At 28.4% G+C, this 72,089-nt stretch overlaps 1 protein-coding gene across 1 annotated transcript; it reads right to left on the reverse strand.

Annotated features, from left to right (window-relative positions):
• Positions 1-8,839: 8,839 nt before the first annotated feature.
• Positions 8,840-31,715, reverse strand: LOC111682785 (homeotic protein deformed). The gene is made up of 5 exons (XM_046950519.1): positions 30,724-31,715; positions 24,601-24,701; positions 24,352-24,529; positions 10,014-10,387; positions 8,840-9,362 (listed from the first exon to the last, which is right to left on the reverse strand). Exons 1-5 carry the CDS (start codon positions 31,460-31,462, stop codon positions 8,943-8,945), a joined length of 1,812 nt encoding a protein of 603 aa, XP_046806475.1. The 5' UTR covers positions 31,463-31,715; the 3' UTR covers positions 8,840-8,942.
• Positions 31,716-72,089: the final 40,374 nt, after the last annotated feature.

Raw genomic sequence — 72,089 nt, forward strand, 5'->3', positions numbered from 1 at the left:
TGTCAACTAATTAGAACAAATTTTTGCAATATTAGACACACACACCGCATGCTGGGATTAACCCCAACCTTTTTCCTGGAAATTGGATACTTTATATTGTTATTATTGTTGTGTTGTTATCGTTGTTCATAAACTCAAAACAAACATCAAACTCACTCAAAGTGTTTTAGGTTTTCGTTAAATAACGACACATGCTCGCACTACATTCTTTGAGATCCAAATTGGTATGAGTGCGAATACAATGAATACAACAAGCAAAAAGAAGTACTTATGAGGAAAGCTATCCACATCCATTGTCACTAATCAATGTCAACTGACGCGTCGATGTTAAATAGAGATAATGATGATACACATAAACGGACGAAAAAATATACATCGTTGTGCGGTGGGGTACTGGTAACAAGAGTTCTTAATTAAAAATCGATTCATTTGATGATTGATCGTAACTCGTTGGCACCTGTTGGCTTCTGGAAATGTGTTTAACACGAGCATAAAGAAGAGGAGTTATAAAACCCCTTTGGTAGATGTATGTATGTTTGTCATGTTAAGCTCAATGCTCGAGTGCGCTTGAAAAGTAAAAAATAACAGCCAACTTACTCAGCCATGAGAGCTTATTTAGAGTTGACGTTGGAAAGGAATCAATTCGTTGGAGCAAGTGTCAATTAATTTATATCCTCGAAAATTGTTTTAAATATCGGCATATACATAAAGGTATTCTACGATTAGCTGAAGCAGCTTGAGGATATCTTGATTGTTCTCGTTCAATAGTCCAGTATTCTGTTCCACATTAATTGTTTTTAAATTGTGGGTTTGAGCAAAACAAAAGTATTCAATCTGCCCTATAAACAATTTCTATCTATAAAGTACCAACACTTCGTGCCTTTCTAGTGCCACTCCGAACTTTACGACATTTAGGCACAAGATACACCATCTAGTTTCCCAAATGATGACAAACTGATTAATTATATCAATCGCGCCAAGTAATCATCTGTGTTTTTTTTTTATCTTTGCCCCTTTAAACTAGGTGTATTCCCTTAATAATAGCGACAGGTTGTAGTAAGCTAGGACGCTGGATCTCTAGCTATATACGTTTTCAACAATTTATTACTGAATATGTAAAGTGGCTATATCATATTAATGAATATTAACAATACAACTCACTCGCTTTCATAATCTCATCAACTATGTCATCAAAATGGTGATACAATGTAAAACAAACTTTTCAGATCAAAATATCAAATGAACTAAGTCTATGTCTAATCTGTCTTAAAAATGGGTTACCTAAGTCGCAAATTTTAGTTAATAAAATTAAATTTCCATACCAAATTTGATTTATAAACCGTTTATAAAATATAAAATTTTCAAATGAATTCTTTTTGAGATCTGACCGAGCACTGGAAATAGGTACTCGATTAACTGAATGAAATTTGACGTCATCTAATATTTAGGCATTTATCAATGCTGCAAAAGTTAAAGAAGTAGAATCCGTGCTAAGCTTTTAATATTCAAGTGATTTCTAGAGGTAACTTTCAGTAGTTGAATTGACTTAAGAATAATGATTTTCTTAAATTCTAAAGATTTGATACAAGCTGCAACAAAAGCTAAAATTTAACTACTGTATTGAGTGAAGAATGTTATTAAACTAACCAGCCCATCCCTTTTGAAATGGAATTGGACATAAAATAATAAAGAGGAAACTGGTGACATTTCAAGCATGAAATCAACAACATTTTCAATTCATTTTGCTTGTACTTTGGTCACATACAGCCCCGATACTCCAACTTTTTGCTTAACTTTGCATAAACACACACATTCTTAATACGAGTAAAAATATTAAAATGTATGTATCCTAAGTATACCGTGTATATGTGGCTGCAAATTTGTGTTTGTACTTTTGGTCATAGTAAAACCCAAGAAGAGGAATAATCAATCTACTCCGTTTTGACATTGGATTGTCTTACAAGAACATGGAAATACTCTTAGCGATTAATTTATCATCGCAAAAAGATCTTCTTCGTTTTCTTTATGTTGTTTGTGTGTAGGTAGAATTACTGTGCAAAATTTTTATTTCGTATTTTCATTCCATATTTCCATGTCCTCTTCATGTGATACAAGAGTTTATAGTTCTACATCTGGAAAATGTCTATCGGTTTAGTCATTCAGTTTGTTAGGTACTATATTTATATAGAAATTGAAAGTTCAATTCCTTTTTCGAAATAGAGTTTTATGTCTAAATATATTACAAATTATATTAAAAATATCTGATATTTTCAAAATATTTAAGCAATATCTTTTTTTCATACCAAATTTATAAATAAAGCTATTGCGATAGGTACATTTCATTCGTCTTAACTTTAGGCAAAATTTGTATATTTCGTTTTCACAGTTCATCCTAATGCACAAAAAATATGTATTAAAGTTCTGGTTACTTGGTAGGTTGGTTGGTAGCCAAGAATAATTGTGTGCACTCATGTGTGTGTTTTATTTATTTATTAACATAAATAAACAATTGTCATATTCTTCTGTTTGTTGTTGTTATTTGGCATTAACCCGCTACTTAACAATTCATAAATAAACGAACAAATAAAAAGACAGACTGCCTGTCGAATGGCCAAAGAAATAACCCACTCACTAATAGAGGTGATAAAAGTATTAAGCTTTACTTACATATGTATATAACTATATAAGTGAATTGCATTATTAGCAAACGTTCGCCTTAAAAAGGATTAATAAAAAGTTCTGTGTGAGTTTGAAATAAATGTTATATGTTAAATTAAACTTATGAACAGTATAACAATACAAACAGTTAATGAATTTGTTCAGAAATACCTGATTATCTCTTCTAGATGATTCAGTAATTATGTTATAAGTAAGCCGCAAAATATTAGAAATTTGAGAAACATTTTAATATTTTATTCTAAAAATGGAATCTTTATGTTGCACTTGAACGCAAGAAAATTTAGCGCTGAAAAAACATTAAATACATATGTATATATTTTTCGTCTTAAATTAAAATTTGTTTTGAACTAAGATATTATTTCTCAAAATTGTTTTTCAGGTTTTTATGATTTTTCTGTAGTTCTATGTTTTGGTATTATGAAGCAGTTTTTGTTTCTATCCTTGGTGAACTTGGTCTGTTAAGGTTCTACAGAGTTCTGCAGCCATTAAAATTTAATCCCACAGAGCAGCCTAGTGTCTTCGGGTACGATTGAGTATTTATAAATCAACACTTCAGTTTCCGTCGGTTAGCTGAGTAATAAAATCCGAGATAAATGCTTTCAGCACTTGGTGGGTTAATGGAATCCGAAAAGATATAATTCGTCCCACTTTGTTTAACTTGGACTAGTCAAGGAATACAAGCTGGCAAGATAAACGCTTCGGCTCTTGGTTTTAGTTATGGACAATAATTCGGCGCACAGTAGGAAATGGGAGAATAGAATATACTTTTTATAAAATGTTAAATATTGACATAATTTTCTTGCATAGTAAAGCTAAGACATTGTATAATATAACATAGTAATATTGCCAATCCAACTGGTATAACTATCCCATAATATTGATCAAATGTGAAGAATTTCAAATATAATATTTTTGTACTTTAAAATAACCACATTTAAGGTCATTATTTGCTTAGATATTTATTAAGTCATAAACCCAATATATATTATAAATTTTTTTGTAAGTTTGTTTATTTGTTTGTGCATAAACACTTATTTTTTTGGCCATTTTAATGCGAAAATATTTTCGATTTAGCATTCTAAAATGTCAGAAATATGTATTAGCAAAGTTGCGTTGCGAAAGTTGGAACAAAACTGGTATCAAAAATTGGGATAAAGGGCGAAAAACTGGGAAAATATTTAAAAGCCATTACACACGGTTGTCAGATCTTACAACGTTGTCAGTAAAATGTTCGGAAAATATCTAACAATCGTCTGAACATTAATTTTTTTTATTGCAACGTTATCAGACTGACAATGCTGCAAAAGTAGGCAGTGTTATTAGGTATTTTCTACACATTTTACTGTTAACATGTAAGATCTGACAACCGTGTATACATAGCATAAGAAATTTTAATTAACAATTTCCGTTGTAAATGTTTGGTCAAAACGGGTAAAAAAACAGAGAAATTATGAAAAACTGGCAAAAGTACTGTTTTTGTTCTTAAAAAGTGATTTTTGTCTGTTCTAAATCTAAATACTTTCGATTTAGCTTTTAAAGTGTTAGAAATATGTATTGGGAAAAATTCGTTGCGAACTTTGGACCAGGAGGGTGTGAAATAGGCATGTGAGTAATTCAAACTTAACGAGTAATTATGTGTAGTTTGGTACTTTTTCGGAAATATGCAAATACTTGAAATGTATTTTGCTGTAATCAGTCAAAAGATATATTTTAGAAAAAATAAATTATAATGGGTAAAAAGGAGAGTTTCGTGTTTTTTATAAGGTCCACACCTAAATGGCTGGGCCGACTTTAATAAATTTTTATCAGAAATATATCTTGACTTAGAAGATTTAATTATTTAAATCATTATTCAAAAAAAAAAAATAAGAAGAGACAAAATACGAAACGCGGTAAAATTATTATTTTTTTTAAATGAAGCAAGAGTAATTTCTACTTATATACTTACCCAAATATTCACAAACAAATTTTTTACACAGGTTTCCCGGTTTAACGAATACTCAGTTTAGCGAATTCGGGATTTAACGAACGGCCAAATTTTTTCCATTGACTACCTTATATTACGATTAAGTGAGTAAATTTGTACTCGATATAACGAATTTCTAAATAATTTTTTTAAAAGTGATGAAAGTTATGTAAAAAGAGCACTAAATTTTATAATTACAGAAAAGACTTAACAAATCGAGATTGAAATTCAACAAATCTTACAATAGAAATTAAATTTACATATATAAAATAATTTTCGGAACCATGATTTTTAATAGAACATGTACATTTTAACGTACAAATCTTTAGTTAAAGGTTTATTGGGATTATTTTCAAAATACAGAGAGAAATAGTTTGTTCATTACAATTATATTCTAACCTAATTTACAGAGCAGGGTGACTATGACCATTGTAGTGTAGCAGACCAAAACCTCTTATGGTAATCGAACCCACAACCCCCAGACTAACATACCAGCACACTATCAACTGGCCTACCGGGGAAAATGATTAAAAATCCGAAATCTTAAGTATTAATATTTTTTATTGCTTAGTTTTTAATTTTAAAGGTAGTTCTTTACCACTCAAGCTTGTGAAAGTCAATTTTGTGAAAGTTGTTCTGAATTCTATAGTTTGAATGTAGATTTAAATTTCGACATATTAATTTCAGTGGTATATAGATTTAATATTATAAATCATTTAAAATCCCAGGCAACGCAGGGTACAAAAAGCTAGTCTTTAAATGAGATAGCATTTCCCACAATTGAACCTTCAAAATCATTAGGAAAACGGGGAAGACCTAAATTATCATATACATCATCGCAGTCCACTAAAAGGCGTAAAAATACTTCATTGCTTCAAGAAAATGGATTGGACTGTATTTTTGATGCATATATTCAAAGTTTAAGAGCAAATTATGAAAATGATAAAGCAAAAATAGTCGAGCTTTTAAGATCTTTGTCTGCAGAAGAAAAAAAAATAATATACTTGCTACATTTAAACAATGTGAACCTGTTGGATTTTTAAGCGAATATAAGCAAATATTTCTAGAAGAGTTTGAACAAATTTCTGATTCAAATATATTTATTTTCTCCTTAGTGCAAATAAATATATTTGGCAGATTCCAGTGCCCAGTAGAATGTTGCAAGGAAACGCCAGCAAAAACCAAAGAAATTGTCGAAGCAGAAATAAAAGATTTGGATCCATACATTGTAAATAATTGCCAAATTGTTGTTAAATATGACCTTTTTCTTACCATGATTGATGGGAAAGTAGCTCAGGTTCTAACGGACACGAGTTCTTGTTCCTTCAGAAATTGACTTTAAAGCACATTATTCGCTTAAAAATGCGAGTCTAGCATTGATATTCGATACACAGATCTTAATCACATCAAAAAATGCGATTACATACTTTTCACTTTTATAAACCAGATACAAATGAAAACCCAGTTAAACGTAAGAAAATAAATATAGAAAAGTCATTATAAATAACATATTTGAAGTACATCAAGGTTTTGTGAAAAAAACAGTAAAATTTTCATAAGAGTGTCATGAAGAAAATGTGTTTTAATTTTGACATCCAAATATCGGATTTTAATTGCTCCTAAAACTAAGATTAGATGTAGTTTAGAATTACCAAAAATGAACAACATCCCTCCAATGACACGCTAATGTAAAATTCATAGATTTTTCACGAATTTGAAGCACAAAAAAAGTTGCTTCGGTTTTGTACAATACAGAGAATATTAATTCAAATTTATTACAATAAATAAATCGATGTAAAAATAAAAAAAAATTAATTAATTTTTCCAAAAAATTATATAATTTTTTATATATGTAGATAGCACAAGAAATTGTTATGGTATAAAAATTTTGAAAAGCGGTATCAACAAAGCTTTCATTCAGTACGTCAACTTTTCTCCATACAAACGGAGAATCCTAATGTTCATACATATTTAATTTTAGAATTAATCATTACATTCTTTTTATTGAATAATTTATTTAAATTATAAAATTGTAATTTTGTTACAATCCGTTACAAGATGTAATTGTTGTTAGAATTTAGTAATTATAATTACTTTTCGTTTATGAAGCGATATAGTTCTATTCCAATAACTATGGTGTTATTCGAGACTAATGCACCTTTTTCAAAAAGACGAAAAGTATTTTAACTCTAGGTAAAGTAGCAAGACATTGAAATATGAACACACGCTTTCCATGTCGTAAGAAAGCTTTTAAACCCTTTCTATGTTGGATTTTGTTTCAAAAAAAAAAAAAAAATAATAATTCAAAAATACTTTTTTTTAATTTTCTCCAGCTTACACACGGTTATCGCTAGACTTAACATACTAGACTTTGTACATACATGTATGTATGTATGTATGTATGTATGTATGTATGTATGTATGTATGTATGTATGTATGTATGTATGTATGTATGTATGTATGTATGTATGTATGTATGTATGTATGTATGTATGTCATCGAAATAGGTGTCAAAATTGTCGCAACTTTTAGCTTATACAGAAAAATATTTAAAAATCAGTTTGGAATTTGGTTTGGTCCATTTTAGAATTTTATTTTAAATTTATATTTTGAAAAGATTGCATAGAATTTTTGTACATGGTTTTTAATTGCAAGTAAAGAACTGAGGAGCTTTACAAAAAAATAAAATTTTTCTGCTAGTTAGTACATTATTGCGCATCGCTTGAGAGGTATTCCTCCAAAAAATTGGTCCACGGGACACCCTATTGTATATATATTAGAGCTACAAGAAGCCGTAGAATGATTTCAATGGACTTGTTTGTTAATAAGGAAGTATGTATACTTGCATTTTTAAAATTTTATTTCTAATATAATATTGCACTACGGTCGAGAGTGTTGTGGTAATGAGTAATTTAAAATAAATTAACAATGTATATTAGACAGAAAAATTTTAACAATCTGTAACGGCGTTAAAAAATACATGTTACGATTTGAAAAAATCTGTGCAATGTAAAAATAATGCACTATAGCTAAAAAATAGGAATGATATGCAAAAAATGGTCTTAACTAAAATGTAGGAATACATTGAATTTCAATCAATATGCGTTCGACGCATAATAAATGAGATATTCGTAAAAAAATATTTTGTTACTTTTTTCTTTTGCTGATAGAATCCTAGGTGCATTTCTTCCTCATTTAAAACTTACTAATTCCTGGTACTTTATGATGCTATTAATTATATAAAGACAAAATGCATATTATTTCTTTTTTTGTAAAACTTTCATTTATATTTTATTTGGTATTTAATATTGTCTAATTTTGTTGGTTTTTCTTTGTTTTATTAAATATTTATTAACATAATAATTTTAATAATAATTATAATCAATATTTCAAACATATACTCTTATTAATATACATATATGTATGTATTTTGCTTAAAATGTAGATATTTATCAGAGAATAAGTATTAACTATTTGCAATTGTTTCTTTTGTAATTTACAAACTTAAAGCTAAAACTATAATTAAATATTTTTATTATAAACTAATGAAGTAGAATAGAGTTTTGTTTCATTTCTTTTAAATTTTTATGTTTAAATATAAAATTAAGTTGATCAAAGAACCCTTTAATAAAATTATTTCAATATTTAAAAATCTTAACTATTTCACTGTAATATTCCGATACAAGTTAATTTCATTAAAACGAATTTAAACAAATATAAACCACATTTAAATAATATACAAATATCTAATTTACTTAATTTATATTAATCCAATTTTTAAAACTAATGTTAAACAAACATATGCAAATAGGAAAAAATAAAAAAAACTTTTAACAGAAAAATATTACACAAATAATCACTTGGTTGATAGTTGGTTTTAACATATTGACACAATAGAGACAAACCTTATATAAATACACTGAGAAAAAATTTTCTATTGTCATTATTATAACAAGTTGACTACAATGTTTAGTAATTTTAGAACTATTAATTAACTGATTTCTCGTTCTGCACAAAATTAAGTTTGATTTGATGACTCAAATAAAATCTAAATATAAACCTAAAATTTACTTGTTTCAATATTTAGTAAACAATTTTAATGTTTTTCTCAGTGTACTAATATTTATAAAAACAAATAATTTTTTATTTCTTTATAATTTTTTATAGAAAATTTACAAAAAGCTTTAGATATTGAAATACATTTACAAAAACACAATTGAGGACAAACTGAACTATTTTTTACTAAATTATAAATTCAATGAAATAAAATTTAAATCGATTAAAATTTATTTAATTCTAAAGTGTGGTCAGATCATAATCTTGTTTTATATGTTGTTGCAAGTTTGCCATTAGATCTTGTGTATGTTGCACATGCCCTTGTTGATGTTGCTGCGAATGTAGATTTGATTGCATTTGATTTGTATTATTGCTATTATTGTTGTTGAGATGTATACTATTATTGTTGTTATTATTGTTACTATTTGGATTGTTACCATTCATGCTGTTGTTATTACTGTTGGTGTTGCCGCTGCTGGTATTAACATTAACATGGGAATTTTGTGCTGCCGTTGATTGAGATCCATTATTGTACGTACTACAGGGCATTTGTTGTGGGTTCATTAAACTTGCAGCATCACCCGCTGCTGGTATATATGGTGGATTATTTAATGATGAACTTACATCACCCATACTTTCTAAACTATCTGAGCGCATACACTGTAATGAAAATTAAAAATTCAATGAGCAAATTGTTTTTAATTTATTATAGAAATATATAGTAATAATGTATTATTTTTTAAAAGCAGAGTAATGCTTGAAAAATTGGATGAAATTAATAAGTTTTTACTTCTATAGGTTACATTATAGGATTCTAAAGATCTAAATACTTTGCAATTGCAACATAATATTTAATTATTACCACCACATTACCCAGAAGTAGTTTAATGACTTATTAAAAATCTGTTATATAAAACCTTTTAATTACTTGTGAGCGATTGAGGTAAGTACATAATTTCCTCTAATGAAAGTGAAGTGATAACATAATGACTTAAGATGATGTTGTGTAAGTTATGGGACCTTATAAGGGGGCAGGTTCTATCTATACAAAAAGATTTTGCATACTATAAAACTTGTTTATGAGTTTTATCGCTAAACCAGTTACATAAATCACAGTACATGTAATCATCACATTTTCAAGTCAAAAATTCTAGAAATTATGAAACTTCCATTTCAACTTAGACCGTAAAAATTCTAAATAGTTTCTATTATCCTAAGGACTTTAAATAAATATTTACCCCTTTAAAATGTCACCAAAAAAAATTATATTAATTTCTCTAAATTGTATCCCAAATTATTCACATTATCTACCTCATTTATCACAGGCTGCTGCGATTGTTGTTGCTGCTGCTGTTGTTGTTGCTGCTGTTGCGCTTGCTTCTTAGCACTGACTCTTTTAGGTTTTTTGGCCACTGGTGTTATTGGATTACCATTTGCGTCGGTCTTTTTGCGTACATTCTTTGTATTTGGTAATTTATTGTCTTTCTTCCATTTCATACGTCGATTTTGGAACCAAATTTTAATTTGTCTCTCTGACAACACTAATGTGTGGGCAATTTCAATACGTCGTCTGCGGGTTAAATAACGATTATAATGAAATTCTTTTTCCAATTCCAATATTTGATGTCGTGTGTAGGCGGTACGTTGTCTTTTTGGTTCCATGCCTGGCTGATATGAACCATTTGCTGAAAATTAGAAAAAAATAGAAACAGACAAAAACATAAATAACAAAATCACTGTATAGTTGTAAATAAAACATATATTTATGTACGTGTGTTATAAAGCTAATATAAATTAGCTGTTTTCGTCAATATAAGTTACTTCAAACTAAATTTAATAAACTGCTTAATTAGTTAAATAATCAATTGTTATTAATTAACTGCGCTTCAGAGTAAATATTTGAAACTTTAGAAATATTCTTATAACACTGTGCAATAAGAAAAAAATAGACCATCGGAAAATGAAAATAGACAATCAGTAAACCAATAAAGCAAAAACACGGAATTTAAATTTTATTTCATTGGTTTTTATTTTATGTTTATTGGTTGGTTTCATTGAGGAAATAAATTTGTTGCTTGGTGTAATTTAATTCCAATACTATTTTAAACAAATTCCTTGTCATTCTTAACTTTAAGTTTAGGCCAAATATAACGTTCACAATTAATTACAATGTCAAAATCGTTAAAAATTAGTTTTTCTAAATATTTAGTTACCCCCAGAAACACCCCAGTGAGGTTTAAGATCAATCGCTCAGCATTTGTCAAAAAATTGCACAAAATATTTTAACGAACAACAATACACAGCTGTGCGTAATTGTTGTAATTCAAAAATGTTCAAACATTAATAAATGTGAACCAAACGAAACTTTTATGAAGTTTTTTCTTAATTTAAGCCTTAAAGGCCTCTTAAGGAAGTATTATTGACCAATGTTTTTGTTAACTAACTGGATATGCGAGAGTATTTTCTTAATTTTCTTAAAAACAAAAGGGCGAATAAATTCAAAAGCAGCGACGTATTGTTGGCGTTTTAAACGGCTTAGAATGTTGTTGGTATATTAGTTCACATTTCCAATTTGACGTTTTTCGCGTCAGGATAATTAATCAACTTCAAAGATATGACGAAATTGTAAATACTCGTCGTACAATAAGTAACATTTGAATAACAGATAAACTAGCCGTATTTTGTGCATCTGAAAAAGTATACAGGAAAGCAGCACCTTAAAAAAAACTCTTTTTTACGCCGCAGTCGTTTCTTATAGAGCGTAAAAACAACCCCTTCTTGTTAGTTTCTTTGCAGTTATTTTCTTGCTGTAAATTTACAAAGTTGAAGTTCATTTAAAATTAATACATTTTCTCATAATTCTCACACCTGCTGTTGGCCTACAGAATTTTGAATTAAAATAGAAATTCACTATTTACATATTCATTGTTTGCTCATGTCTACAATTTGAACTTCCATTTAAATTAATCTTGTGGAACTTTTGACAGTCTTTATCAAAATAAAACCTTCAGGCTTATCCCCCTTCCACTAACATCATCGACAATCATTCAAATGTATGTATGTATGTATGTATGTATGTATGTATGTATGTATGTATGTATGTATGTATGTATGTATGTAGATATAAAGTATTGTGTTGCCAAATATATGTTGTTCAAGGTTATTTTGTTGGGTTTTTTTATTTGCAACAATTCGAAACTCTGTTCAGTTTGAATTATTGTTTTATTAGTGACAGCTTCATCAGTTGTCATTGGTTTGATTTAGTTTTTGTTATAGAGAAATCTGTTTGATGGCGAAAAGTTTTAGGAGAAACTTAATAATGATAAATACATCATCGGTTATGCGATATTCTACATAAGTTTATAGGGTACGTTGAACGGTATTTGTTTTGTTGGTAGTAACGTTGAAAGGTATTTTAGGGGCATAATGGTAACTGCTAGTCGTGTATACAAGTAAATCACCTGTATCTTACTAATAATATTTAAAATAGCTATAACCATTAAATCCCATTAAAGCTTTAAGAAAATAAGTATTCGTTAAATAACAAATAATTTTATTGACTCCGTGTGTTACAAATCCTGAAATGTAATACTAAAAAGTTTTATTTTAATCATATCTTTATCGTTTTCCATTTCAGTAAAATTGTTAGAAATAATTTGTTATTAATTCTGAATTTGTCTATATAGGCTCATAATTTTGACCAGTTCAATAGATGATTTAAGTATACCACGATGTAGGTATTGACATCATTAAGGACGCTATTATTTAAATCACCGTTGGTACTTAAGGAAAAACAAAATCGGAACTACTTTTTTCGTAATATTTACGAAAATTTCATGTATAATAAGACATTGCATGTATTTCATTAAACCCCTTTCTAATTTTACGAAATTTATTCTAAAATTATTTTGCATTATAATAAAATGTTTGTACAATTTTGTATATATTACGAAACAATTTCGTAATGGAAGACAATGTAGCATTTGTATAATGTACAACATTTTTCGTATATATTAGGCATGGATTATGTTAAGTGTTAAACTTTATTTTAAAAGAGTTATAAATGATTTATATATAGTTTATTACACACTTTTTCCATACAAAATCCCATGTTGACTAATAACTAAAATATTTATAAGGACGACTCAAACAACTTTTATATTTGTGTTAATTCCTATTTTTTTCTTTTGGTCTTTTTAGTATAATATATTTATTTATTTTTTCTTTACTTAGTATTGTTAAAATACATTTTCATAACAATAATTGCGTATCATTTCAGCTTTTAACAGTTTCACACAACAAAATAAAGTAAAACTATATTTTAAAGAAATGTATATGGTTATTACGAAATTCTTGTTGACGGATGTCTTGATGATGTAGTCTTTTCCTTTGCCTTTAAATGGCTGGACGGATAGCAGGCAGCCCGATATCGAGTCCAAATGTGGTTGAACTACAACAACTGCCACGTTTGAAAAGTCATGTCATAAATAAGAGAAAAAAGTAACTTGAACAAAAACTGCTTTGTCATTGATTACATGTAATAAAGGATGGATGAAATTTTTACTCCAAAAAAGTTAAAAAAACAATAATAATAAAAAATATACAAGAATAAAGGGAAGCAAAATAAGGCCAATTGTAATGATATAATTTTTTTCATTCTCTCTTTTTTAGTGTCTATGCGATGAAATGGCCAATTTAAAATGAAAACGAAACTACTATGTATGTATTAATATACAATAAAGTATCATAATTTTGCCTGATCATAAAAGAATGAAAATAAGCCACTAATTCTTATATTAAAAAAAGTGTGATTTGAATTTAAACAGTGTTGTGAAGGAGTATATTCTTTAAATTCGGTTCAGTGTAGATCTTTAAAAACCCTTTAGATAGTTAGAATTAAGCTTTAAAAACCTTAATATAGTGTTCAAAATTTTGAGTTTTTTCAAATAATTTTGTTCTATTTTATTGAATGCAACATTTAGATTCTGATTAAGGTTTATGCGTGAAGTTTTTTTTTGCTTAATTTTTATTAACATTCATAAAATTCCAGTTATAGTATGTAAAAAGTTTGAATGTAGGATAACAACAAATTAAATAAGAATTGGTCAAGCCGACCACATTATGCATTAAACAGATATAAACAATTATAAAATAAATCAATATTAATCATATTGTTTAATATTTAGTTTATTAGAAGTTTAAGTAATTTTTATATGCATGTAGGAGTCAGCACATTCGTGGGATATTCGGTATCGAAAATAAATTTTTCTATATTTTTATATTCGTCTAAAAATCATCCTATGCACAGAAAGTGTAGCACAAACTATTTAATAAGTTACAAGCATTAGCTACAATACTGTAGAGTGTCAAAATGTTGTTAAGCAGAATTCACAGTTTATTGAGAGTGTAGTAAAGTTTTTGTTATTATTTTTTTTAATTCATAGTGTAGTAGTATAAGTTAATTTTATTTTTTTATTTTTCATATTTACAACAATTATGCGTTCAATTTAAGTTCGTTTTTTAAATACCGCCACCGCATGTCGCTGCTGTCGTCATACCCACAAATTTTTCGACTTGTACATATTTCTTTCCATGATTTATTACTTGTATATGACTAAACAGTTTTCGCCATTTGTAGACACACATTTTTTATGTATTTCGGTTCAGTATGTTTCGTATACATATGAAGCATTTCATTGAAATATGTAAACGTTGTTGTCTTTTTTAGAGTCTGTCCGATGGCACGGCACGGGTATTGATCAAGTTTGCAGTGTAATGTCATTTCACAGAAATTATGTCAGCCGTTACTTTTTATCATATCGTTTCAAATTTTATATACTTTAATTTCAAATTTTATTTAAGTTTCAAATTTACAACACTAACTATACCGTCTTTATAATATTTATTTTTTATGATTGTTTTATTGTCTTCTATATCTTTTTAATCCTGTCTAACCTGATCATTGACTGATCAGGTTAGACAGTAAGCTAACCATAAAAGTAGGCAGACGGACACACAATCAGTTCAAAGATTTTCAACAATAGGTTTCAAAGCATGTAAATACTTTAGACGGCTTGGCAATCAACTTCCGGGCTTTAAAATAGTTTAAATCACGATCAGATAATGCACATGCTTACCACTCGTACACTCACACACCAATTACAATTGAAGTGAATTTATACTCGTTATCATGAATAGTCAGTCAGACGGTCGGATGGATTATGAGTTCATTCATAGTGGGCCAAAATATTCGTAATTGAAATATGATTAATTACGTTTTCTTGGGATGTTTATTTAAATGATTTCTATTTAAGAGAAAAATATTTATTAAAATGTTTATACATATAACCAATTTATATGTATTTTTTATTTATTTTTAATTTTTCAGTTTAGCAAGTGATTTTTAATCTCTATTAATAAACCGGACAAATTTATTAAATAAAATATGACATTTGTTTAACTATTAATTTTTTTATATTTTCTCATTAATTATAGAAAAATGCAGTTTAATAAATCAAACACTCGAAAAAAAATAAAATCTGAACTGATAAAGTTTTATTAAATACTAATATATTAAATGATTTTTAAATTGTTTTTTTTAATTAGTCTTTCAAATATATATCAGAATATAAATTTTACTATGCTTTACACACAATAATTCATTCAAAATTTTCAAATTGTTAACAATCCTTTCTTTTGTTGCTACTTTATTCGGTGAATGGTTTTCTTTTTCAATCTAACTTTAAATTTAAAATAAATAACTGGCACATTTTTCTGAGCGTAAACATTTTATAATTTTTGCAGGAAAAATAAAAAAACAAGAAATTAGGCAACATTCGACAAGATTTTATCAACAGCGGGAGCTGCATTAGCAGCTTGTCAAATGACGTTGCATTTTGCTTTAAACTATTTTCTATATGTATTTAATTTTGAATATTTCGAAAATAAATATGAGCTCATTGTCGTCAACATATCATTCGTTGAAAGATTGATAGGTAGTGAATGGACTCTTGGGCTGATAATGGAAAAACAAATCTAAAGATATTGAAAACATAAATGTCTTTATATCATTTTGAGTTGCACAAATAAAACAACTAAAAACAATCATTCTATGATAAATTTCACTATTTGCGTATATCGTAGATTGATATTGCCTATTTTCAAATCATAACAAGAGAGAATATTTCTATGATCATTATTTGAATGTATTAAATTTTAAAATTTTAATTTTTGACCATGACTTAGCAATCTTTTTTTTTGCAAAAAGCTTCCCAACTTACGACAGCAAATTTCTTTAATCCTAATCGATTTTATACACCTTAATAAATAATATATAAAAAATTTTGTTCAATTATCTTTCCCGGTCACTGAGTAATAGCTTCTTGAATTCAAAATTTTACAAAGTCAAATTCTGCATAATGTACATTATACGTTATGAAGGCGTTTTTCTTTAGTTTTTTTTTCGCATATAATATTTTTGTTAATAGGAAAGCAATAAGAAAACTTTAATAGAAATTGCTAAAATTTAATGGTTTATGATCAAAAACTATTTAATTTATATATACAGTTTTAATAATTATCTGAATTATACACTAGAAATGTATAAAAAAGATGAAATAGCCATATAAATTGTATGACATACCCGGGTACTGTTCGGTATTGATGTACATACGTAATTTTGCTCGGCTAAAGACAAGACGGTTAAAAATTATTATCAAATTATCAATTTATATTGATAAAATGAACTTACATGTTTGTGCGCAGCTTTAAGCGCTTGCAAAGGTCGAAAGTTGGAGGTCCACACCATGCGTTATACCACCGTTTTGAAGGAATTTGGGAAATAAAATGTTAACCATAAAAGTAAATAGTTACTTTTTAACTTTTAGGTGTGGGTTTTTGTTTTATTTATTAGTTCAAATTTCATATTGTTCCAAATGAAAACCACCAACACAAAAGTAAATTATATCTTCAACAATGGAGTTAAATAAACTTTGAGCTGAGATACTATATACCAAATAAGAAAAATACTTAAATAATTCTTTAAGTGCAAAATTTTGCTTGTTTTTACTTTTATTCATACAAAATTGAAATAGAATTAAGTGAACAACAATAACATTTAAAGAACGCTTAAAAATAAATAAAAAAAATTAATTTAAATAATAGAAATATGAAACTCACGTTTGTGAATGTCTAGTCTTATATGTACAGTGTACTTGTTCAAAAAAAAAAAAAAAATAGTAGAAAATACACCGAGAGAAAAGATGAATAGACAAATACATATATTTATTAAGAATGACCTTGGATTTTGTTTGTAATTAATTGATGAACTTAAACAGCAGCAACAAAAGATATAAAAAAACAACATTGACTATAAAATGATAATAAAAAAGCAACAAGAAAGACATTAATTATTTACTATTCTTTTTATAGTTGTAGATATAGAAAAATTTATATATACATATTTTATTTTCTTAAATCTTTAACTTTTCATTTCATTGTTGTTTGTTTCATTTGTTCATGTTCGCAGTTGGAAATCCCTCTACAATACTGACAACGTCATAGTACAGAAAATGGCAAAATTTTTTTTAAATTTAATTAGCATCAATAACCAATAAATCTGCTGAATAATAGTAAGAAATAAAAAAAATTGCAAACATATTTCGTTCATTTTTGTTTCTTATTTACTAAAACAAAACCACAACTAAAAACCAACAATTAAGAGAGTTATGTTCGGATATGGTGAAACTTATATACCCACTACAAAATATGTATAAAATTCATCTTCGAAGATGGTCATGGTATACTTAGGGCTACAGATCACTCATCATCCCGGATGGATGGTCAGACCTAGATCGTCTTCAAATATAATAAGAATGTGTTACAAACGGTAAGTCAATATAAACCAATTTATTTTTTAATGGTGGTTATAAAAATAAGAATTGTTAAGGTGCTAATTACGTTTAAATTTATATACATACATAAATACATACACATATTTCTTGTGTGTCGGTACAATTTCGAAGCGAAGGCTTAAGGAAATCCTTTCGTAGATGAACATGGAAAACATTTAGCATCCAGCTTTATTCATATATAAAAATACATGTATGTATGTATGTATAGTTTTTGAATGTAGAAAGTTGAAGATGTGAGAAAAGCAGCCAACTAATGAATTAATCAATTAAAGCTGTATGTTGTTGAAATTATATGTTTGTTTAAACGCCAACACACTTTTGCCTTCCATATGGGTAATTTGTATCAGTATCTTAAAGGGGTTAATTGTATGTTTATGTTAACCATAACAATTTTTATAATCGTTAAAAATATGATAAAAATATTTTAGTTTTCAGAGTGATGAGGCTTAAGGATCCATTGGTTAAAGATAACATACTCATATAGTATGTAGAAGATGACCGTGTATTTGAAAGGGATGTTTTTGAATTCCATGGACAGAACAAGCTAAAACTTTAAAAAAATAACTTTTAACTTTGTAAAATATTTATTAAAACAAGTGAAAAATTGCGTTCAGGAATTCTCGACAATATTATAATTATAATTAAAGTTTATCAAAAGGTATAATTATAATTAAAGATTATCAAAAGGTATAGAATGGCACTTAAACCACTTTATTTTTAAAGACATATTTATATATGTATCTAATTCTGTTTACTAAACTTATTCTTTTTATCAAGGACTTAAGTAGAGTCGAAAGGATTCTCATTATTATTATCTCGATTAATCCTGCAGGTTTTACCTTATATTTCAAGAATGTCACATTAATTTAGCCCCTCTACATTTCTTTAGATTATTCTACCTAATTTTAGCATATTGATACTACATTTTATAAAACTTAATAGCTTCTGGCTAACTCATCTGTCTGTTAATTTCCGTAGTAGTTCCTATACGCAGGGTTTTTTTAAATTTTCTTATAGTGAACTGTTAAAGTATAATAAAAATTTAAATTTTAGCCTTTCAAGAAAGCTAAAAAAAAGGATAGAAGCTAAAACATAAATTTTGAGGATAAATAATAAATAAAAATGCCAAAATGCCTTAAAAGGGCAAACCTATTAACAGTTACAGTAGAAGCCTCATCAAGAACTAGAAAAAATATCTTTATATTTTAGCTTAATTAAATATGAATATTGAAAATAACGAATGCAACTGTTAAGGTTCTGACATGATATCACTTTTCAGGTTTTTGTTTTTGTATTTGTTCTTTCCAAACCCTTACATTTTAAAAACATTAATGTATATTTTTATCGCGTAGAATAAGTTTTGAGTCTGAAACATGGCTCATCTGTCATAAGCTGCAAACTTCTTAATTTTCAACAAGTCATTGTCGACAGTTGTGTGTTGCAGATTTTTTTCGGTTGTTATATCTGTTTCTTTGTTGTCTACAAACAACATGCACGTAGACAATGTATGAAATGTACAAACACATATAAGTAGATACGCTACATGTGTATTTTTTATTCATTTACCCATACAAATTTAAAGAATAATCAATACTTTTATTTTTATTTTTTTTTTGCTGCATCAGTATGATGCTGTTGTTTATTGCTCATTTTGTTGTTAAATACTGCTGCTGATGTTGGTGTTGTTATTTTTTTTTAGTCTAAGCAATTGATGAAAATTATTGCAAGTCATCAAATATCGAACTGAACTTTTCGTTTTTGGTTGTGGGCCTTGCCTTTGGTACTCTAAAACCCACTAGGGGGACATGTCATTGAATTTTATACGATTTACAAGGCTGCAGTTAGTTATGAGTTGAAATATTTAATTTTATTTAAAAATAAATAAATGTATTTTTTTATTAAGTTGTGATTTTATTATTAAGTTGTGATTATTATTAAAGTTTATTTTGCTTTAATTTTATAATATTTATATATTCCTTAAAAAGTTTTCTTTTTGAAAAATCAACATCAAAATGCATTATTATGTGCATCATCTTCATCATGTTTATGATGTGTTTAAATCCGTGATATCAAAATGTTGCAACTTGACGTAAATCTCTTATGATAACACAAGACATACAAGACTTCTTGTGTTTGAATTTATTGTCTTATAAATTGTATAACTTCACATTATGTTAAACCTAACTAACGTGTATTTCTATTCATGTATCAAAAAAGGTTAAAAAATGAGAATGTGTTTTTTATAGTTTGGATATTAAACATGTTTTGTTTTTTAAGTAAGCTTCTGTTAAAAACATTTCATATTATTAGTTGATATCATTTTAAGACAATATATGAAAATATTCATATACATATTCTATGTATCGTTCGTTCATTTTCGTTGGGTAAATTTTTTAAAAAATATAGCAAAATGATATACATATTTCCATTATAGAAAAATACTCTAATTTAATCTTTCTAAAAACGCATTGCGAAAGTTTCATCAATTACATTTATTAGTATTTATATTGACTTATAAAGTGGAAGAATTTGCAATTATAATAAATTCACAAAGTGGTAATTACCAACAAAGCCTAGTTCAAAGTAAAAATGTTTTAAAATTAATACGAGATTTAGAAAATGAATGTTAAATAAAAAAACAACATTATTTAAAATAGAGTCTTTTATGAATAGTTTTTAAGTGTTATATAATTTGTCACTGTTTCAATTTTTGTTTAATTTGAGCACAAATCAAGAAAATTTAAATAAATTAAAAATTATTTAATTACATTTAATTTTTCTTAATTCCGGGGTTTTGAACAAAACATTGCATTGTCTTCAGGTGTCTTTATGTGTAACAAGTTTCAGTCAAAATGGGCTACGGGAACTGGTCGAAAATTCAGTTACAAAATTTGTTTCATCTAACAAAGCAAGTTAAATAAAAGCATTCAATGAACATGTACGTATGATACAATTTATGAATACAGGCATGATTAACTTTATTTTTAACATAGTCTTAAAAATTACTTTATTCAAGTATGTGTAGTTCGCTACATAAATGCATACCGCGCTAAACTTAAATAATATGTTAAGTTCTGTTCTGAATGACCGCCCCCGAATGACAGGGGCGTAACCGACTGTAAAGCAAATTGTACAGAACTAATAAAACACAAAATATTAAACAAACCATGATTAAATGCGTATTTAAAGTTAAAAGTAATAATATAATTATAGGCAAATTATATTTACATTATATAGGAAATATAAAATTATATATTGACAAAGTTTGTAATTCTATAACAATAAGCTATGAAATATTCAAACGAAATAACATATATGAATATAATACATTTAAGATATACATATGTAAGTAAATAAGGACATATGAACCGAAATTACAAAATAATTGAAATCGTAACTTAAGTAACATGAGTTAAATGAATTTTAACCGATTGCTTTACAATAGAAGTATTTCGCTAAATGAAAAAATTGTCTTTGGTTTAACTTATCTAAGACATTCACTAACCTATTAAACATCACATCATTTAATTTTATGTTAGTAATAGTAAGAGAATATGCAAACACTTGGTTTTAGGGCATTTTTTGATGAACAAATAAATTACATATTTAGTTCACGTCTGTTTAACATGCAATTATTCAATGACACACTGCCTATAGTGTTCAACCCATGAACAATAACATGAACACTAACATTAACATCATATTTATAACATAAATTTTTAAATAATAATTATAGTAATCAAATATTTTAGAGGAGTGAATGAATGATCATTGTGTGGTCATTACAAATATGTTGTCATAACATACCAATAACCAACAACTGCAACAACATTTATGAGTCCATGGTTGAAGTAAATAAAAACTTTATTTTTTCATAAATTTAGTAAGTGACGAGTGCATTTGCATGAAACCCCATTAAATTATTGTAAATCATGGATACGATACAATAACTAGAAAGAAAGAAAGACAGATAAACGAACGGACAGACATACATGTGGTCTTGTACAAAGACATTTAACTTACCAAAGAACATCGACACCCGGCAAATAAACTATAAAACGAAAAAGCAGACGCATATAAACCAAACTAACCTAGTAAATTTACTACTACATACTGCTACTATGTATAGCATTTGTTTATGACTGTTTACTCTATCTTACTTCTCTTATACAAGTGGCTTCTTACTGTGAAGTTTTCTTCAAAGTCCAGTCAAAAAGCAAATCAAACTTAATGGAATGAAAAAATAAACATTTGATTAATTGGTTTTAAATTACTCGTACTCTGTTCAGTCGTTTTAATAATTTAAAAGTCCAAGAAATTATTTTTAGTCACTTTTTAATGTATTAACTAAATGTTTTAGTTTATTATAGATTTATGTAAATTTTTGATTGATTTGTAGTTGTAACAAAAATAAATATTTTATTATGGGAATATGTATTTTGTTACCAAACAACAAACACCACAACAACATTTAGTTAAAGGAGACTGTTTTATGATATTTTGTATGTTAAATCTTTAATACTCACTGGGCTTATAACTATTAAATGTTTGCTTCGAAATTTATATTTAACTCTAAAAAATATTTAGGTGTCCAATTTATTTACTTGTCTATCATTAAGAAATTACTACATACTAACTTGTTCTGCTACGACGAGTATGTATGTACGTATGTAGTTTGGAAATGTGCATCGTTTTACGAACAAGTGTCATGCTGCTTTTCTAAAAATAAATGTAAACAGTAGTGTGCCATATACAAGTAGTAGAGGGCCACTGTTTTTAGGTAAAGACCGATTTACATGATTACACGTGTAATATGATCTTTTAGAAACAATAGACATAAAATTGAATTATTAATTATATTTTTAATATAAATGACATTTATGTAAACCCTTAAACCTAATATTGTTAAAAAATTCATAGCAAATATGATTTTCCAAAATGAACATATTTTATGGGATAATATGTAAGTAATTCAGCATAACTCTTGTTCCGTTCAAAAATTCTGTTTTTAATTATTTTATCCAGTTTAATTTTAGTAAATTATATTTTACTTAAATTGATAAATACATCTTGACTTCAATTGAACAAATCGTTCACAAATGTATTCCAAAAACTAATATGTAGTCGAAAAACTATTAAAACGTTTATAAGTTTTGAAAATGTTTTAAAAGTTAAAGAGTTTCTAGAATAAAAAAAGCAATCAAAATATATATATTTTTTTTAATTTTCAGAATTTTTGCACAAATCTCCCTTATTTATGAACGGATTTTTGCTGATTTCAAATAGGAACTTTTCGAAAGCACGCCTGAAATTATTGAATATTATGATCCCCGAAATATCTGGGGTCTTTAGAAAATTTATTTCAACAGACATACAAACAGACGGACGGACATGGCTAAATTGACTCAGAATATACGTACTTCGTTCGAGAAATAACACTATGGAAATTACAAACGAAGTGACAAACTTATATATACCGTTTTCACGATGGTAAAGGATATAAAAAACCAGAGGAAAACTTAAACATAAACATTTCATTATAACATTCATAGAAATAATTATTTATAGGGGCGCGGAGTGGATTACACAGAACTTACTCTACAACGTACAAAATTGTATTTGAAATGTAAATTCAACATCAATTTTAATTATGAAGCTGATGATAATGAACATTTTAAAATAATAAGTGAGGTACATACATATCTATTTATTCCTTAACTCTGTCGTCCGCACACCTAACAAAATCATCTAAATTTCAAGTTTAACAAACAACACATTGATGAAGCCGACCGTCGAGTGACGGATGAGCCATGTCATTTGATGTTAATGTTGTGACATTTATCATGGGCGCGCACATAAAATACAACAACATGCTTGCAGTACATTCCTCATACCTCAAATCATACAAGCAGATACTACGTCGGTCGGTATAGAAAGTCAAGTGAGTGCAAGAAACTTGATTATTGTCTTAAATAACGAAGATGAGGATTTGAATGCTGTTGATGATAAAGATATTTTTTCGATATTTATTATTAAACAATGAGACGGTTAATCATCATACTATTTTCTTTAAGAAGTATATTTATTTTTTTGTTTCTTGCTCCCTAAAGATTTTCATGATCTAATATTTAAATACTTTCTACTGTTTAGGCATTTGCATCAAATATCTGGAGGTGGTCGATATTTGTCAATGTCATATGTTTTGTTTCCATTACACGGTTTGTCAAACATTGATTGCTACCGACAATTAGTAGTTGAAGTACATTTCAAAGAATGAAAAAGTGTTCAATTTTATTTGAGTACTTTTGGGAATTGTTAGGTGTTAAGGCTGTCATAATTAAGTTTTTTTTGAGATTTTTTTAATGAACTACTACAAATTTATTGAAGTGATTGAGCTGTGTTTTCATTAATAGAGACATTTATGACATGATTATAATTTGGTATGATTTATTTTTTTGTTTGTTTTAAGTACATACGACGAAATATTTATACACTCATTTACTGATGATTTTTTGAATTGGAACACTTTTAGCACATGTTCATTTATATTTTCTTTTAAGTTCATTCTTTTTTGTAATTTCTTCTATTTGATTAATGGTTTTTTATGAAATTAAATTGTATTGTTTATTTCTTCCGACGAAAAACTATTTTTGTCACTTAGTGGATTAGTTTATTTCCTTTAAGTATGTGTGTTTGCCTAACAAACAACCAAAAATAAATAACTTATAGAAACTTACCAACACCAGCTACATGTATTTTCTTCATCCAGGGATATATAATTCTTTCGCCATCAGTTGTTTCCGCCATCAAGTCATCATCGGTATCCGAATCCAGAAGATCATCATCTAATCCATTTGATCCCAATTCGTCGGGCGATCGGTCTAACATTAGACGATCTTCTTCTAACATGTCATCCTACAAATAAATACATTATTTAATTTAGTTTTAGTTGAACAAATCGAACAAATTTTTTTCCTTGATCTTACATTTTCGGAGCCTTCATCATCACATCGCAGTCTCATGCCTAGTTCTTGTAATTGTTGCCCCGCAGGTACAGCTTCTTCAATACGTTTTTCTAATTTTAAGCCTAAAATTAAGAAAACAAAATTAAAAAAACACTTAGTATAAAATTAAATATTTGTTTACTACTAGTAACAGGATCCAAAATGTTATACCTTGTTTATTTGTTAAGTTTCTAATAACAGCAATTAACTACTATATATTGGGAAGACTAATTTTGTAAAGAGAGCAAAAAATAATGTTATATTATTTCCTTAAATCAGCTCGTATCATATGGTATGGCCAACCATATGATACCCTACACCAGTTAGTATTTTAAAAATGTGGATTTCTTTTTAATAATAAAACATTTAATTTGTGTTTACCTTAATTCTGGTCAAGGGTAAATATCGTATTATTCAATATCAATATTGGTGGAGGGATTATATCTACTTTAAAGTTACTTATTTTAAAGTTTAAATTTAATCGTAATATTAGCGGTAATAAGTAAATTTTGATTTTCTAGTCATTTTCATAAGGGGACTTTAATTTTGAGTCGTAGAATTAAGTGGCATACTACGTTTTAAAAAGTTGGGTCAAAATCGGTAGATATTGCTTTTGAAATTATGAATTGTTCATGGGGTGATTTTGACATTTTTAAATTTTGAAAAAAGTTTTTACGCATAGACGTACTAACTAATTATGAAAAACTAAATGTGCATAACTAATTCAAATTTCACAAAATTTTTCAAATTTGTTTTCAAATAGAAAATTAGTGCCTTCTCAAACAAAAAGGCAGTAACATAATTTTCAAATGTATTTCATATTTAAAAAAGGCTAGAGGAAACGTATTTCAAGTAACTTTATTAGTTTTTTATGCATTTTTCAAATCCTAATTATAATGCTATCTATTGCAAGATTCATATATATTTATACCCATTATCAAAAAAAGATGGGGGGTATATTGATTTTGTCATTCAGTTTGCAACACATCGACATATTGATCATAGACCCACAAAATAATATATATTCCTTATTAATTTTAGGACGATCTAGCCATGTCTTTCCGTCCGTCTGTCTGTCTGTCTGTTGAAGCACGCCTGTCTATCTGTTGAAAGCAAACGGAATAGGTCAGGTTTGTTAGGTATTGAAAATCGGTCAACGTTTTCGGGTAACCCCCATACAAGTGGACCCCCGAAAAACAGCTTTAATGGGTACATCTGTTTCAAAAGTACGAGTATAGCGATGAAATTCGACATAAATAAGTTTCATATGATCCAAAATTTCCCTAAATTCCCAAATTTTATAAGAATCGGTCTATAATTTACCCTACCCCCTTCAGAAAATTTTTTTAACGTTGATTACTGGCTTAAAAATACTAGTATAACAATGAAATTTGACATTAGTAAGTTTCTTATAATCCAAAACCTCTCTACCAAATTTTATGTTGATCGGTATATAATTGACCCTACTCCCATATAAGATCCCCTTTGAAATATAAGTCATAACGTTCATTATTGGTTTAAAAATTCGAGTATAGTGATGAAATTCGACACATATAACTTTCAATGAAGCCAAATTTTAGGAAAAACGCTTAATTATTAACCCTATCTCTCATAAAAGGTCCTCTTCAGTTAATTTGAAGAGTAATATCAACCTGATGTTTATAGGGGAGCATTATTTTTAAGGCATACGGTTTGATGGTGGGTATATGAGATTCGGCACTGCCTAATATAACACTCTCACTTCCTAGTGAAAGTGTTACCTTTTGGGGTAATAACTACTTAGTTTTGTTCGACGATGACCAAAAAATAACTCGTTACAAATCTGTTTATCCGACTTTTCCGGATTGAAAACTGATTTAAGAGTTATTTTTTATATTTGCGAGTATATTTTCTCACTCAATGCCCCATTAAAAACTTATTTTATCATTCTATCTGGAAATTTGTCTACATATGTAAATATCAAAATTTGTAAGTTCTATTTTTTCATTTGTTAAATAAGAATAAAAATTACAATTGTTACTAAATGAATCATTAGTCTACTATTGTAAGGATTAAATGCTACAAAAAGTACAAGTAAATCCATTTTCTTAAAATATTTGATCTAATGCTTATTGTTTTCACCCTATACACACTTTAAAGTATACGAATCGACAGAGCTTTGTTAAATATACTCGTATCTTGATAAAAAAAACGGTCCAAAATAGATTTATAAAAGTGTTGATGACCTTGCCTAATTTCGTAATGATCGGATGATGATGTGTTACTAAAAATATTGCAAAGTTTCTTCAACTCGTACACGTACACGCAGAGAAAAAATATAGTTGTGATAATAATCTAAGAGCAACATATTATGGTTAGAATTATAGATAAAGTCAAAACATATTGTGATAATTTTTACTATCAAGAAATATCATATTATGATCATTATTAGCATCATAAGATATCATATTATGATTAAATATAGTCCGTATATTTCATCATAATATAGTTTTATTAACCATAATGTGATGTTGTATTATCATATTGTAGTTTCAGTAATCATATTATGGCTTCAAGTAATCATATTATTGTTTCAAGTAACCATATTATGGTTTCAAGTAGTCACATGGTTTTAAGTAATAATACTATAGTTACATATGAATTCTAAATATTTTTTAGTATTTTTTTGAACAAACACAAAACTTTGAAGCACTGGTATTAACATAAAAAAATGTATATATCCACACTTTTATGCATTTAATTATTTTTTTTATGTACTCTATTTAATGTATTTAAAATGTTATGTATTTTAAATTTCTATTGAATTTTATATTGGATTATATTTTTACACGCAGAGAAAAAACATGGTTCGGCATGTTTTTGTAACAATATTTTGTTGTCATAACCAAACAATTGTTATTTTCATTGAACTTTATCAATATTTTAGTTACTGAAAACATTTATATGTTTATGACAATTATAAATTTGAGAATGATTCTCTGAAATATAATTATTTTTACAACAAATAAATAATACTAATTATGTAAACATATTATATTTTTTAGAATCATTTAAACTATCAAATAACCATTAAATGGTAGGATTTTACACGTTTATCCATATAATGTTTAAGATATAAGTAAAATACGTTTACTATTAAAAATATTTTGGTATCGCCAATTTTCTATCAGTTGTATGGTTTATCTGTACTAAATCGGATTAAATAAATTGTTAAACAAACTCAGTGTTAAAATAATTGTGAAAAATAAATAATATCTAAAAATATAATAGGAAACAATAGAAATATAAAATACATAAAATAGTGTACATAAAAAATTAATAATTAAAAGAATTATATTGTTTTTTATGGGAATATCAGTTCTTGGAAGTTTTGTGTTGTTTAAAAGAAAATTAACAAATAATTACATTTTCCGCCGAGCACATTAAATTAACTATATTATGTTTAATATGTAACCATAACATTGTTACTTGAAGACATGTGACTACTTGTAACCATAATATGGTTACTTGAAACAATAATATGATTACTTTAAGCCATTATATGATTAAATGAAACCATAATGTGGTTGCTTAAAATTACAATATGATGCTACAACATTGCATTATGATTATAAAACTATAGTATGATGTAATATTTGGACTATATTTAATCATAATATGATAGATTATTATACTAATAATGATATTTCTTGATAGTAAAAATAATTATAATATGTTTTAACTTTAACCATAATTCTAACCATAATATGTTGCTCTTAGATTATGGTTACCACAACTATATTTTTTCTCTGCGTGTAGATATTATTTATTTCTCACAATTATTTTAACACTGCTTTTGTTTAATAATTTATTTAATCCGATCTAGTACGTATATATAATGTTTAATATATAAGTGAAATATGTTTATTTTACTTATATATTAAACATTATATGGGTAAACATGTAAAAACATACCATTTAATGGATATTTGATAGTTTAAATGGTTCTAAATAATATAATATGTTTCTCTGCGTGTATACGGAACATCGGTGTTTTGTTTTTAATTTTTCTCGAATTAAAACATAATTTTGAGTTTACATCTACAGTAAATGATTATTTTCAAAGACGTTATTCTTCAGAATTTTATGTCACTGCATGCTAAAAAAGATAATATCCTACGATATCCTTCGAAAACACTTTTTCATCAAAAATGATAGAAAGACGCCAAAAAATGTATGGTGAACAATAAATATGATGCTTAAGCTGTTTCTTAAAATAACACACTCTACACTATAGTTTTGCAACGGTTTCCAAATTTGGGTCCGGATCGGATCGGTCCGAAAAATATAGAAAGAATAATTGTGTTCATATTGTTTTCCCAAAAACACATAAGCCGTGACCATATAAGTTATGACACACTTAATTGAGTCATTGTGTCACCGTATGTTATGGCAATTTCAAAAGAGTCATATGTCTATGAGAAAAATGAGATTAAGTCCATAATTTTAAAAGATTTATGAAAAAATGCTTAATTTAGCGAAGCCCTCACGATCATAAAATTAAACATCGTTTTAAGATTTTATTAAAAAAGTCACTCATCTTCAAATTGATGCATTCTCAATATACGGGAATATTTAAAATATATGACATCTCGACTTTTGTTATTTTATCGTATATTCCATTTAATAAACATTGGTAGAGGAATTTACGTTTAAATCACTATGTAGTGTTATTAGTGTTTGTAAGTAAGTTTGTCCTTCATGGGGTTAAGTCAAATGAGGCTCGATCATTGCACAAATAGGCAGTTGTTTAAACTTCCAAAAATTGCCTACTCTGTATAAAACTATGTTTTGCAGATTTTTGTTTACATAATAGAACATTTAACATAATTATGAGCCCAAAAACTCTATTCGGGGATAGGGTTGTATGTGGCTAGGCGAAGCAACGGTCCGATTTCAAGTTAACCGATAAGTATAATTTAAGGTGGGTGTAGGACCAATATGTTTGGGCGTTTTACACATCAGTATAAATGCATTATACCCTCCCCACAAAATTATAACCCAAAAATACAGTTATCTTTGAAAAAAATTACCCCAATTAAAACCCATTTTTTTTTTAAAACTCGTCGAGTTCGAATTATTGAAAATCTCCATGTTCTGATAAAAGGCCATTTAGCTTCGAGCACAATATTTTCAGTTAGTTAGTTAGTTTAAAAGATGGATGTTTATACATTAAATCCGAAGAAATACACCAGTGCCTCAGGTATGAATGGAACCCATCACCTCCGGTCTACAAAACTAGAACACTAACCGCTAACCTATCTTTTAGATTTGATTATTGTATGTAGTTATAAATCTGCGAAATGTCTCACAGTGTAGAAATTTAAGAGTAAAGATTCTTCTATATATCAAGAGAATAGATTGGAGATTAGAAAAGAATTGTTGAAAAACAATTAATTAATTATAAAAGAATAGAATAATTGTAGACATAAAATTTGATGCCTAAAAACCGTTGAAAAATTAAATTTGATTTTAAATGTCCAGGAATTCTATTTTAAAGTTTTCACTTAAATTAAAACATTGATGTATTCTTCGAATATAAATTAAAAAAAAAAACATTTAAAACCTCTATTTGCAAAAGCTATTGCTATAACATATAACAATTATGTATTCTTCGAATATAAATTTTAAAACAACATTTAAAACCTCTATTTGCTATTTGAATTGCACTATATTTCTTAAATATTAAGGCTAAGTTTTTTTTTAATAATTCTATTAATACTTTGGTTTAATAGACTTGGCCAATATCAACTAACATACCGTGGCACACAAGATTCAATATTTATACGTTTTATATTATGATACTTGTGATTATAAGAGAATTATGAATATAGACTGATTTTCCTCATTTTGTTAAGAGCAAAGTTAAATATTATTTAATAAATTCTTAAGAAATAGCTTTTTATGCTTTCCTGGAATTTGTAAAATGATACTTTTATTTGTTCGATCTGAATAATATCTTTTTGAATAACTAACTAACGTTTCACCTAAAGGCTTAAATCTTGTTAAATATTGAACTTTTTGACTTCGAAAGAAACAAATTCATTCGATTAACGTTGATCTTACCTAACTCTTGCAATCCCAAAGCAGTGTTCGTTGGTGGTTCTGTGGAGGAACACTGCAGTGGCATATCCATCATTTGGGAATGTGGTGGTTGACCCTGAGAGTGCGTGCTACCCACACTGCCATTTGTACCGTAATAACCACCGTAATATCCATTGGTGGCAATAGGGTTGCCACTACTATTGGGGGATGTTAGAGCTGGAGCATAAGTATTGTTTGTACCAAGTGAGGTTACCGACGGATCGTTGTGTAAAGTTGCACCAGTCGATAAATAATCCGGTGTATGATGGACGGCAGCTGCTGCTGCCGCTGCAGCGGCATGATGATTATAATAACCGAGATTTTGATGGTGGGCATGGTGATGATGATGGGTAGGTGTAGTTGAGGCATAATTGGTATAACTGGACGTTTGATGGTGACCCGACAATGCACTATTCGTATGCGAATGGGCGTGCGGGTGATGATGACTGGTGGCGGAATGATGATGAGCTGCCGCTGCCATATAATCACTAACCATATCCGCGGGATGAGTGGCATGAGGATGCGAGGGCATTCCACCAGCGCCAGTACCTCCACCTGGTACCATGTGACCCGTCGATGCAGTCATCGAATAGTGGCTGTTATACTGATGGTAATCATCTGCAACTGGTGGAAATTTAGGATCCAGACCATTGTTCATGCCCATGGAACTTTGTACATGATGGGGAGCATGTGGATGATAACCCATTAGAAATGAGCTCATATTTGTACAGGTTTCTATCGGAATTCTTTAAGGTTTTTATTTTTTTATCACACTATTATTCTTTCTATATTTAGTATTTTTATAAAATTTTTAATGCACAATACGAAAAATATTTTTTTTTTCTTTGTAGATTTTAAATAACCTTGAAGTAGCGAACTTTGTTTAAACACTTTTAATTTTTATATTTTATTTTCTGTATTTAGATTTTTAAAAACTTTTATTTTGTTAATTAAACACTAGCACGGCAGGAGGTATTTTGTTGTTATTTTGGTTATTTATAAATATTATTATTTTTGTAAAACAATTTTTTGTTTAATTAAATTAAATTTTGTTTTGTATTTATGAAATTTTTAAAGAACTAAATGAATTTGTTTTGCTAATCTTTTGTACCATCATAGAAGATGAAACTTATTCTTGGAACACGAAAAACTAATGAAATTTCCACGGATTTAGAGCGAGAAACTAAATTGAATAATAAACTTGGCCTAGAATGGATCTAAGCTTACAATACTTCTACTCATACGACAAGAGACGTTACAACAAAACTGACACAAACACACGCTTAATCGTTAACAATTCACAAAAACACAATCCGTCCGTACCGTTCGTGACGAGACGTTCTTTTGTTGTGTATAAGCGCCAGAAAAACGTTTGCAAGCGAACCTGTTCGCCTCGTACGCATTCGCAAAGATACTCAGTTTACCCGTCTGTTTGTCAGTCTGTCTATCACTCGCTCATTCATTTGCTCGCTCGCTCACTGTTTAAAGTACATACTATTTGCTGCAGCACGAAACACAGCCAATTTCATTGATTTGTATGTTTCCATAAAGTCTGTTCGTTTGTTTGTTGGTTCATTCAGCTCAGTTCTGCAATTTTCTTCTCTTCGTTTTTGTTCATATCCAAACTTGATTATTGGTTTTCAATAACAAGCCTTTAAACAACATTCATCCATTAGTTTGCTTGTACGTTTGTCCGTCCGTCAGACCGTAATACGTATTTAGGTAGCTCAACTCGCAATGTAGTCAAACGTGTGTGTGTGTTTAGTTGGACGCACAGTATCACCCTACAATATTTGGTTAAGAGAGTGTGCGAATGTGTGTGTAGTATTTGAGAAGCCATGACTGCGTGTCGTCTTCCTGTCACTACCATTAATTTTTGATTGCATGCACCACCAAACACTACACAATGGTTTGCCACCATGTTTCATGTAGTTTCATATCCGTGGTATTGTTGTTCAGTTGTTAGAGCGAGATGACTGCAATGTTAAAGTGAGATAGTTTCTGTTTAAAACACTCCCCAATGAGAATAACAAGTATAGCTTTAATCTATTACAATTTTACAGTGGTGTACTGACTTATGATGATAGAAGAATTTGAAATATAAAATGTTCAGTATAGAACGTACATATTTATGTGCCCATACTTTACGATCCAAATTTCTATTTGTCATTCATGAGTTTTTTTACTTTAAATAAGTAAAGTATGCCATAAAAGGAATGCTCTCCTATAAACATCAGGGTGATATTACTCATCAAATTTAATGAAGGGGACCTTATATGTGAAGTAGGGTGAATTATTAACCGTTTTTATACAATTTGTCATAAATTCCTAGTTGCCTTCAGTAGGTTAGTGGTTAGAGTTCTAGTCTGGTAGTCCGGAGGTGTTGGTTTCGATTCCCACCTGAGGCAATGGTTAAAGAGCGCACAACAGGCCGGATAAAGGCCCAGGTGTATTTTTTCGGATTTGATGTATGCATATATGTACATCCTCCTTCCACACTGATGTGTGTCGAATTTCATTGCAATACACATTTTTTAAGCCAGTAATGTAATTCATTTTTTTAAGGGGACCTTATATGGAGAGTAGGGTCAATTATGGACCGATCCACATAAAATTTGGTAGAGAAGCTCGTTGGGAACTAACTTATGTCATTTCATTGCTACACTCCTATTTTTAATCGAGTAATGAGCGTTAAGGTAATTTTTTGAAGGGGACCTCATATGGGGTATGATCCAATCCATATAAAATTTGGTATAGAGACTTTGTCAATAATGAAACTTATTTGTGTTGAATTTCATTCTTATTCTTAGCGTTACAGCGATTTTCCGAAGGGGACCTTGTTTGGGAGTAGGGTCAATTATGTACCGTTCCTCATAAAATTTGGTAGGGTTATTTTGGCTAATATGAAACTTATTTGTAGCGAATTCTATCGCTATACTCGTACTTATAAAACAGATATTTTCCTTAAAGCTATTTTTCAGGGCTCCACTTGTATGGGTGCTATTCGAAAACGTAAACAAACCTTATCTATAGAAAATATTTCTGAAAAATTTCAACCCTCTAGCTCCATACGTTCGGAGTCTATCGTGCTTTCAACTGACAGACTGACATGGCAAAATCGTCTTAGAATTTAATAAGGACCCAGAATATATATACTTTTATGGGTATAAAAACTAGTATTGATTCTATGACAACACCGATTTAAATGCCAGTTTAGAAGCTATAATATATTGAATTAATTTGTACTGTTTTTTATACATTTATACTATAGTTAGATTTCGTGGAAACCTTAGTTCACTAAATATTTAATGCACTACGCCCCGCTCTGTATTAAATATTTAATATTTTATTATAATTCTAATTATTTTGAGCTTTTTAATATTTTTTAGATAACATTTTTAAATTTTAATGTCATATTTTGAGTTTTTACTGCATATTTAATGCTTAAACACTTTCTTATTTTATGAATATTAACTTTGTCTGTGTTTGTGCTGATGTTTGTAACGCACAATAATATTGGTCGTATACCAATTCGGCTCAGAATCAATTTGTGAGTCGAATTCAATGAAATATGTATTAATATTATCCCAGGGACGAAGCTTATTGTCAATGGTTAACATCGGTCCATTTATTCACATATCCCCCATGGTTAGGTTATGCAGACAGCTTACTGACAAGAGTAAGTCTTTACTTGGGTCCTTTAAGGTCCCTTTGTAACGTCTGTAAAGAGAAGAAGATTAGAGAGAAAATATTTGGAAGGAAAAATAGTGATATGGACTGTAGTGAATATACATATAATAATAAAAATAGAGATAATAATAATAGCGCATAAAGATAAGGCCAAGACTATGTTTCAAGAAACAAAAGATCATAGTGTGTAATTAGTTACACACCCACTTTGAGAATTTCAAGAATGCTAGAATATACCCAGGTTGAACATCTGATAGATCAGATAGATCAGAGAAGTGAGACGAGCCCAGCGCCTGATGCCGGAACGATTGCAGGGCCGGACAGTTTCACAGAAGATGGGTAATTGATTCCTCCACCTCCTCATTTCCCCCATACAACTGATCACGCCGAATAGGGCTTTTAAGTTCATAATTATGTTTTATATACTCGCATGTAGACAAAACGCCGCAAAACCAAGTTCTGTACCAGTCTTGATGACTCTCATGAACTCTATAATTTATGGCCTCATAAAAAGCCCCCCTCAAAATTTTACTTAAATGTCCACAGTTTATTCAATAATAAATATGTGTAGACACAATTCCAGATAGGATGATAAAATAACGTTTAATGGGGTATTGAGTGAGAGAATAGAAGTCGGTTTAGAAGATTAGAAAAAGTAACTACTTACACTTTTCTCCAATATTACTTGCTTACTTAACGGGTAAGTAAAGATTTTGCTGGGATGAGACATGAACTATTCTTTTTGAGCGTTTAAATCGTTAAAACTTTCATTAGTAAATCATTGTTTTTTATTTTTGCTGCATTTAATACGCATAAAATTCCTTATTTATGGTTTCCCTGTAGTTATACATTACTAGCAAATAATACACTAAAATTGGTACTACCTGCAATCAGAAAAGAATAAGTCTGTACTTAAATCTTTTTGGGCGGTATCAATAACAAGCAACTGATTTAATTCAATCAAGCCCAAAATCTTAGATTTAAGTACAGTTTACAAAATATTTCTTAAAGTAGTACTTTATTATTTGAACATAGTTTTAAGCTTAAATTAGATTTTCAAACTCGTCTCAATAATTTCTGTAATCGATTTGCCTTTGTGTTTTCTTATTTGAATAAAATTGTACATACATTTTTAAACACAAATTTGTTTATATGAATTCATTATTTGAACAAGACTGTTTTTTATTCACACTCATCATATAATATTGTAATAGAACACACATGAGTGAAACAGTTATAGAGCCTATCTCTTTAAAATTATAAACCTCGCATGGCGCATGAATATTTTGAAACGTCATCGTAGTTGACATGGTAACGCCTCTTTTCAATACCCACATGAACGTTGATACAAAACATACAAAAAACAGCAGCTACACATATTCAAATTAGATTCAATTTTTAACACAAATATTATACTAAACGAAAAAAATTAAAAAATAAAACTTCTATTACTTATTTGCTTTATGCACTAAGTTTTGTTTTTCTTTCGCTGCAAATTAAACATATAAGAAAAATTTTAATATTTTTGCAGGTGAAGAAAATCGATTGTTTATAGATTTTTAGAAATGTACCTACACAAGGTTTTTTTGGTAGACAAATATGGATATTCAATTATATCTTTTTAATTGTTTACTATTCTAAAGCAAATGAGTATTATTCGAAAAACATTGTCATTTTAAACACTGGGCCCAAATAATATGAGGACATTTTTAAATGTTTTGTACCTTTTAGAAAATGTGGTTTTTGCAGCACAAATTCATATTATTAAACAAGAGTGCTATTAAATTAGCTGAAGCTAAATTTTCTACCATTGACCATATTAGAAAATATGTGCAAAAGTTCTATAAATTGGTTCTTTTGTTCAATATTGTGTTACCATACATCGATATTTGTATACAAAATTTAGGAGATTTTTGTTAGATCGCCTTGAAATCTATTTGTTTTACAACTAACAAACTTTTATATTGTTTATTATTATTGTGTTACCATACATCGATATTTGTATACAAAATTTAGGAGATTTTTGTTAGATCGCCTTGAAATCTATTTGTTTTACAACTAACAAACTTTTATATTGTTTATGTATGTAATAATATTTATTTAAATATTATTAGTTTTTGTAAAAATTCACGTTTTTATATATATTGAAGCTTTTGTGGTAAAATAAAAAAACATCAACACAAATATTGTCGGACGAGTTCATTCAGGTTGTTTGACTTTTGCTGCAGACATTCTGCTGACTTGCAACTTTATTTTTTCAAGTTTTTTTATGTTTGTTGTGGTTAAAATTGATGTATTACACACATATAATAAACTATTGTTTTTATAAATAGTTGCTACAAACATTGTTAATGTTGTCATCATCATTATTTTGTTGTATTTTAATGATTCCTCAGTTATATGAATGAAATATATACATACATAGATGGAATATTATCAGTCTACTTGAATAATGTATGACGTGTGTGTAAATGTGTAAGTTTGTTATATATAATGACATGCAACATTTTCTTGAAAATTGAATGAACCTTGTTTGTAAAAATCAATGAAATAATATATTACACCAATAAACTTAAAGTAAATAGATTATTTATGTATTTGATGTAGACACTGGATTCAATTAATTTAATTAGGTATTTTTTTTTTTGTTTAAAGTGTATTGCAAGTGTAAAATATAACACAAGTATGGTTTTTATTTCATTTGTATGGCTTTTAACTCACCCATAATTAATTGTCTTTTAATTTGGCTTTTGTTTAGTTGTTTTGATACATTTATGCGATTGCAGTCATTTTATTTTCTAATAATATTATAATAAGTAGTTCTTAACGCAGTTCACGCAGTTGCTACTGTCTACATAAGTGTTGAAAAATAATTAAGGTTGTCGTTTTAAACGGTAAAATTTCAATTAGCGGAAGTTTACATTTCATTAAAATTCCTATGTAGAAATAAAAACTTCAATATTGCCTTCGATTGCTTAAATTAACCAATTGTAACTAACATCATATGGATTTCGGTAGGTCACCTTATCCTATCCTTCTGTCCTTTATTACCACAAACTTTATGTTAAAACGTGGTAACCGTGAGTGCTTCGCTACCCTTTCGAAGTTAAGTTAAACCGAAATTTGGATTACAAATACATACACATAAAAATGATATCATAAATTATTTGTAAGGAATTACATTTTCGGCACTATAAAACCTTCTATGCTTCCTTTTTGAGAGAATTTTATGAGAATCGGTCCATAATGACCCTTCATATAAGGTTCCTGCAAAAATTACTACAACGTCCGTTACTGGTCCACAATTGGCAAAAAATAATGAAATTGGAAATAAGTAAGTTTCTTACAGCAAAAATTTCTCTACCGAATTTTATGATAAACGGTCCATAATTGACGATTTTCTGAAGTCCCCCTTCAGAAAATGACTTTTACGTGCATTACTGATTCAAAATAATGAAGCTTTTCATATAAGGCTCATGGTTTGATGATGGGTATATAAGAATCGACTTGTTACTTACTCGATTTAAATGCAGACGTACACATACTAACATAAAAATACTAACAATGATTAAGTAAACCAAAAATTTTATTTACACAGGGCAACGATGAATAAGACTTTGTATATAATTTTTACTAATCCCAGAGTTTTTTAGTGTGCTGATCCGAATATAAAAGTCGTATTTAGTTATAAAATGCATTATGGAAAAATTTTGCGCGATACGACCACATTAAGTTGTGGCACCACTACCCAAACGGAGAAAACGGTTCTGGCCAAAAAGTTAGCACTAAATGTATATTTTTGGATTTTATTTATATATTCAATTATCGCTCCAAAAAGTCATAAAACTTAAAATTAAGTCAAATTTTTAAAAGTTATTACAGATTCCTCTAATCATTTTGTGTCCCAAATACTTATATCAGAAATATTTAAAAATATAAACAATTTTAAAAATAATCTAATAAAACCACGTTATTTCGTTAAATATACTCAAATTGACTTATATATGAGTTTTTATCCACATTAGATAACGTAAAACTTATTTGGGGTATACTCATAAATAGGAAACCCTTCAGACGGCAGTTTCAAAATTTTAGGAATTTCGTTAAGCAAATTTTAAGTTTTGTGAAAATATCCATGTGACTTACGATAAGTCCATGTGACTTATGATAAGTCCATGTGACTTATGATAAGTCCATGTGACTTATGATTAATAAGTAAAGAAATTAGTTTGATATCTCTCAAATTTTAGCGGTACCTAAAATTTGAAATTTGAGGATTTCAAAAAAAATTATTTTTTGTTAAAATATTTTAAAAGATGGATTTTTTTACGTAAAACTTTTAAAGAATATATAATTCGAGATAATATGAAAAATACATTTGAAGTTTTAGTAAAATTGTATAAAGTTCAAACTCATCAAATGGGTTTCAAAAGTGTTCACAAACTTTTAGTTTGTTGACCTGTGTTATTAAAATAAACAGTAAGTACACTTTGTTAATGACATTCAAAACAAACAAGTAAGGCTGGGCCGAATCTTAATTACCATTCACCATAATGTTAAAAAAATAATCAATACCAAAAAGTCCCCTTTTTATATGTTCTTACTTATTTCGGGCTCTAATTTAATAGAACACAAAAGTACTTTATGAAACGAACGAAAAATTACCCTTTTATACGCCAAGCAACATGCTTAATTTCGTGTTTCTATGTTCAATATTATTGATAACTCAAAGATCCCTTTTAATAGATTCTCCTTACTCCGGGTTCTACATGCTTAATTTCATGTTTCCAACCAATAACAACAAACAGTCTCATCTATAACGTCTTGCTCTGCTATATTTTTATAAACAAGCAAGTTAAAGATAAAAAAATACGTATAATTATGTGTCTTGTTGATTGTTTATTACACAGTGTAGATCCGAGTAAAAATTTCCGAAACACCTCCAAAATCTTGAGAAACGGGGTTTCGTACCTTATAAAATAAAACATGCCAAACATCTCGAAAACCGGTGTCTCTCTGAGTCCTTATTGTATTTTAATACGTTCTATCCATGTTCGCCCCTTCAGAAAAACGTACCAATTTTTAAGAACCAATTTTTTAAGAACCAAAGTGTTTTTTGTAAAATATTACGATCAGTCGATAATTTATATTACCTCATATAAAGATCCCATCAGAAAATAACTTCACTTAAAAATACCAGCATAACCACTCATAAACAGGTTTTATGGGATCAGTGTTGTCATGTTAGCCTTTTTAAGGCTAAATTGATCCCTTAGTATTAAAATGTATGGTTTAGCTTCTGGCTTTTTCTAGCCTTTTTTCCGCATTCTTATTTAGCCTTATATGAGCTAACATTTAGAAATTTGTATACCCTACACCACTCTAGTTGGGTGGGTATTATACGTTTGTGCTGATGTTTGTAACACACAAAAATATTGGTCCTACACCCACCTTTAAGTATACCGATCGACTCAGAATCACATGTCCGTCCGTCTGTCCGGCTGGCTGTCTGTCCATGTAAACCTTGTGCGCATTTTGACCAAGCATGTTTTTTGACACAAGGACGGAACCTATTGAAAATATCGGTCCATTATATCACCTATCCCCCATACAAAAGTACCTGCCGATTTAAGCTTTTTATGCCATAATTACGTCAAATATATTATTATTTATATTATTATTATTACTAAAAATTGGAACAAATAAGTTTTATATAAGTATAAATTACACTGCAGATTTTCGTAATGATCGCCTCTTATTTGACCCTAGCCTCCATACAAACCCCCCTTCAAAAAATGTCTTAAACTTCTAAAATTCACTTGTAACCATTAGTATCGCAATGAAACTCAACATAATTAACTATTGTTAAAAAATATATCCTTTTCCCAAATTTAATGATGATCGGCCCATGTTTGACCTATGCACCTATATAAAACCTCATTTAGAAATTTTGGTTTTTATCAATAAATTGCTTAAATACTTCGGAATTAAGGTAAAATTCAACATAAAATTTCTTTGTGAAAAATAAAAAAAAATTAAATATACTCATGGTGTAGGGTGTTACATGGTCGGCCATGCCCGACTATACTTTCTTACTTGTTATTATGTATATAAGTTTTGGTAACAAAATAATTATTTATTAGAAGAAACTTTTGATTATAATTAGAATGTAGGTATGTCATGAAATTTATCTGTTTACAACTTTTCACTGATTTCCGTCAGGCTTTCCTGTTCTCAGATAAGCTACAATATACTAGGCATAATAATTTTAGATTCTTTTGAGGCAAAATAAGACCCATCCAAAAAATCACAGCCATAAATGCTGTCCGACTATTACGAAATATAGCAGGCTCATTAATGCTTAGTTGTGCTTTGTTCAAGCAAAAATATAATTATCAATTCAAAAGCCCTATTAGTGTTGAGTTATATGTATGTGTTCGACGTAAAATCAGAGAAATATTTTTACCTTTTCCATAGTCCTGGTCCTATTGAAATTTATCATACGTGCCAAATTTCTTTAAATTATCATTTACATTGCGACCTGTACTTATCTTATAATTGTCATTCAGCTTAAAAGCCGAACATATAGTCTTAATCAGCTAAGAATATTTTATGACAAATATTTTATGGTATAAATATATAGAAACATAATATGTAATTCTGCAAGATTTTTTTCTTCTTAGATCTAGGAATGTACGATTATTATTCTTCGCTAGAGTTAATTCTTATTTTAAAGGTATAAAACTTTATAAAGTGTAAAACTTTATAAAACCTTTTTATAGCCTTATTTTTAATCTCCATACACATTAAAGCTTTAAAAATTTAAATGTTTTTTTTTTTTTGTAGGATTTTTTTATGGAAAATGTGCGTAATAAGCCTAATACCTTTATAAATACGGGGATAATCCTTTTAGCCATTTAAGGCCTTTTTAATGTCGGATTTAGAATGTTATTTCTGAAATTCCTGGCAACACTGTATGGGATTATCTGTTTCACTCTTTGTAAGCATTTAAATTTGATCAATAAAATAAAAAAATAATAATATTCGATTATTCGACAGAAATTGTTCGAATTATTCTTTATTCTTAATTAGAATCTTTTTATTCGTTTGAAGAAAAACATTTTTTTCTCTATTAATCGAATAATTTTTATTCGAATGACAACCCTAGTAAACATGTTTTTGATTTTAATTTTTTACCGTTTTCCATGTTTAGAGATAATTTTTTATGTTTTTGATAATTTTTTACCGTTTTCCATGTTTAGAGATAGTTTTACAAACTAAAATCGTACTATTTATAAATTGATTAGAAAACTATGTCTCTTCGTAAGTAAAACTTTCTTTTAAAAAATCCATTAAAATTGATAAAGGTTTTGATGTTTTTCAATAATTTAAAAATTCAATAATTCTCTTTATATCACGATAAAATTTAGCATTAATCCTTTTTATGTAAGCACAAATCCTTCCACTATATATTTTTACGATCCTATCCCCCATATAAATCTTTCAGAAAATGATTTTTGAACAATTTGGTATTATAAAAAAGCTCAATAACATTTGATTCATGAATAGACATGGTTTTCTTATCAATAATAGCACGGTTCTTATATAAAATACTTAAAAAATATCAAAAACGGTACAAAACTTATATCAAAAATATGTTTACTGATAAAATGCACACATATTTGCTCATACCTCCGTAATTCATGACCGATTTCTATCACACATATGTTCGGGAAGAACATATTGAATTATTGATTCGGATCTCGTTAATATCTAAAATTTTCTGATAACTGATTTCAGTCAAATCCATAATATATATTCTTTATACGGTCGCAAAATTATATTATAGAAATTACAAACGGAATGACAAACTTATACATATATACCTTATTTACTAAAATGATTTATAGGAACCAAAATCTCTCATCAAATTTTGTGATAATCAGTATAAAGTTGTTTTCGGAAAATTGTTCATTACTAGATTAAAGATGTCTTTCCTTTATAAGGGTCCTATGAAAAAGGCATTAGCTCTATATTTCATTCTTCTCAGGAATAGACATACATATATTTTAAACATTAATAAATAGTACGGCTCATTTATAAATCATCTCCGAATAAAAATACCAATAGTATATGATAATATATTTGTTGTTAATGTCTGAACTCTATGAAAAAATTTTTTATTTTAATTAAAAGGAATTTAGTATTTCTAACTAAAAATGAATTTACTATATTGTAACTTACTACTGAAGTCTCTTAATTACTATAAAAGGAACTGTTTATTTTGTAAAAAAAACTTAATTACTTTTTAAATGATTTTTATCCACTTGATGACTTTTTCATTGAAAACATGGGTGTTTGTTGTGCCTTTCAAAGTGGGCAACATATGTATGTTAAATAAAAAGCAAATCGTTTAATTATTAAAATAAAATATGTAGGACAATTAACAAAAACAGATATTTTAATTATTTCACTTAACTATTTATATATATTTGAGAATGTTTCGTTAAGATGTGTGTATATACTTCTCACTCAATAATGAGTACTCACATTGATCAACTCAATTGCGGTACTGTTGTGATTTCCTAGTATTCGTAAAAATCCATTTAAGAACTACTGACTACTTCTAGATTTAAACCAGTCTGTTTGATTCATAAAGCTTATGCTATTTTAAAGGCATATTCCAGCTTGCTCATTCAAGCAAGATAATCATCAAAACCGAAACAATGTTCTCTGCTTTGATTAAATGATCCCCCTCAGTGGCGTCGACCTCACTGCTCCTGTGATGAAAATTGCATTGTTTCGCAAGGTGCGTTCGATGTCTGGTATTGAGATGTTTACCCGTTATTACTAACCGACAGTCTTAATTGTGATTTTATCTAGTTCAGTTAGTAAGGATTTCTTATCCACATTCCAGAGTAAAGGAGATAGAACTCCCCTTGAGGTGTGTCAAGACTAACAAGTCTTTAGACATTGACTCCAATTATCAAATGCGGCTACGATAGCATTGCCCTTGGTAAAGTCATGTTATGATTTAGAGATTAATTTCGCGGAAATGGTTAAACTAAATGTACATAAATTACATCTGAAGAAGCTGAGGATGTATGTATGTATGTATCATACATACATATGTATGTATGTATGAATGTATGAATGTATGAATGAATGTATGTATGTATGTATGTATGTATGTATGTATGTATGTATGTATGTATGTATGTATGTATGTATGTATGTATGTATGTATGTATGTATGTATGTATGTATGTATGTATGTATGTACGTATGTACGTATGTATGTATGTATGTATATATGTATGTATGTATGTATGTATGTATGTATGTATGTATGTATGTATGTATGTATGTATGTATGTATGTATAAATAGTATACATGCTAAAATTTGATGGTGATCCTTTCATCGAAAATATTATAAAAATATAATTCTAACTTTAGAATTCTTTTTTTTTTGGATAAAAATGTCATTTAATGATTTACAAAAGTTCTCAATTCTTATTGACTTGCATTGATGAATGAATAAAATGTACTAAAATTGAGTCCAAAATGTTTTGGGTTTCCCCTCTCCTATTTTCATTCTAACAAATCGGAAAAAAACGTAATATATTTGTATTTTATTTTAATAAAAACATTGAAAAGTAGAAATATCTGATAAAAAATAACAAAAATAACATTGGTCAGTCATTCAAATGATTGACATGACAGTTAATGTTACTTTTCGTGAAATGTGGCTAAAAGAATGTTGAAAACAGAAAAAAATTAATACGACAAAACAGCAGAACGGAAAAAATACAACATGTCTGCCTTGTACATCGTATGGGGTGGCCTCAGTCCAAATGGAATCAGAAAAATATAAATAAAACAAAGAAGAACAAGAAACAAGAACAACAACTTTAATACAAAATCCCAATACAAACTCTTGCAATCAGTTGCGACTGTCAAGCGGCAAAGGAAGTTCACTTGCTGCACAACTTTGATTAATGATTTACTTACTTTGTGGCACATTATGTTGCTGCTGCCTGTGATGTTTTATTTTGTTGTTGCTGTTATTATTATTTGTTGTACGTATTTTTAATACTGTTTGTTGACTGACTCTTTGTTGTTTTAAGAAACCCATCAGAAAGAAAAAGTTTCTACTCCCATTGTATAGAAAATATCAAACATAATCGTAATTCCCTGTAATAAAACGAAATAAACCTTTAAAGACAGTTAAAGCTAAAGTATTGATTGGTTTAATAAAGTTTGATTTTAAATAATATTCTAACAAAACTGGTATAAAGTATGTATATATGCATATTAGATCGTCTCTACTGAGTTACCCTTAAATATATGTTGTTACCCAAAATATTTTGGATTGAGTGTTGACCATTTGTGAGTTGGAATATCGACACGATTCTACATGTTAAATTAAAAATTGTACATATTAGGTTTTAAAAAGTTTTTGTTTTATGATGGTTCCCAATATATGGTATTTATATAGTGTAATGAAAACCTTTACAATTTTAATTTATAATCAGGGGAACCAAAAGCTCTAAAATACTTTTTAAAAGCATTAAAAATGCAATAAAAACCTGAAATATTCTCTTAAAAATTAAAAAAAATGTTTTAAAATAAGTCTTAATCATTTTTTAACATTGAAAATATTAAATTTACTGAAAATGTAATAAAATAATTAATAAATAATTAATACAGCTACTATATCTTCAAGCAGAAGGTGACTCAAGGACTAGAAAGTATTTATATATGACATTATTAACAAGGCGTCAATAAAGTACTTCTATGTAATGAGTCATTGAAAAGTATGTTAATAGGCATGTCAGTATTATTTTGCTGACTTAATTTGCTTATAAGCACTAGTAAAACGATGGAATTTTATGAAAATAACTTTTATGTAAACACATTTCCTTCAACCAAATTTTATGAGAACTCAGAAAATTAGTTTTTCAATATAATTTTATTTGCGGTTAAAAAAATAAATAAATAAATTTTATGCGCAACTAAATATAATTCATTCATATTACTACATTCATATATAATAAGGTTTCTTAACAAAATACATATTGTATAAAAACAAAATTGCTCTAGGTGGCTTAAATAACTATTCATATTTTTTAAAGGTCCCAATTCGTTGAGAAATCTAAAATAGGTTAAGATTCAAATAAGTAACTAAATTTTAACTTGTTTGGAAAATTTCAAATATATTTTAAAGAACTTTGAACCATTTTTTCATTTTGACATGAAAGTTTTCTATTGGGTATTGTAAAATTGATTTTTTATGCAAATATGTACAACTATTTGTTGACATGATTTGATTTAGTAGTACATCATGTCTATCGTTCATTTCACTAAATGCCAAAACATGTTTAATGATGTATTGAATTTTAATACGAACATAATCAATTTGACAATTTTGAAAATAATTAACTTTAACACTCTTACCATATAAAATTTATTTAAATTAGAATAATTAATGATTTGTATTAGTAAATATAATTTTTATTAAACACGCTAAAGTGATAATAAGTTGAAATGTTTGTATTTTAAAGTTAAATTTTAAAGTGACATTAATTGCATTATTTATTAATCAATTAGCAGCAAATCATATGTATAAGTATGTACATATATATGTACTATTTTTATTTCAATTTGGCATGTTATCTAAAAATTAGATTGTTAAATGGGTTTTATTAAAAGTAACTTGCGTATGTTTAAAAACTGAACAATTTTAGCTTTTAAAGTACAGAAAAATTAATTACTGTTCCAATTAAACATCTTTGTTGGCCATTTCATATTAATAAAATTTATTATTGTTGGAGTTGGCAATACACATCACTTTTGGAATATGGCAATTATGAGCAGACTGTTATTTATGATTAATACATCATTGGACGCGTCCTTAAAACTCCTTTCAAAATAAAAATTTAAAAAAAAATAATTCTTCTTTATTTTAACTTGGTCCAGCTCACAAACTGTTATCGCTAGACTTAAAATATTTTGGGAAACATCATTAAACAAAGTAAATTTTCAGAGGGGTATCAAAACCACGTTTTTGCTTTCCATCAGGGTACATTGTATCTTAGGGTTATTATTAAAGCTGTATGGTAAATAGGGTTGTCAGATTCCGATTCGCAAAAGGTGGACAAAAAAAAAGCTGAACATAAAATAATACTGAGAAAATGTAAATTTTGGTTTTGTGTAAATAATTTCACAGTGATACACCAAAGAAAAATGCAACGGTTTTCATATAACAATTATGTTTTGTTATAGTCCATAGAGTACAAATATATTTTTAGTTTTCCTTGATCACTTCATAACTTAGCTTTTAACAGCAAAAGATGTGAAAAAGTGCCATTTTTTTAAGTTTTATTAAAATATCCACTATTAACAACATATGTATATACATATGTTTTACTATTTAAAAATATTGTAATTAATTAATTATCTAAACTTACATTTTTTCGGTTCAGTATGTCACATACATAATTTCATATGTATGAAGAAATTAAAATTAAATACTAAAAATAAAACAATAAAAAATAACAATCAGTCCAGTTGTACAACAAATGTTCAATCTGTGTTGGCTAACACGATTTGACAAAGATAGCATAAAAATTATTTCCAAGTTATTGCAGTGTACTAAAAAATTATATTTAGCTGGAAAAATTAAATTTTAGCTTGAAACTGCACAAGCATCAAAAGAGCTGGAAGTCAGGACAAGCTGACATCCCTAATGGTAAACAATAGTGTTCTAATAACGATACACTTCTTTTCTTCTCCTTGCTCCTTTTAACCATTTTAATGAGAGACAAAATGCAACTCCTTTCTTTGTTTTTAAAACAATAAAAGCCGTAATACACGGTTGTCAGATCTTACAACGTTGTCAGTAAAATGTCTAGAAAATGTCTTAAAATCATCTGACAATTCTAACAATATTGGAAGACAAAATTTGTAAGTTTATACTGTTATTAGACATTACTGCCAACGTTGTAAGATCTGACAACCGTATATATTTACATAGCATAACACTTGTTTACACAAAAATTTTCGATAATGAATTAATAAATTTAAAATTATTTTTAGAGTAAAAATTACAAATCATGAAAGTATTTGCTACGAGAACTTTCTAGTGACCGGTAAAACGTACATTTTTAATCTATACAGAATAAGTATACATAATTTTATACATTTAAAAGTATCTATAACAAGAAATGTTTGATTAATTTAGTTTACAATATTTGTGGACTAAACTGAAATTGTTAGGCTGCACCGATCTTATTCAGTTTTGTAATCTTAAAAAGTTTTCTTAAATATAATAGTCATTTTCCTTAGTCAATTTCCTTATGAAACTTTCAAATCTATTCCACTTTCATTTTGATGAAACTCGACATGTAATTAACAAAATATTAAAGACTTGATGAAAAGAAATCTTTAACACGTCAGTTTTCTGCATTTACACCTCTTAATGTGAGCTCCAACTGATTGGTAAAAGAAAACATACATTTTGTGATGATTTTTTGTTTATAATTTTTGTAAATTATGGGTTATTATCTGCACTGAAGACAGGTCTAAAACCATTTTTCAGAATTTTTGCAAAGTTTTGCAAATTAAGTTAATTAAAATCATACTTAAAAGGATTTAAAAACTCGAATATATAATATTTTTAAAATTGTTAAACTAAAATTGGTAAGAGTTTATGTGTATGTAATTATATTTTAGAGTATATATACAAATGTTTATGTATAAATGTATATACATATTTCACTATAGTATCTGTATGTAAAGGCAAAAAACTTGAAAAACATTTTTCGTTATGTTTTGTTTTGTTATTTTTTGTCCAGAAACATCATCGATCATTGTTTTAGAATTTATGCATAATTATATATTTTAAGACTACTTTAACGATTATTTATGTTACTTTAAATTGAAAATGAACCAAAATTGGACATAAAATATTAAATAATCTACAGAAATCAATGTTTATCGTTATATTCATTTGCAACGAATTTTACTTACCAGCCACCAAAACATCTATAGTTACTCCTCCAACTACTTTAGGCCAGACTAAAAACTTGTCAATGTTCAATTTACAAAAGTTTCTAAAATTGTATACTACACATTTATTTAATCAAATTCATACTTAAATAACAAGGCGTATAGGTCCTCTGTATGCAATATAATTGTATTTTTTCAATAGATGAAAAAATCATATGTGTATGCCACCATAATGTAGGGTAACGAAAAGACTTCTTCATAATTAACGATAATCTTAAGTATTTAAAGATAATTTACACAAAACTTAACCAAAATACAACATAAAAACTTAACGATGGATTGATAGCTGGTCAAAAAAACACCATAATTCCATAAACAGAAACTAAAAACAAAATAACTCTCTAACAAATTAAAAATGGTTCAACTAAATAATTTCCAAAGAAAAATAGAAAACAAAAACGTTTTTCATTTATCATTTGAATCCAAGTCCAACAAGAGAAAAAAACAACACACAATATTATCTGTCATATTATGTTAAATTTTAGCCTTAAGTGATGTTTTGATGGAAAATGTTTAACAAAATTTTCACTTTGACTCATTAAAATTAAAATGATAATTCCAACGACGAATGGACACCATTAACTATGAAAGACCCACAAAGAAACAAATAACAGAAGACCAAGTTTGTAAATGAAAAAAGAAGAAAAACAAATCTTTAGAACCCTTTAGGCTCTAATTTGTTTGAATATCTTTAGGTATTTAGGGTTACAGTTTTTCTAAAGGAAGCGAACAGGTATTCATTACAAATCATTGACTTTCTTGGATTTAAGGTGTATACAAAATTCAGTGTTAACATTTGTGCGATTTTTAATTATTATATATCATATGGTTCTTATGATGGAGCGTTTAATTTTTAAATTTTGTACGATCCCATCCGTTAAAAAAGAGTAACTTCCACCTGGTTGGTTCAAATTCGTCTTTCGTCACGGATGTACTCTTTGTAAACATAGGTGAAGATAATCATAAGCTTTTTGTTTGTATCTTCGTAAGCTATGAGGTGTCCATTGACTTCATTCTAGGACAAGCGCATATAAAACCTGGTAACCCTAACCGGTAGGTTAAATAGGTTGTTCGGGACTGTCCGAACGAACTGCTGGAATCCTTTGGTATATATTCGTTTCATTGACGAATACACAGTGTAAGTGCTCCGATAGAATTAGTTTTTAGAGCACCAATGAATTAGTAGTTATATGATAACTATTTACAGAATTGCAACTTCTCTTTCGGATGATGATATTCGGACATTATGAAAATATTAAATTAGTTAACAAGTAATTTTAATTTTTATGTTTGGCAGAAAACTAAGGTTTGTAACCTATCATAGGTTATAAAAAGTTACAAACTCCAATTTGCCTAACAATGTTTTGAATTCTACAATTAACGAAAGCTGTTTCGGGAATTTTCTTTAATAAATTTGAACTCATTAACAACCAAATAGGATTCTCGACTGCACGATTTCAGTCGAGAAATAAACTTTAACGCAAACATCTGCCTCAAACATCTGGAAGCGGTTCAACGCTTCCAGATGGGGCAACGATCTGCCCCACACTGTACTTAAGCCTATTCTTAATATCATAAATATCTCTAAATATATGTATAAAAACATTTCATATTTTGAGGATAATAATGTGTTAACAACACTGTTTGTATGCTTGCATGATTTAAATCACAATTTAAGCGAGAAGAGTTAAATATTTCCCCAGGCCAAACACGAAGATAGCTAAAATGAAATGATATAAATTATTTGTTTTCATTTTAGGTTGTTTTTTTTTTCATATTCGGGGAGATTTTGTAAAAGATAATTATTACAAATTAACTAAATTGTAAAACTTAAACTGTTCATTTGGACACTATAATTAAATTTAATAGATTTAAAGTGGTGGTTTCTATTCAATTTGTTTCTTCTACTAGATTTTTGAACACCAATGAATATTTAATTTGTCTTACTGTTTTTAGAGGTAAAAATTTTAATTTAAGCGTATCTGCAAATGATTTTTGTATGTTAAAAAACATTTGAAATCTGCCATATTTTTATTCAATATAAATTTATCGAGCATGTTGTTTTATATACACTGCAGGATTTTGTGTTGCATGAACTAAATTCATGCCACATACCACCAGAATGTAAGCAACTGCATAAAAATGCAATTTACTTTAACGTACATATATAAATATCGCAATGCATATATACATATATGATACATAAATATTGGGATGTTTTATATTCTGTTTGTATATTTTTGTTAATATATACTATATGGAGGTTGTAGCCCTGTAGGCCGCCTTTCAAATTTAAAATCATGTGTATAATCCTCATCTCTACTGCAGGGAACAACAACGACACTTACAACAAAAACTATACTCATACCCATCACAACAGATACATAGTAGTAGTTTTTGTAATTCGATTATTTTTTTGTTGTTCGTTATGTTTTAAGCTGTGAGCGCACTAAATTCGAATTGAATTTTTTTGGCAGTTAAATTCATTAATCATTATTTCAATCATGAAATACACACTCACATATTGACTATTTGAGTACATTCTTACAAACATACAGACAACATCAGAAGTCCAATACATGGATGATGGTCTCTTCCATCTGCTCCATCTATCTACTGCCAGTATAAATCTTATTGTAGTAAATATATCTGTGCTGAATATCTGCCTGGTTTGGTGTTGCTTGTCTTTTGGAACAAAATAAAGTGTCTAATTTTCTCTAACAGAAAAAAAATTTTTTATAGAAACGTGTTTCGTTTTTATGTGCTTTTTTAGTTTTATGCCCAGCTTAACATTATTAAAATCTCAGTGATGCGTTTCGTTTATTTTACTTATTCAGAGATTGATAATCATTTGGATATTTTTAAATTTAATTAACCGCAAATTGTTACATTAAGACGGCCTATAACAAAAAAAAAAAAAAAAACTGAAAACAAATCGAATTGCTTAATATTTTTAAATTCAATGTTTCACAAAAGCTTTAGAGTGCCTGTGTGTGGCGTATATAAAGGGTTGTTCAAAAATAAGTGTTTTTTTTATTTTAAAATATAAAACACACTGAGTTTAATTTCTTATATCAAACCATCATAATCAGGAAAATAAAAAATATACATTCTTTACAAATTTGTTAGTTTTTCAACAATAATTGAAAGTTTTCATTAAAAAAACAAGTAAGAGTGCTATATTCGGCTGTGCCGAATCTTATATACTCTTCACCATAGTGTATTTTAAACATATTAGTTTTATAAATTTTTTCCCTACTACATTATTATTACACCAAAAGCAAAACAAAATGAACAACAACAACGCTTAACGAAATAATAAACAAAATACGCAAGGCATCAAAACCAACAGACATCTAACTAATCATACATAACGAAAAACACAGAAAAACAAAACAAAATAAACAACGCAATAAAACCAACCTACATCCAAATATACGAAGAAAATTCACAAAACAAAAACACACAGCTGAATAAAACCAGTGTTGTTGTTGCTTATTTACCAAAGCATGAAAAAAATATGAAATTTTTTGATAAAATTTTCAGAGGTTGTCTCGGATTTTTGCTCATATCTCCGTTTGTTTACCGACCGATTTTGCTGATTTTAAATAGTGACCTTCTCGAAAGCATGTCTAACAGAATTATTGAAGATTCGGATCTCGCCAATATCTCAGGTCCTCTAAAAACTGATTTCAACAGACAGACGGACATGGCTTAAACGACTCCGCTATCTATAAGGATCCAGAATATATACTTAATAGGGTCGGAAAATTATATTATAGAAATTACAAACGGAATGACAAACTTATATATACCCTTCTCACGAAAGTGAAGGGTAAAAACAAGATCTAGTACATTTTAAAAGTGGCTTAATATGTTCTTGCAAGAAAAAATATATAAACTTTATTTTCAATATGATTTTTTAATTTTTTTCATAATTTAATTGTCTTACCTTGTTTTATCACAGCAACATAAAAAATAATATATATTCCACTTTTATCTCTATCATTATGAAGGGATTTCTTAGAAAGTTTAAAAAATATATGTGTCATATCGATTTTATGAAATATATTTTTACAAATTGTTTAAATTGAAAAAGGGAGATCACCCTTATGTTTCCTTTTTACCATAGTATGTTAAAATCGTTTAAGCTTCCTATAAAGTAAGATAAAATCAAATTCTGATGGTTGCTGACTTATCGAGTTACTGCAATAAGCCCATCATATGGATATATAAAAAATTTGAATATAACTTTTATATACAGTGGTTGACAAAACAATGGAAACTTTTTCAAATATTTCAGAAATGGTTAAAATATGTTATTAATAATTATTATGAATTTTCTAGTATAGAACTTAGTTTTTGCAGCTTTTTGTCGAGATATGAGTATATTAAACATAATTATGAACTTAAAAGCCTTATTCGGCAGGTTCAGTTGTATTCGGGCTAGGTGAAATAATGGACCGATCCTTACCATTTTCAACAGACGATCATGTGCCAAATTTCATTTAATTATCTCTAAAATTGCGATCTGTAGTTTGATTACAAAGTTTTAAAGCCCTATTCGGGGGATCTGTTGTATTGGGCTAGGTGAAATAATGGACCGATGTTAACCATTTTCAATAGGCTTCGTCCCTTAGACAATAGAAGGTCATGTACCAAATTTCATTGAATTATCTTCAAAATTGCGACCTGTAGTGTGATTACAAGGTTTACATGGACGGACGGACATAGCTAAATCGACTCAGAAAATGATTCTGAGCCAATTGGTTCACTTTAAGGTGGGTATAGGATCAATATTATTGTGTATTACAAACATCAGCACAAACTAAAAATAGTATAGAACTATTTTTAGGCCAAGGTATTGGTCGAATTCAATTATAAAAAGATACTATATATGGTATAATGTAGAGATCCATTAAAAAACATAAAGTATTCCTCACCAGTGGAAACTAGGCCCGTAGTTTGGAGATTTTAAATCGACAATGGCCCTAAAAGCCAACTTTCGAGTTGCAAACGAGTGGCTAGATTCGAAAATTATACCTTATTAAAATGGCCTGCCTATTCACCATATATCAACCCCAGAGAAAACTTATGGAAAACAATAGTTTCAAGATATGGAATCAAAAATTGTCCCCTAAGGTCTAATTGGAAGGACGATTTTAGGATTCGGTTTTAAGGGAATAGCTAAATTTTTCAAATGAATTTTTTAACCTATTATTGTTTCAATATATCTCCGATGTCATGCAGGAATACAAAGTAAAATATACAGAACTATATTCTGAATTTCTGACAAGTTCTCACCAGTTTCGTTAAGATAATACCAAAGTTTTGTCAGTAACAGAAAACCAAATACTTTAATGCAGTATTTTACTGATTACTGAAAATGTGTTTACAGTATTCCGTACAATCTTAACATTAACTGAAATTTCTATTTTCAACATATTTTTGAATATAATACATATTTATCATCACAAGTAGCTATAGTGAGATTAATTTTACTTTTTGCGATTGTAAATCTTTTCAGTAGACAAGAACTTAGCTATGTACAAATTTATGTATATAAGAGGTCAAATATTATATAATTTTGTCGGTCGAAGCTGGAAGCTATATAGTAAAAGATATCAACATGATAATAGTTGTATGAGAATTTTAGTTAAATATATTATTTTTTACTAATAATGCATTTTGGTTGCAATTTTTACTGATTATGAAAAAAACTTCAGTATTCAGTTAGATTTGCATTACCAGTATTTTTTACTTTTTACTGCAAAATTTGTCAGTATTCAGTATAATGTAATTTTTTCAGAAATCAGTAAAAATTTACTGAAAATTTGTTAAATAACCAGTAAAAATATACGTACTGGATACTGTAAAGCAGTAAAATTATACTGCTGTGTGCCCATGTGAGTTTTAGACATAAGAAATAACATAAGACCCATTACTGGGTTTTTTATGCATAGTATTGGAAAAAATTTAAACACGACCTATTATTTTTGAACATTGCTCTCGGAAATGCATTTATTTGCAATTTTAGAAACAAAATGAATCTTAATATATACTCCATGTAAATAATAGTAAAGAAATAATGGAAGATTTTGAAAAATTAAAAAATTAAACAAATAATGGATCGTTAGGTGCATAAAAATATCATCCAAGAAATTTTCCGCTCATATACAGCGCTATAAATGTCAACTAATTGAAAATATTTACCGGATAATGTAAATAAGCTTGTATATCAAGAATTAACATAGTACCGTGTATTATACTTGTTTAGCAGTTTATGTCGTTGATTCACCTTTTTTAAAATTCCCATAATTTTTTACAATTCGCATTAGAGATCTCAATGTCCCCATAATATGTGAGGAGATCAAATTCTCTTGTTGTTTGAATTGCTATTATTAGATCAGAAAGATTCAGAAAATAATAAATAAAATGAAAACAACTAATATTTCTATATTCGGCTGTGCCGAATCTTATATACCCTTCACATGTCACACGTAACATACACACAAACAAATATAAAATGTAGCAGAAAGAAATATTAACCGTTGTACTGTATTACCACCCTCAAACAAATTTTAGCTGTATTACCAACATATTATTGCTTTATCTCCTTGTTCTTGTTATACCCACTTACCTTCGTGAGAACAGAACAGCATCCAAACATACAAAAAAAAAAAACAAGTAAGAATGTTATAGTCGGTCAAGCCCGAACATATAATACCCTACACCACAGTGTATTTCGCGGAATAATTAGTTTTCTTCTAAGTTTTTAATTAAATATTTTAAAAGTTAAGAAGTACTTAAGCCCTCACGCCACGCCTTATTCCAAGGGAGAGTAAATATGTTATTTCACATATTCGATGTCTGTAAAAAAAAATATATTTAATGTTAAATATAAAATTTGAGCAATTATTAAACTTTATCGTTTCTAAATCATCAAGGCTAGTATAAAACTTGGTTTGTCAGGTTTTTGTCCAGATACGAGTGTATTAAACACAATTATGGACTAAAATGCCCTATTCGGCGGGTTCAGGTGTATGGGGGCTAGGTTAAATAATGGACCGATGTAAACCATTTGCAACAGGCTTCGTCTCTGGTACAATAGAAGATCGAGTGCCAAATTTTATTGAATTATTTTCAAAATTGCGACCTGTAGTTTGATTACAAGTTTTAAAAGCCCTATTCGAGGGGTTCAGTTGTATGGGGGCTAGGTGAAATAATGGACCGATGTTAACCATTTTCAATAGGTTTCGTCTACGATACCATAAAAGATCATGTGCCAAATTTCATTGAATTATCTCCAAAATTGCGATCTGTAGTTTGATTACAAGATTTACAAGCCCTATTCGGGGGTTCAGTTGTATGGGGGCTAGGTGAAATAATAGACCGATCTTAACTATTTTCAATAAGCTTCGTCCCTGGGACAATATAAGATTATGTACCAAATTTCATTGAATTATCTTAAAAATTGCGACCTGTAGTTTGATTACAAGGTTTACATGGACGGACAGACGGACGGACATCGCTAAATCGACTCAGAAAATGATTCTAAGCCGATTGGTATACTTTAAGGTGGGTATAGGACCAATATTATTGTGCGTTACAAACATCAGCACAAACCCAATATACCCTCCCCACTAAAGTGGTGTAGGGTATAAAAACACAGCTGAACAAAACCAAATACATCTACACAGAGAAAACAGATTCGCTGTAATAATCGAATTTGTTTCCAATCGAATTCAGTCGGTTCTCACAACTATGCCTTTGTTCGATTGTAATTATTGTAAAATTCGGTTACTCTTATTGAACATATGGAGTACACAACTATTTTTGATTATTATTCGGTAATCAGGATTGAAATTATTGGTATTTACAACTAATAAATAATAATTTATTAAAACCCAATTTGTGGATTATGTGTATTTTTAAAATATATTTCATTTTATATAAAATATTTAGAATAAAATATGAATCTGTATAAACTTACAAAACGTATATATATTATTTGATCCTAACATGTCTAACATGTCCAAAGGAGTACTACCTTTCCGCAGCTATAAAATAAAGAAAACTAATAGAAAATAACACAAAATAGATTAGGAGATATAAAACATATTTAACATTACCCTTTATATCCGATCTTTCCGTATTTATTTATCCTCAAATGTAATTTTTCATTTTATTAAATATAAATTCATTTTATTTTATTTATTTTTATGTACGTCATCTAAAATTACCAACTTATTGGTTGTGAACATCGAAATTGGTTCCTTTAATCATCATTTAATTTTAAATAATTGTTTCCATTAATAATTGGTTGCATGCCCAATATTTTTTACTCTCTACTATTTTTCAGTTGCAACGACTAATATTTGATGTTTTGACGTTTCAATTCTAAATAAAAATCGGCTTCTTTTACTGAATTCACAAAAATAATTAATAACCGATACAATTCAGTTCAAATTACTGATATGGAAATTGTTAACACAATTCGTTTATAATTATGTTTTTTTAGTACTGAATATAGAAATTGGTTAATTTTACAGATTTTTAATAACAGCGATAGAATTTTAATTAATTTAACTAAATATTTATCATGCTAACCGATTTCCAATCGATCTTTTTCTGTGTGTAAACACGCACATGTACATCTTTATCCAATTTACAGTGTTGTTGTTGCTTTTTTAACAAAGCATGAAAAAAATGTGGCTTTTTTTGATGAAATTTTCAGATCTTCTCGATCTTCTCGAAAGCATGTATTGAAAATTATTGAAAATTCGGATCTCGCCGATATCTGGGGACCTCTAAAAACTGATTTCAGTAGACAGACAGACAGACGTACATCGCTTAATCGACTCCGCTATCTATAAGGATCCAGAATATATATACTTTATAGGGTCGAAAAATTATATTATAGAAATTACAAACGGAATGACAAACTTATATATATACCCTTCTCACGAAGGTGAAGGGTATAAATATGTATTCTTTTTACCTAAAGCAACACAGATTATGATAATATTCATATATAGAATTATTTTCATTACTTTCTTCAATCTAATTCGGAACATTTTAATTCTTATTTTCCCAAGTGTGATTTTATAATATTTTGTATTACCCAGCAGTTCGACAAAGATTCAATGCATACGAAAAAGAATGTAATTTCCACTAATAGTTAACCACTTGGATGACTGTAATTCGTATGTTTTGGGTCATTCGTCACGAATGTACCCTTTGTAATCGAGAATGGAGAGAGTCGTCACTTTAGTTTCCTCTTTGTACGCGGGAGCGGAGACAGTAGTCTCTTTACCGCCCTCAAGTAACCTAGAGATTATACTCTTAAAAGTTGTTTTTTTTTTGTACTTCCGAAAGTAGTTATTTTACCCCTCTTTTGGAGAAATGATTATTACTTTCTACTAATATGCCACCATCTGGTGGACTCAAATTTATATCTTTCTGGTCAATCGTCAAATTATTGTCCCATAGTATTCTAGAGAGTAGATACTTGAAATTTTTAAATTTTAGTTCCATTAATATCTTACCACCTGGTTGACTCTAATTCGTATGTTTTTGGTCTTTCGTCACAAATAAACTCTTTGCAAACGAGAATAAAGACAGTCGTCACTTTAGTGCCCCCTTTGTAAGCGAGAGCGGAGGCAATCGTCTTTTTACTGTCTCTTTGTAGGGTGTAGAGTTACGATTGACTTCCTCGTAGGACAAGCCCATTTTAAAATGGTCGGTCACCTGGGTAGTCAGATGGCTAGGGGCCACCACAAGTGGTAGGTTAAGTGGTCAGTTCGGGACTGTCCCGTCGAACTGCTGGGTACCTATATACAAACGAATACACACTTACAGATGTATGATACATATGTATATATGAATGATGTAAATACATGTGTACTTAGATTTCGACGTGTTTCTTCCAAAATTATTTGATGGCTAGTAGAGATGTATTTTTGCTATTTACTCGCTTCGCTACAATCATGGAAGATGCTGACTGAGTTTTATTTATCCACAGCAACATAACATTTAGGCTGATTTTTATGTATATATATATTTGTTGTCTGCTTTTGGTTTCTATTGTTTAATAAAAAAATTTGTACGTCTGTTGTTACTAATTATGATTGACACAAAATTTTCGAAATCTCAACGGGTAACGCCATATTTCTTTTATAGTACTCGTAAGTGTTCAAACAAAGTTTTGCTTAAAGCTTCACAATTAAAATTGAGTTAATATTGAAATTTTATAAACTACAGAGAGAAAACAGATTCGTTGTCGCAACCGAATTTGGTCGGTTACGATGACTATCACATGAAATGGTTGTAATTACCGAATATTTCATTTGTGAATACTATGTTTTTAGAACACATGTAAGTTGTTACGACCGAATTATCGATTGATGTCATTGAGTATGTAGTTGTCATAATTACTTATTTAAAAAAAACAATTCGGTTGTGGTGACGTAAATACCAATATTAGCAACCAATAAACATACACGTATTGATTCATATTTATTTAAAAAATAGTTTATTTCCTAATAGCTATAATTTATTTTTACATTAATTTTAAATGTAAACCTACGTACTTTTGCACTTTTGACCTGCCCTTATCAGCAGCACAAGGCTTTGCGAATGTTTGGTCAATATTGATTGGGGCTTCTTGTCAGCTTTCTTTACAGCGTCTTTGGTTTTAGAATTCGCCTAAGATTCATTGTAGGATCGGCTTTTTGAGGAGCAGTAGTACATTTTTTATATGGTTTCTGCGCAATATAGGAGGGCTTTGATGTGGGTTTTTCGGTTGACTTTTAATATGGTATTTCTACGATTCAAAATATATGTTTAAATAATATAAATATGTACATAATGAGAAATTTATTTAGTTGCTGAGGATATCTTGATATTGGAAGCTTCTATGACATAGTATTAGTATAAAATTTGATATTATAAATTTTTGAAAAATCCTTGTATGTATGGATAAACAGCTTCCTGGAATTAAATGTACTTTTTTTATATTTTTTTAGGTAGAAAAAATTTCATTTACTTACGATTGTTTGTAAAAATCTGCAACTCTTCAATTTATTTGTAAATTTTAATTTTGTTTCTAAATTTTTGTTCATTATACCCTACACCACTATAGTGGGGAGGGTATTATGCATTTGTGCTGAAGTTTGTAACACCCAAAAATATTGAAAATGGTTGAAATCGGTCCATTATGTCTCCTATTCCCCATACAATCGTACCTCCCGGATCGGGCCTTTAGGCTCACAATTACGTTAAATGTTTTATAATGTCAACAAAAATTAGTTTTATAGAATAATAAATAACAATATTAATTTTTATAGAGATCGGGCCTCATTTGACCCTAGCCCCCATACAAACTCCCCTTCTGAAAATGACTTGAAGGTCAAAACTAACTTATAATTACTAATAAAACTATCAAAATCTACATAAATGACTTTGAAGTAGACGTAAATTCATTTACCAAAATTTATAAGGATAGGCCTATATTTACCCCTTCTCCCCTATGAGCCCTCTTGTAGAAATTTCTGTTTTTGTCAACAATAAATTAAAAAATTTCACAAGAAAATAAATTAAATGCTTTATATAAAAAAATCCACAATTTTAACATACTGACTTTAACATTCCGACTATAAATTCATACTTGTTTTTTATTTCCATTTTATTTCAGTACTAAATAATTTTTAAATGTCAAGTAAACTTAATTATTTGTATATTGAATTCGGTTCGAAATATCGAATTTATTATAATAAGTATCGAATTTTTTGGTTGGAAATAATGAATTATTCTTTATTTTATTAAGATAAAAAAGTATAGAAACTTTTATTTGAATTAATTGGTTACCAAAACTAATTATAATTTTTTGACATTAAAAGAGATGTAAACAAAATTTCGATTACAAGTACTGATATTTGTAGTTGAAGCAATTAATTATAAATTAAATTCGATCTGGCTAAATAACATAATTAAAATAACCGTTTCTAAAGCTCAAGTTGGATAGATTGACCGAATTAATAGTTAAGCGAAACTTATTTCTATTACAGTTTTGTTCTTTCAGTTGCAATTATATAAAATTTGTTGAATATACTGTTTTCTAATTACTACAACTAATATTCTTTTATAGTAAACCAGGTTTTTAAATAGAATTTATATATCTATATATTTTAAAATTTTCTTGACATAATGATAGTTAATAATAAAATTTTTAAATATGCTAAAAATGAAGATATACATACATAAAATCTATTAAAACAAACGATTATATTTCAACAATTTTTGTTTCGAAAAACATCTTAATTTGAAAGAAAAATTGAAGCATTAAACTCAAAACTTGACATATCAATTCTTTGCAATACAATACGAACAATACTAAATAACATACAAAATCAAAATGGGCATCTGGACATATACATCTTATCAAATGTAGAGCAAATAATTGTAACAAACCTTTTTCATTTTAAATTAATGGTAAGTACTAGTAAATTACACACTTACAACAATACTTTGCCCAAAGTGCAGAAAAGAATAATCAAACAACCACACTGTTAATGTGACAAAATTAAAAAGGGAGACAATCTTCTATATTCTTTTATAATCGCATTTATCCATACAAACTCAACACATGTCTGAAACAAAATTTAAATTTAAAGAAAATTTACAAAAAATAAATATCAGAATTTCTTTTTTTATGTCGAGAAAAATTAGACAAAAAACTAAAATTTTTCTAAACAACAAATGATATGAAAATGCCAAACATTTCGTTTTTATGTTTTAGTTTTGAAGATAATTAATGATGTTGGATGTTCATGCTCGTACTCATCGTACGTATGAATGACATTAACAAACATACTAACGTACAAAATATTCATTCGGACATTGGTGTAGGTCTTTTGACATGTGCATGTTAAGAATCTTTCTTCAAAGACATCCTTCCTTTTTAATGCTATTGACGTGATATTGATGATGTTCATAAAATTTAGCCAACATTGGATGGGTGACAAAAAAAGGTAAACGGTTTTTTAACATTTACTGTTCATTTGAAATGGAGAAAATTAAATTCTGTTATTCCTATATCAATTACAGTAAAAACACAACGGTTGTGGCTTATAAAACTGATGGCAAAAATTATATTTATATTAATATTGAGATTTATAAAGCAAAAATAAATATTTCATTGTTAATATGACTAAAAGTATTTATTTGCTCCACTATTCATATCAAGATTTTTATATAAATAAAAAAATATAATTAATACACCATAGAGTTCTGTATGAGGCAAGGTAATGGTATGGAACATACATCACAGACTTTGGCAATCGCATTGCTTCAGAAATACTATTTTCACGCAGTTGAGGATGCAATAAGAACGCTGAATAATAAAGCTCCAGAATCAATTGCCCGTGCAATATCCCACCAGAAATTGATTATGAAGCCCCAAAGTTAATGTTTAGACCAGAAATTAAAGGAAAGCAGAAATATCTCACCAGAAATTGATAACGAAGTACGAGACCAAAGTTTATGCTTAGTCTAGAAATTAAAGGATGTCTAAGGAGCCGGCCAAGTTTTGGCAAGCAGTGCGCCGCCCTATCATTTCTTAAAAAAAAATTAAAAATTTAAACTCAGTTGCTATAAATTAAAACGACTTGCCACATAATATTGTGTTCATGTAATAAATTGTAAAAAAGGCCCTATTTAACATTTTTTAAAATTTCACATGATAAGCAAAAAACTATTTAAATTATATAGATTGTTTCTACCAGCGCGATATTTTGTTTTTGTCAATAAAATCTCTTACTTTGGTCGGAGGAATCCATTTTTTTGTAGACATTTGTTTTATAGCAATACACATACAGTATTAGATTTAAATGTCTCTGTCGATCAACTTCATATAAAAAGATTACTTTATAGTCCACTTTTTGATATAAGCACTTTTCAAATATATACCATCTATCCGTGGCTATTAAAAGTCATGTTATATGAAAAAATTTCACGATATTGTCAAATATTTTTTTTTAAATTATCGTGAATTAAATGAAGAAGTTTTTGTTGAAGAAAAACAATTTTCGATTAAAGAAATTTTAAATGCAGTAGACATTTTTGCTTAGAGAAAGATATAATTAAAATTTTTTGTTTGAAAAAAAAATAATAATAAAAGATACAACTTCAACCAACATCTTCAACCTAAAAAAGTCTAAAATTGATGATATTTTAATAATAAAAAAACAATATTTCTTTAATGTAATAAATTTATGAAAATAATATTTATTTCTTAGGTTAGGTTTATTTCTTTAATAAACATGAATTTTTATACCCACCATCAAAACAGATGGTGGAAATATTGGTCATAAACCCACGAAAGTCACCTAAAACACCAACGGCCCTATCTAACATTTTTTTATTTTTACAGGAGAAGCAAAACTATTTTAATTGAAAAGTTTGTTTCTATCGACACGATTTATTTCTAGTAAATAAACAAATTTTTTGTGGTGAAACGCATCAGTTTTTATTATAGCTAACAATGTCGTATATAAAAATATTTAAATGTTTTTGTAGATAGGGCCTTTTTTGTCAATAAAATCGCTAATTTTGGTCGGAGGAGTCAATTTTATGTGGACATTTGTTTTGATGCAATACATCAGAATCAACAATAAAATCGATTTTGAATTTTTGGTTATTTAGAGCAATTTGCGTTTTAAGTGACGATATATTCTCTGTCCTTATTAAATTCTAAAACGATTTAGCAATGTCTGATCGTCCGCCTGTCTGTCTGTTAAAAGCATGATAGAGGCCGAACGGCAGAAGATAGAGGATTGGTCGATAACTGACCCCACCCCTTATATAGGGAGCTCTTCAATAAAAACATGAGTATAGCGATGAAATTTGACATAAACAAGTTTCTTGCAAGCCAAAATCTCTGTACCGAATTTAATGTGGATCGATCCATAATTGATCCTAACCCATATAAAGTGCCCTTCAGAAAATGACTTTAACGCTTATTACTGGCTCAAAAATGCGAGAAATTTTATAAAGATCGATACATAATTGACTCTACCCCCCATATAAGGTCTCCTTCAGAAAATGATTTTAAAACTCATTACTGCCACAAAATAGCGATGAAATTCGACATGAACAAGTTCTATGGGAACTGAATCTTTCTACCGATTTTGATGAAGGTGGATCGATAACTAATCCTACCCTCATTTAAGGACCACTTTAGAAAATTAATTTAACTCTCATTATAACTTACTTACGAAACATAATGTAAATATGTAATAAAGTTATTGAAGATCGGACTAACTTCAGAAAATGACTTCAACGCTTAACAATGCCTCAAAAAGTTCGTACAAATTACAGTTGTTTTATAGGGACTGAAATTTTTCAATTAAATTTGATGAGGATCCTACCCGCACTATCGGTTTCTTTTTCGGCAATGATTTGATGGTAGATATATATGATTCGGCATGGGCGAATATAACACTCTTACTTTTTATTTGTTTATATTCACAAGAAATGTATATATAAGATTATCTTTATAAACACATTGTGGCATATATAACATTTTTTTATAATCACTTTAGCGATATAGTCCTCAATTTGTGTGCATTTAAAGGTTGTTACTATAAGCGAAAAGTACTGTATGTTTTATGTATTAGAATCAACATAAATGTCAAACTGCTCCACGTGAACACATGCTTTAACGCCCTTATTTCAGGGGTCAGCTTTTGGAACAACTCACCACCGCCCCATTGTATAGCTTACATTCCGAACCAGTATACGTGTACTTTGCTCTAGTTATCTAATCACTTGCTAAAGTATTGCTTTGCTCGAACTATCTAGAGTAACGAGTAAAAATCAACAAACTCAACCATGAGGAAAATCACCCATAAATTAAATATTAGGGTGATAACCACCTTGTACCATCTTACTCCGTTTCGCCAAACTTTAGTTCCACACATTTCTTCCTTCACTTCATCCGTATAACCTCGGATCCAAATTAGAATCCTTCAAATCCATCAGACACCCAATCGTTAAATTATCAGCTCAAATCCACAGCTTGCTCTGTGGTTTTTAGGAGCTGTAACAGAAAATTATCCCGAAAATTATATATTTAATCGTGTATCGATCTTTTAACACCCTTTCTGCGATTTTAGGTTTAAACCATAGCCACTATGTGGTTCCCGAAGGAACCTCAACTGGGATTCATAATAGAACTATAATAAGGTAAAATCAGTAGAAAAGAGAGTTATATTCGACTATACCGAATCTTATATACCCACCATCAAATCGTATACAGCCAATGGAATAATCTTTATAAACATTAGGTTGATATTAATTTGGTAGAGAGATTTTCGCTTACATGTAACTTATTTATGTCGAATCTCATCGCTATATTTGTATTTTTAAAACTGTTATGACTGTAAAAGCTGTTTTTCGGGGGGCCGCTTGTATGGGGGCAATTCGAAATCGTGGACCGATATTGCTCATTTGCAATACCAAACAAACCTTAGGAATTATTACAGCTAGAATCATCAAATTTTACGAGAAGAACTTTGACATTCATGTGAACATTTAGAGAAAAATTATATCGTCACTTCTTCCAATATATCTTCGCAGAACCTGCAATCGTTCTATAAGAATCCTAAGACTTCGTCTATCCAGTCTTATAAGTATCATGTTAGCCCTCACATAAGGTGTTGGCCATGAGGTCTTTGATATTTTGCAATCCATTCTACTATTGCAGGACCGGTTGATATTGTCACGCATTCTCTCGAACATCAACCTATAATAGTAATAGATGGACTTTGATATACATATACACATTCCCAAAACAAAGATGAGTTTAGTTAAGATCTTAACTCATCTTTAACTTCAACCAAATCTAAAATCTTGAAGTGTTTTCAAAAAAAAAAAAGTTATATTGGCTGACAACGTTATGTCCCTTATAAATTATGCATTTTGGTATAAATATGCCAATTTGAATATTATATATATTTTTTTAAATTTATAATAACAAAAATAAATGGTTTCACTTTTTTTATTCCTCTGTTTTTTTCTCCCACAATTCAAACATTTTGCTATATTATCTTCTTATGATAGACGCATTTAGTGACATGAGGATTCAAATCAAATGTCAAGAATATAGAATGAAGATTTAAATGATAAACACACATTTTATAGAAAAATCATAAATATGTATTTTGAAAAAATAACATGAATTTTTTAAATTGTTTATTTTTTATTAAATTTTTTTCCCACAATGGGTGTTAAATGGTACATTTCAACTTCAAATAAAATCAATGGCTTCTGCATAAACAAATGAGTAGTGGTGGTTGTAGTATGGAGCGATGTTGTCGTGGTCGTCTTTCATTATGGAAGAACAAGAAGAATGTTACTTCTCATTATGTACCATCATGTTGTTATCATACCATCAGCCTTTCAAAGATTCATTTAGTATCTTATGTACATAATGTGTAGTACTCGCTTATATAAATTTAATTTATTTAAATAAGTATTCCTTTTTCACATATATTTATGTATGTAAGATTTGTTTTATTTCAGTGTATGTGTGTTTATGTGTAAATGTTACCAAATTTAGTTTGTCGTTATTTTTCGTTCCCTTGTCAGTTACGTTGACATTTTGTTTGAGAGTAGTCAAAATGCCGGGGTAAAAAAGAAGGCAGCAGGCATTTATCCGAAAACCATCCGTATGTCATCTAATCAACGCGGTTTTAGTACATCGTATTTATCTTATTACTTGCAGGACCTTTAAAGTATAATTTCCTTAAAATGATAATATTCTAAATTTGTTTTGAATAGAGATTAGTCTTTTAAAGTCTTTTAAATGTTGAACTAAAAATTGCTTCATACTGACAGTTATATAAAACCCCGTTATAATTTAGAAATACAATTTAAATAAATTTTATGTGAAATGTTCAACAAGTAGAGCCAGTTTTTGTCAACCGAATACCGGAATAGGGAAATAGACCAAATTAATGTATCACAAATTATAGTAGAAAATTATTTTTTTTTTCTGGTATCATTAAAGAAGATTAATTTTGCCATTCCGTCTGCAACACATCCAAATATTAGTAGTAGTACCGCAAAAGTATGTAATTTCGTGTCAAGTGACCCAACTTTTAAAACCGATGTCTTCCGATTTTGGTAAAAGTTTAGTACTATTGGATAGTAGGTCAAAGTTAGATATTTTGGTCATACAGGGATGTATTCAAATAAGTGTAACTTTTCACTTATTGGTTCTAGCAAAAATTATCCAAAGAACTTCAGATAGCTCCTTTTTGTTGTTTGCAATGAAATTCGAAACCAACTGGATTTTTGAAAGCATATATAAAAAATCATAGAAAAATAAAAAATGGATACAGAAAATGACAAACTTTAGCCCTCCCAAAACTATCTAAATCAAATTAAAATTACATGTATAAACATTATCAGATAAACGAATTTTAGTATCTATCCAGATTCAAACAGACGAAATGGTATTTGACTGGAATATAAACTGCCACGCCCACGGATCCTAGGCCGCCGATTTTACCCTAAATATTCATATCGATATTTAAGTTGATAATTCATAATTTGGTCGCTCTAGCTATCAGATAAACTAATTTTAGTATCTATCCAGATTCAAACATTTTATGCGATTTTTTCTTAAAAAATAGTTCTTTTAAAACGTAATAAATTTAAAATGATGATAAATTCTGTGATAGTTCATGTTCGGTCGCTTTGTTCGCTGTGATAAAGTTAAAATACAATGTTTACTTTCAAATAAAAAACATAACTTTAAAATCGGTGACTATAAAAACAACTTTTGGCAGCCATTTCAGTGGTGTGGTAAAACCCTACAAAAACGAGAGTTCTATGTTAATTATTATCATATTGAAAAGATTTTATAAAAATGAAAATATTCTTCAAATGTCTGTTTCCAAATTTATTTAGCTGCGATGAACAATATCCCCATTCATACGTTACTGTGAACGTATGCATCTATAGGCAGTTAGTAGCAGTGTTGCCACAACAAAATTTTTTTCTAACAAAAATTCGAATAAAAAATAACCAAATTAAGAAAAAAGTAAACAAAATTATTTTTATTTGTTTTATGTTTACATTTGGACATCAAAATAACAAATTCATTTTCTGAAGTGGAACTATGTTATAATTATTATTATGGAGACAGTTATGAGCGTTAAAGTAATTTTCTTTACGAGATCTTATATGAGACGTATGGTCAATTATGGACCAATTCTCATAAAATCTGACAGAGATATTTTAGTTCCATTAAAACTTGATTATGTTGTGTTTTGTTGCTATATTGCAGTATATTATAAGCTTTAAAGTCATTTTCAGAGGAGACTTTTTATGAGGGATAGATTCAATTATATACCGATCCTCATAAATTTTGACAAATACATTTCCAATAAAACTTTTTATAATGAATTTCATCGCTATAGATGCTTTTTTAAGCAATATAGTAATTTTCTGAATAAAACTGGGTCAAAAAAATATTTTGGCTAAATATTTCATTTTTCTATTTTGTTTCTTTTCGACTCTAACGTGTTTTCAACAATAAATATATGTCTCTTCGCAGATTCGTTAACAAATGCAATTAATATTTATTTTAAAAAATAACTGAGTTTTTAACGCGTTTTAGCGCAATTTAAAAATACTCCACATATGACTTTTTGGAAAACAATTTTAAATTATAAAATTCTTATCATTTTATGCACAGATTTGGAGATTTCGTTCGAAATTTGGGTTTAAGTTATAATACCATATAGCGGATGTTAGCATAACTTCAGCAATATTTGTAAACGTAATCTATCCAAATTATCCGACAAATTGACCAAAATATAGAATTTAAGACGGAAAATAAAAACTAGTATACAACATCATCTAGAAAATGTAAATAAAGAACTAAAAGTCATGGTAGATAGTAGAAGTCAAAGGTCATCATCTTTTCATATATCGCGATTATTGTTCGTCGCACGAGTTTAGATGTAATTACAATTTTGTATGCAATACAATATAGAAGTTGCAATTATACTTAAAATTTAATTTGGAGGACATAATCTACTAAGTACGTAGACTATTCCCACCAATTTTTTTTCATATAAGTATCGCGAGTTTTTTACTTAAAAATAGATATATTAAAGGAAGGACGGACGTGTTAGAATAGACCCAAAAAGTGATTTTAAGTTCATGGAAGCACCAAAAGGAGAGAGAGGATTCATTATTCACGGTGTTAGATTGACTAGTGTAAATAAAATAATATTACGGTGTTGTTATGATAAAAGAAGTTTTTTTTTTTTTAATTTTATTTTTGGAATAAAAGCAAACAACATTTAGTTCAATTGTTTGCAAAAAGTAACCAAAACGAAAAAATAATTCACATGTACACATGCTAAATAAAAATAACCAATTTTGGTTAATAATAACCAAAGTGGCAACACTGGTTAGTAGTAGAGCATTGTTGTATTATTATAAAGTATGAAGTAAATCCTCAGTTAAACAATGTCGCCATTTTTCTTTCACGTTTTTATGTTTGTTCCCTTTTTCATCATCTTAAATACGGTCTTTTGCGTTGTAGTTGATCCCTGAGCCTTAGATGTTTGTTTTTGCTTATACTGCCGGATGGCTGACTCGTTGGCTGGCAGGCAGGCAAGCTGAATAGCTGGTTGACAGGCTGGGATGGTTGTTTTATTCCTACATTCGGTTTTCGTTTACTCTAGATTGTATGCATTAAGATACAATATTACTTTTACCATTTTCTTTTTTTAATATTTAGAAAATTTTAAGACTTTCGTATGAAAAAAGTGTGAGTATGATTCGTATAGCAAAAGAGAGTGAGTGTGTATGTTTCCCTTGTTATTTTATAAATTTTTACACTTTTTTGTTTTTGTATGTTTTATGGTTGTGTGTGAGAGTGTTTTTTTTTCATTTCGTTTGTAACATAAAAGGACACGCACCGCGTCACATCATGAAAGGATTGATTAATGATTCGTTGATTTTTCGCCCTTATTCTCTTTAGTTACACTTACGTAGATACATAATCCTTGTCTTTATTTTTGTCATCTTATGCCAGACTTTCATCTTTTTTGTATTTTTCGTTCAGTTTTTTCATTGTTTTTGTCATTTTTGTAAATTTTTGCGTAAAATAAGTTCTCAAGAATATAATGAACAGTGCAATGTTATTTATCTTTTTTGTGTGTCTTCAATTTTTTTGGAGAATTTTATTTAAAACTCTTAAAAGAAAATATTTAAGTTGTTATAAACTGTGTATGCATTATGTTGTTAAAATAATGTATTAAATTGAAAAATAATAAAGCTAATTCTGTACATTCATACATATTTACATATGTACACAGATATAAGACTTTATGGCATTTTGAATAATTATGTATATTTCAAAACCTGTTATCTAGGAATAAATGAGATTTAGGCATAGATTTTGAATGTATATGTATAATATTTTAAAAATATTTATAATTTCTTAATAATTTATAGTTAAAAAAATGAGTATACAGTGGACGTCCACTAGTACGAATTATATAATGTCAGGCCCTTTCGTAGTACCGAAAAATTCGTATTATTGAACAACAGATTTTGTATGTTTAAATTCAAATAATACACATAATCCAATATTTTATTTTTCATAAAAAATTACATAACGAAATAAAATATAATAAATGTGTATTATTTCAAATAAATTTCTTGTACATAAACGGGCATAAAAAGACATTATTATACGACTTGTTAATTTTGAAAGTCCTATGGTTGAAATGAGATATAGAAGGTTTTAAATTTTAATGCTTTTAAAAATATGTGTGTCAAAGACAATTTATATGCACATATCTGTTCTAAAATGTATTAAACATGTTTAGATTACATAAAATTTTTTTTAGAAACTTTAATGGAATATACAACTTTCAAAAAATATTCTCTAATTTAAAATTTTCTCTGAAAAAAACCCATTTGAATGTGGAGTTTTACTTATTAGAAAATCCATAATTTAACATTGATGTTTATTACTTTGTAAAATGATTCCTACGGCCTTTTCAATAACAGCGCTTTTGAGGCTTCAATATTGTTCTCATTGGCGTTATCATCCAATTTAATTTCCTCTCTTGGGTCTTCGAAATTTCAAGAAAATAAATTAATAACACTAAATAATTGTTGATTTGTAAATATAATGCAGAAAATTGTGTGTATAGGACATTTTAAAATACAAAACACTTGTAATAAATACAAAAAAACTTCTAAATTACTGAGCTAAAGGTAAATGATACCGAAAAAATAAAATAAAAACTTCATATATACGAAAATAAAACCAAAATTCCCATAAAAATGCGTTATTCGTACTATCGAACAGAAAAATTCTGTCTCTATTCGTACAATAGAGGAGACAATGCAGCAATTTTGTCATTCGTATTATTGGACATTCGTAATAAAGAGGGTACGTACTATTGGACGTCCACTGTATATAGCAAAAACTCGCTAAATACTTGGAATTTTACAAAATAGCTATTTCCATACGTTTTAATGACTACAAAATTAGTTCTTATTATATAGAAGTACTTTAATTACCCCATATTAATTTGTTATAATTCACTAGCCAGCTTCTGCGTTATTTTTACATTACTTGTAAGCGATCAAAGTAATTACTTGCCTCCATCACAATATTAGAATAAAGACTTAAAATGCTATTGTGGCAATAAATATTAGCATTTGAGTCCCTTTCATGGTTTTTGCAGAGTAAGTATATATACAAGAATGTAATGTATGAATACATAAATTTTGTTTAATTAATTTTTCTCTGTGTTCTAAATAAAATATGAAATAATTGAGATTATTTAGTCAAAACGGGTCAAAGTTGTACATTTTTTTTCAAATGTGTGTAACTTTTCACCTATTAGTGTAAATCGCTTTATGTGATGCATGTGAAATATGAGTAATTATAAAAGTTTTTTAATTTTAGAGTTAAAAATTTTTTATGGCACACTATTTTTATATGCACAATGTGAATTTATCCGTTAGCGTTAACTATTTTAATCAAAGAACGCAAGTATTTCAAAAAATTTTGAAAAATTTACATTTTCTACTATTTACATACATATTTCAAATTCAGCGCATTATATACTTATGTAGTACCATAAGATTTAAAGGTACACAGTAAGAAATTTATTTTCAGTATATTTTGAAGTTGTTAGATATAGTTTAAAAAATCGCGAATAATAAAATTTAAGAAAAAAACAATTAATATCTAAATTCAACGAGCTTGATAATACAATTAAAAATTATAATTTAAATATTTATATAGTGATGTTTTTGAAGCAAGCTCAATTATTTTTAGTCCACAAACCCTACAAGTATTTTACTATTTTACATTAAAGTATTCGGCGAACATGCAAATTATGATAGTTTTGACGAATTTTGTGCACCATTCATGTTGTGTCTTGGTAAAATTTGTTCTAATAAAATTGATGTCTTATTTAGCTTACAACATAATTTTAAATAAGTACATATTCCAATGCATTTTGTGTATCATCATCTT

The sequence above is a fragment of the Lucilia cuprina genome, chromosome 4 (genome assembly GCF_022045245.1).
Source record: "Lucilia cuprina isolate Lc7/37 chromosome 4, ASM2204524v1, whole genome shotgun sequence".
Classification (NCBI taxonomy): Eukaryota; Metazoa; Arthropoda; class Insecta; order Diptera; family Calliphoridae; genus Lucilia; species Lucilia cuprina.

What these genes read in the sequence shown, in the direction of transcription:
- LOC111682785 (XM_046950519.1), bottom strand. Translation starts at nt 31,462, where the DNA reads ATGAGCTCATTTCTAATGGGTTATCATCCACATGCTCCCCATCATGTA. An exon ending in ATGATGAAGGCTCCGAAAAT is followed by an intron (nt 24,530 to 24,600) that starts GTAAGATCAAGG and finishes ATTTATTTGTAG; the next exon opens with GATGACATGTTAGAAGAAGA. An exon ending in AGCAGCCTGTGATAAATGAG is followed by an intron (nt 9,363 to 10,013) that starts GTAGATAATGTG and finishes TTTTCATTACAG; the next exon opens with TGTATGCGCTCAGATAGTTT.